The 72,089-nt window shown below is 31.3% G+C and overlaps 5 protein-coding genes across 8 annotated transcripts; 3 read left to right on the top strand and 2 right to left on the bottom strand.

Annotated features, from left to right (window-relative positions):
- Window positions 1–2,437: 2,437 nt before the first annotated feature.
- Window positions 2,438–6,791, top strand: LOC107904078 (dolichyl-diphosphooligosaccharide--protein glycosyltransferase subunit 1B). The gene is made up of 8 exons (XM_016830345.2): window positions 2,438–2,725; window positions 3,276–3,320; window positions 3,989–4,620; window positions 4,725–4,872; window positions 5,325–5,504; window positions 5,611–5,679; window positions 5,767–5,856; window positions 6,372–6,791. The coding sequence occupies exons 1-8, from the start codon at window positions 2,609–2,611 to the stop codon at window positions 6,492–6,494; spliced, it is 1,404 nt and encodes a 467-aa protein (XP_016685834.1). The 5' UTR covers window positions 2,438–2,608; the 3' UTR covers window positions 6,495–6,791.
- Window positions 6,792–38,663: 31,872 nt separating this feature from the next.
- LOC107902428 (protein ENHANCED DISEASE RESISTANCE 2) lies at window positions 38,664–45,751 on the top strand. 3 transcript variants are annotated; one of them, XM_041094725.1, is made up of 20 exons: window positions 38,664–39,131; window positions 39,731–39,805; window positions 39,874–39,993; window positions 40,077–40,141; window positions 40,434–40,564; window positions 40,645–40,691; window positions 40,779–40,879; window positions 40,988–41,083; window positions 41,155–41,219; window positions 41,302–41,373; window positions 41,736–41,882; window positions 41,972–42,282; window positions 42,619–42,682; window positions 42,846–43,021; window positions 43,633–43,734; window positions 44,081–44,131; window positions 44,219–44,362; window positions 44,494–44,589; window positions 45,006–45,107; window positions 45,325–45,751. In XM_041094725.1, the coding sequence occupies exons 1-20, from the start codon at window positions 38,979–38,981 to the stop codon at window positions 45,415–45,417; spliced, it is 2,211 nt and encodes a 736-aa protein (XP_040950659.1). In that variant the 5' UTR covers window positions 38,664–38,978; the 3' UTR covers window positions 45,418–45,751. The 3 variants fall into 3 exon arrangements, with proteins under 3 accessions (XP_040950659.1, XP_040950660.1, XP_040950661.1); XM_041094727.1 differs by lacking the exon at window positions 38,664–39,131 and adding an exon at window positions 39,367–39,527; XM_041094726.1 differs by lacking the exon at window positions 39,731–39,805 and having other exon boundaries at window positions 38,726–39,131.
- A 4,704-nt stretch (window positions 45,752–50,455) lies between these two features.
- On the top strand, window positions 50,456–53,457 carry LOC107904080 (GATA transcription factor 8). Of its 2 annotated transcripts, XM_016830347.2 has the most exons (5): window positions 50,456–50,734; window positions 51,146–51,226; window positions 51,373–51,630; window positions 52,152–52,256; window positions 52,364–53,457. In XM_016830347.2, the coding sequence occupies exons 3-5, from the start codon at window positions 51,406–51,408 to the stop codon at window positions 53,051–53,053; spliced, it is 1,020 nt and encodes a 339-aa protein (XP_016685836.1). In that variant the 5' UTR covers window positions 50,456–50,734; window positions 51,146–51,226; window positions 51,373–51,405; the 3' UTR covers window positions 53,054–53,457. The 2 variants fall into 2 exon arrangements, with proteins under 2 accessions (XP_016685836.1, XP_016685837.1); XM_016830348.2 differs by lacking the exon at window positions 51,146–51,226 and having other exon boundaries at window positions 50,550–50,734.
- A 14,853-nt stretch (window positions 53,458–68,310) lies between these two features.
- Window positions 68,311–69,918, bottom strand: LOC107902429 (uncharacterized). Its single transcript, XM_016828614.1, has one exon. The coding sequence runs from the start codon at window positions 69,916–69,918 to the stop codon at window positions 68,311–68,313; it is 1,608 nt and encodes a 535-aa protein (XP_016684103.1).
- Window positions 69,919–70,994: 1,076 nt separating this feature from the next.
- On the bottom strand, window positions 70,995–71,915 carry LOC121217149 (uncharacterized). Its single transcript, XM_041092698.1, has one exon. The coding sequence runs from the start codon at window positions 71,913–71,915 to the stop codon at window positions 70,995–70,997; it is 921 nt and encodes a 306-aa protein (XP_040948632.1).
- Window positions 71,916–72,089: the final 174 nt, after the last annotated feature.

A 72,089-nucleotide genomic window follows, 5' to 3' on the forward strand; every position in this document is an offset into this window, starting at 1 on the left:
ACTTAGTAAAATGCCTAATAAATAGTGAGTATATAGATATAGATACACAAATTTATAAAAATTTAGAACAACTTAATTAATGAAAATCCTATTATCATTCCTAATAAATAGTGAGTATATAGATATAGATACACAAATTATACATGACATATTGACATAACAACTTAATTAATGAAAATCCTATTATCATTTCTAATTAATTCATAAAACTAATCAAGCCATTTCAATTCGATACCAATGCTGTAAATAACTTCTACCATTTTACTAATATAATCATCAAAACATCAAATACCATTCTTTACAACAAAACTATAAAATACTATTTTTTATTGAATATAAGTTATCATTTTTCATATTCCTTTTCCTTTTTATATAGCGAATAATATTCAACATAATGTGAAAACGTAGCAATAGAAATAGATTAGAACTTTTTTTACACGTGTGTGTATATATACAGATGAGGAAATTACGTATTTAAAACACAGAAGTGTATTTAAAAATAATATAGAATAAATAATAAAAAGTATGGTTTGGAACTAATTAATATTAATACATGAATATGTACCATATTAAAAATAATAAAAAATTGTGAGTAAAACGAAAATTAAACACAAAACACATGATTAAGAATATTAAATGAATACAATTGTTTATCATTGTTTTGTCTTCAATCTTGAATTGGCGTCGAGTTAATTTCTGACACTAACTCAATCGACAACATTATTAATATAAACAAATATACTTATTAATGTTTCATATAAAAATTAAATTTTGTTTTGACTCAAATGGTAAATGAAAAAGTTTTATATACATGGTGTTCTTGGTTCAAGCTCCATTATGGATAATTTTTTATTGATTTATAAAAATATACAAAGACAAAAATACCCAAATAATCATATAACTTAATAAAAAAATGCAATGAATTTTATATATAAATATTAATTTAAAAAATAACAGGGTCTTCGTTCAGTACTAAAGGACCAAGTTTTGTATCATCTTTTTGGTTTTTCAATTATATATAATTAGTATATTCTTATATTTTGTGTGGGATTAATTATTTATTTGTTTTAAATTATAAAATAAAAATTTGAAGGTTAAAATATAATTATAGTCTGCATATACTTCATCTATTTGAAATTTAATTTTCTACGTTTATTTTCACGAATATAGCACTTTTACTTCTTGAATTTAAAAATTTAGGTTCGGTTGTTACTGTTGTTTAAATATTTATATTAAATTCATTGGTGTGACATTTTCAAATTAAAAAAAAAACATTTGATAATCATGTAACAATAAAAATAATGTTGAAAATGTTTATGTGAATATTTTCTATAAAAAATCCATTTGAACTTGTCATGATAAAATAAAATTGTTGGAATAGTGTTCCTAAGAAAAAAAATTGACGTCAACATTTTGATTGAGATGGTTAACAATATTAAGTATTTAGACTAACTAATGACATGATAAAAGTAGAATGACCAAATTATGTAAAAAAAAAGTATATAAGTTAAATCACAGGTTTCAATATAGTATAGGGGCTAAAACTGAAATTTGACCATTGACTTATAATGTCCTTAAAAAAAGTAAGGCAAACCTAAAAGAAATGAAAAACTAGATATCAACCTCTAAGACCCTTGAGCATTAAAATTATACAAGAGTATGTAACATTTTAATTTGAGAAGTTAACAACTATTTAGATTAATTAACAACATTATAAAAGGGACAAAATTACATTAAAAATTAAAAGTCTAGCCGTTAAATGTAAAATTCAAGCATAATAAAGAGACCAAAATTGAAATTTAATCATTTTATAAAATGTTAAAAAAAAACCTCCACCATAGTGGTGCTCATGTCACAATAATTAGTTAGTCTAAGTAGTTGACGCTCTTAATTATTCTTGTTAAAATGTTGAAACTAGAAATTTAAAAAAAAATCATTCCAAATTATCAAGTCGAAATATGTTTTTGATATTAAAAATGTGTTTTTAAGAAAAATTCTCTGTCATCATTTTAAACTAGAATCGCTAAGTATGTTAACCATTTGGATTGACCAATATCGTTGTAAAATTAGAGAATCAAAGTATGATAAATTAAAATATAAAGATTAAATGTTAAATTTAAATATAATAGATGGATCGAAACTGAAATTCTACCATGAGAGCTCATCAACAAATTTATGTTGAAGTGGTAAAGTTTTTTTTGTGTTAGATTCAAGTTTTTTAAGTTGGGGAGAATAACGCAATAGGATGATAATATGTTTTAGTGTATTTGATTTCACATTTTCTTACATTGATGATAATATTTATATCAATCGAGTTAAGGCTGAACTGACATGAAGAAGAGGGATTAAATCCGTGTCAAACGGTACAAAAACTTTAATCATCCCGGTATATTATTTTGTATATTATAATTAAATTTCAGATGATGGAGATTGGATCGAATTTACAAGAGCAGATGATAACCCAACCCATAAAAAAGATCTAGAGCTGACTACCAAGGCCCAAAAAGAGTTGACCCAGCCAACCTTTTGTATTTTCTTTCTTTCTTGGTCCTCCTCGACAGCCTTGCCCCAAAGTCGAAGCCAGTGTTTTACTCTCTCGTCAACTTCAATGGAGGCTCCGATCAGAGCCAGAGAAGCCCTAGGTTTCATTCTCTTCTCTCTTCTATTTTCCATCTGCAGATCCTCTTCTTTAAACCATCTCCTGATCTCCAACGCCGAGCGTAGAGTAAGCATCAAACTTCTCTCTTTCTCTCTCACTTTTTCTATATTTCCACCTTTTAATCTTAGTTTCATATGAAGTTGTCGAAATTATAATATAATGTTGAAAAAATTAAAGTGTTTTGGTTGAAGAACTGGTTTTAGGTGAGGAATTTATTTGAATTTATATTTTAAAAGCTCTAATTTTAAAGAAAATGTAAGATGCTTGATCTCAATATTTTTATTTTATTTTGTTTGATTTGGATTCTTTTGAGCTTGTTTATTTAATTTTTTTTTCTTTTGGGGTTAATTAGGCTTCTTTTGTTAAATTATGATATGCGGCTCAAAAATTTAAGTTTTTTTGGGTTAAAGAACTGATATTAGGTAAGAATATATATATATATACACATATATATGAGTTTAGATTATAAAAGCTCCTTTTGTTTAAAAAAGAAAAGCTGCAAGATGCTTGATCTTAATAATTTTATTTTATTTTGTTTAATTTGCCTTATTTTGAGCTTATTTATTTGGATTTATTTCTTTTATCCTTTCCTAAATGTTGTTTTTGGTTGATGCAGATTGACTTGAGCTCCCACATTGTCAAAGTTTTCTTGACATTGAAGGTAATTTCTCTCTAAATGCTACAAGTTTATTTAATTAATACACATTTATATGTATGCATGCATATATATTATATCTAAATCATTTAATCGAGAGGGGTTGAGGTTTTATACTTGAAATTTGAATTGGGGGCCTAAAATTTACTAGTTAATGGAAGTTTTTAGCCTTTTTTTTACTATATCAGGCACTGGTTTTTTAACACTTTTATGCCCTGACATTTATTATTGTTATTTGATTTAGTGCTTGCCAATTTATTATTGTGTTTGTTTTTTTTAATACCTGTAATTTTGAAGAATTAACATTTAAGAAAAGAAACTTAAACTATTTTTAATAGCGAAATTCATGATTTACTTTTATATGAAACAGTTATGTTTCAGTCAACTTTTTTTAGGTAATCGTGAGCTTTTAATCAAATATGATTTTGCTTTGTAGTAACTTCTGAGGCAGCAGACTGTAAATAGCAAAACAGTCAAGTAGCAAAAGTAACTTAAAACTGGAGTATATAATTTCTTATTGGTTTATGCAAGTGAATGAAATTGAGGCATCATTTCAAGTATTAGCATTGATAGTTTGAGGATTAGATTATTAATATCTAGATTTCTAATATTTTCATGTATTTTATTTTGCATAATTGTATATGAATAAATGTGTATGTATTTATCTCTTTTAGGTCGAGAATGCTGGTAGTACGCCTACTTCAGAGGTTCTTCTTTCTTTCCCACCCACTCAAGCTGATCATCTCGCAACGGTTGAAGCATTAGTAACTAAAGGAAAGAGGAAGAAGACTACGTTAGTCCGTCTTGATGTAAAACCGACCGAACTGCCTGATGCACCTAATGACGCTAAATATTTTACTATTTATTTAGCAAATCCCTTAAAGTCTGGTGAAAGCACAACCATAGAAGTATTGTACCTGTTGACACACTCCCAAGAACCTTTTCCGGCTGAGATAGCCCAATCAGAATCTCAATTAGTATATTATCGTGATAGTGCATTGATATTGTCACCATATCATATTAAGCAACAAGCGACTTTTATTAAGACACCAAGTACTAAAGTGGAATCATTCACAAGGGTGGAACCCAGTAATCGTGCAGGCACTGAAATAAAGTATGGGCCATATGAGGATCATCCTCCATACTCTTTTTCTCCAATTCTTATACATTTTGAGAACAATAGCCCATTTGCTGTTGTTGAGGAGCTTGTTCGTGAAGTTGAGATATCTCATTGGGGCAACCTTCAGGTCACAGAGCAGTACACATTGGTTCATGCCGGTGCCCGGCACAAAGGTGTATTTTCAAGGTAGAGTAGCTACTACCTACTAGGATTCAATTTGAAAGATCAAGAAACAAAGCACCTTTTTATGATTGATTTCAGTAGTCACTTTCTGCTGCATGCTATTTCAGGGTTGATTACCAATCCAGGCCAACTTTGAATGGTGCATCCTCATTGAGGTACCTTCTGGCAAGACTACCTCCTAGGGTTCATTCTGTCTACTACCGGGATGAAATAGGAAACATCTCGTCCTCACACCTGCGTACTGATTCCCGTAAGGTATTCAAATGTGTTTTCTCTTCCATTCTCTCTCTTCTCTTTCCCTTGCAGCAAAAAGTTGTTTTTTAACAATAAAATCAATTACCTAGTCAACTTTGGAATTTTTGTGATTATGAGTTATTCCTAAAAGTAAATGCTTTTTATCCTAGTTTCTTGGACATGTGACCATGTAGATGTTTAAAACCCTTGTATTTGCAACTCTCCTTGTTGGCATGTAAGTTTCTATTTGAAAGGTTTGCTCTGGCTTAGTTATATATTGTTGCCATCAAACAACAAGGTTTCCCCAGTCTTGTAATCATGCATTTATATATTAGTGCACCCTTTTTCATGTTTCCAATTAAGGAAGAAGTCAGCATAATATGAAAGGTTTTTAAAATCTTTTTCATATGCTTCTATCGCTGCTGCTTTCTCTTCGTGTGTGTTGATTGTCAACTAAGTTTATTCTCTTACAGTCTGAACTGGAAATTGAACCACGGTATCCTTTATTTGGAGGTTGGAAAGCTACTTTTGTCATTGGTTATGGGCTACCATTACAAGACTTCCTTTTCGAGACATCTGATGACAGGCGTTATCTCAACTTTACTTTTGGATGCCCCCTTCTTGAGACAGTGGTTGACAAGTTAACCGTCAAAGTAGGTTTGGTTTAAAGATCTACATCTGTTTCTTTATATAGTTGTTTCTTTAATCCTTTTGTTAAAATTTTGGAATATAGACTGGAACTAACATGTTATGCTTCAGGTTGTGTTACCTGAGGGTTCAAAAGACCCTTCTGCTGTGGTTCCCTTTCCTGTGGAGCAGCATTTGGAGGTAATTATTCTCTATGTAATAATCTCTTTGCAGTTTTTATAGTGGATGCATGAATTTATTTATGCATGTTACATCTGAATCTTTCAGACCAAATATTCTTACCTTGATGTTGTGGGAAGGACTGTGGTGGTCATGGAAAAGAAAAATCTTGTTCCTGCGCACAACTCTCATTTCCAGGTAATTTGTTGCCTCTTCTATCCGTATTATGTGTTTTTGCATGGGTATCGGTTTTATTGTTGTCTATATTGAGTCCATCTCCTCATGATATTATAAGTTAGTGAATAGAACACCATGCTAACTGAAACCCTCAAAATGATGAATGATTAAAATACGTAAGTGCTTTCATGGAGGCCGTTCGAATCTGCCCTAATTAATATAAAAACGGTTAAAGCATCTAGGTAGTGGTCCCTGTATTATAGTTAAAAGTGCAATTTAGTCCTTGTATAAGACGGAGTAATTTAATCTTTGTATGTCTGATATTGGTACAAATAAGTAAATTCCATTACCGTGTTACTGAAAACTATCAAAATGCTGACAAAGACTTGTTTGCTGACTCTGCACCAATATCGAACTACAAAAATTGAATTACTCAATTTCTGTAGATATTTTAGCCTAGGAAAAGACATCCATTATAGTTAGCGGAACACGATTTTGTTCAATCTCATGCGTTTTCTATTGATCCCTCTTTGCAGGTTTACTACACCTTCAAGCCAATCTTCATGCTTGCCGAGCCTTTGATGTTGGCGTCCGCGTTCTTCTTGTTTTTCGTGGCTTGTGTAGCTTACCTGCACATCGATCTTTCCATACGCAAGTGAAACATCGCAGTATTCGCAATAAAAAAATAGCAAATAGTTTGAAATTGTCACTCTTTAGATTGCAGTGATGCCACTTCACCTGAGGTGAGAGACTACAACTCTAGAACTAGGGCATTGTTGTAACTTTTTCGTGTACTAAAATACACCAAAATTCTGAAATGTTCTAAAAATAGTTCCCCATTGAAAATATTGTCGTTAAATTTTAAAGCTACTGTTTTTTTACAAAGTAATTGTTTCTAGTTTCAACAACGAACTACTTGGTAGGCAATGTTATATGGGCTTGAGGTGATTATCTGATATCGGTGTGCTATATTTTTCCAAAACATTATTATGTCCAAATGCGTTGGGGACACCATTTTCTTTTTAAAAATAGTCTATATATATAATTTAATAAAATAAATCTTCAAGTTTAGTGTTATAAATGAACTGAGCTTGAATAAATGGATTTTTGTTCATGTTTATTTGTTTATTTTTAAGTTTATTTGTGTTCAATTTATGTTTTCAAAATATTTGTTCGTGTTCGTTTATTTTAGTTAAACCAACATGTTTAAATGAATATGTTCACGAAAACATGTTCACAAATCCTTAAGAGTAAATAGGGTTAATTTAGTCTTTTAATTAATCAAATAGGGTTAGGTTAGTTTTAGACAAAATAGAAATAGCTATACATTTTCTCTTTTGCTTTTACTTTTTCCAATTCCTTTTATAAATTACAAAAATAAAAAATATCAATTTGTTATAAATATTCTATTATTAAATGGATGTTCATCCAAATTAAGATAAGTTTAATGTATTTTAGGATTCTAATCGTAATTAAAAATAGAATTTTATTTCATTTATACTTATTATGTCTGTAAATATAGACATTGGACAAGGGTAAACAAGCTCGAAAAAAAAAGTTTGATTTTAGGTGATTCATTTGCTTCAGATTTGTCTAAGTTAGCTCTCGTGAAAATGGTAATGATTTAACTTTAAAAGAAAGTTCTAATGATCTCGATTTATATAAGCATTTGTGGGTTCAATGCGAAAATTGTTATAAATTAAATTTTAAGAAATTGCTTAAGATAGAAATGAATATTTGTGAACAATGTGGATATCATTTGAAAATGAGTAGTTCAAATAGAATCGAACTTTTGATTGATCGAGGCACTTGGGGTCCTATGGATGTAAACATGATCTCTCTGGATCCCATTGAATTTCAGTTTGAAGAAGAGTTTTATAAAGATCGTATTGATTTTTATCAAAGAAAGATAGGATTAATTGAGGCTATTCAAATAGGCAAGGGTCAACTAAACGGTATTCCTATAGCAACCGTGGCTATGGATTTTCAATTTATGGGGGAGTATGGGATCCTTAGTAGGCGAAAAAATCACCCATTTGGTCGAATATGCTACCAATAAATTTTTACCTCTTATTCTAGTGTGTGCTTTTGGAGGAGCACGCATGCAAGGACTCTCGAGAAGGCAAAAATTCTCAAAGAAAATCTCTAAGGCATTGTAATAAAGCGGAAGCAACTCTCAAGCGAAGAAGAAAAAAGTGATAAGAAAAGTGTGTTATATTACTTTGAATAAATACAACTGAGTGATTATAAATGAATGGGAAAACCTCTATTTATAATTGAGTTATCCAAATCTAATGATACAAATTAAATTATATCAATGGTTAATTTTAGGAATACAAAATATTTACCATAATAACTCTAGTTTTATTGGGTTATTAAGGTTTCAAATAGATGGATTTTTCTATATGTTCCATGAATTAGGCCAATTCAAGTGAGTCAAATGAGTCTCATTTAATCAGTTGACTTCGATGGAATACTTTATGTGCATTCGTCATGGGCTTCGTGATACTTTCACATGCATTGTAATAAAATCAACTACGATAATGCATTCTCTTAGTATATGCTTGGAATTCTATTTTAAATATTTTTAATTCTTAGTAATTAATTTTTCGTTTGTATCGTATATATTGCCTTTTATTAATTTTTTGACTTACATTTTATATCAATTTATTTTTTATATTTCAGTTAATCAAATTTAATTTTTCTATCATTTCTCTTTTTTCTTTAAAAATTAATTTAGATATTGTATGTTTTATCAAATCTTTGATAAAATAATATGAACTCCTTCATTCACATTTGTTTTACGTAATTTAATGTTCATGATGATGCGTACTAAATATATGATAAAAAAGTAATAATTGTTTTAAATATAGATATTTTGAGTCATTTAAATAAAATATGATAAAAATATAATCATAAATTGCAGAATGCAAAAGTTAAATTATAAATTTTTATTATTACGTTTTAATTAATTGTTTTTAACAAACATTTTAATTAATTATTTTTATTGTCAAATAAGTTCATTATGCCCAATTATCTTTAATGTTCTTTTAAAAAATGCTACAGTTTTCCATTATACATGTATATCGTTTTTCTTTAAATTTTTTTATTGTAATTTCGTTTTTTTGTTAAATTAAATAAATTGTCTAAATTTAGTTATTCTCAAAATATTAATTTTATTAGTTAAATTATTCTAATTAGTTATGTTTTAAATGTTGTTTTAATTTTAATTAGTATATAAAATATTTTTAACTCCCATCCTTCTAGAATAAATAGGGGAGTCCAGTTTTTTAACTCTTATATTCTGTTCAAATTTACAATTAAATTTACTTTCATTAAAAAATTGGGACATGCATATTTTGTTTTAATAAAAAGATTAAATCATATTACTTAGTTTTAAAAGTTAATTTTTAATTGTCAACGTGTCATAATGTTTTATTGGTGTTGAGGTTAAAATCTTTGTTGTGTCGGTGGAACTTGTCCTTCACTATCTACGATAAGTGTTTACTACTTTTCTCTCTTTAAATTATATGTTTAGTTAAAAATAAAATTAATTAAAACTTTAAAAGCTAAAAAAGGAATTTAATTATTAAAAAAATAAAAAAAATAAATCATGCAACACAAGTCATATTCCTAATAATATTAATGAGTAACTAACAAACAAACAATAAATAAACATATGCATGTATAAATATAATAGTCCAATATAAATATTAATAATTATATTATATAAAAAAATAAGAACATGAAATTATAATTAATTTTATTAATATATATTAATAGAACAATAAATAAATGATTTATTAAATAAGTTTTAAACGAATTTATTAATGAACATAAATGAACTGAACAAACTTTATTTGTGTTGGATTATTTAAAATTTTATTTATGTTTATACATTTAATTTAATAAACAAATATAAACGAACAAAAATCGAATTTTTTACGAAAATTTTTATTATTATTTGGAATGAAAAAGGAGGAGAGAGGTTGCGATGCGCATTTAAAGGGTGTACTGAGACATTCTATTATCTATTAACAACACAGCACAGCCCCAACTAAACACTTTTAATTCGGTTAGCTTAGCTGGTTTTGCATTTATGGCCAAAGATTTAAAGCACTTCTCCCATCCCATCCAAACCCTATCTAAATTATTATTTTAATATTAAAATTAACATTTCAATCTTATGAAAAATATTTAATGTTTTTTTAATCCTGTCTGTTGGTATGATAGTTAGGGTGTTTACTACTTCAGGTGTAGCTTGAATTCGAGTCGTGTTGCTGTTAGGACTTTATACTTCTCCTACAATTCACCAAAAAAAATATATTTACATGTTTTTATAGATAAGTGGTAATCAGGTAAGTTCGATTGCATTTAAATCAGTTATTTTATATTCAAAAATTTGAATTTTACAAGTTTAGATCTTTTCAAATTTAATTTAGGTTAGTTTACCTTCAATGTGAATATATATTTGCATATTTTAAAAGTTTACACATTAATATAAATTATTAATTTATTATATTTTAAGGAAGTTTTATATAATATTTTTAATTATGTTTTATTAAAATTAAAATTTGTTATTATTATTGGATAGCATAAAAATGATATAATTTTAATTTTTTAGAGTAGGAGAGGGGTGAACGACTCACCCTTGTATTTCTAGTAGAGTTGCTGCCCCCTTCATGTTATATAAGGGGTTTTGGGCCTCTCTCACATCGGGTCCAATTACGAGTACTTTTTGGACTTTTTTGACCCAATACTCTGTAATATGATCCAACCCGATTCAGTTATTCTATTTCCCAACTTAAACTTTAATATCTATGTATTAAATAATTTTCCCACCCCAATTTTACCTATTAAATTTTTTATAATTTTACCCCCGATAAAATTTTGATGATTTACGCTCGGTAAAATTTCGAGAAATTTTGTTCAATATGTCACAACTCAACATGTTTACTATGACCGAATGATTTATTTGGGCTTCAAAATAGTCAAAAATATAAACTTATTCTTCCATCATCTTTTAAGTAATCCTATGTAAAATTGCAAATTTCTATTTTCATTTTCATTTCCATTTTTTTGGAAACCTACATTCATTTCCAAATGATTCTATTTCTCTATTTCGGAGAAAACCATAATTATTACTGAACGTTTCCCATTTCTTTTTTTTTTCTATTCATTCCGTTAATTTTTATTCAAACACGCAATTCATTTATGGTTTTAACAAGTTAGTGGAAGGATCGATTGGACATATGAAGTTGAGGCTCAAATAATTTATAATTAAGTTATGACTTTTCGCCTATTAATTATAAACTCATTTTGTCATGAAGTCATTCCACTATAGTATTGTGACTGAGCTCTCCCCAACGACATACCATTACAAAAGCAATTACTTAGTGTTTGTTCAATGACCTTGTCATTAGTGTGTTACCCTCATAGGATATCATTGATCTCTTTGAGATAATATCCGTTCTCCCAATATGATCTTATTTTTATCTCATGGTAACCATTAAATATTTTTTCATGAAAAGTCAATTCTATCAAATATTGATCAAGTAATCCATCATAAAGACAGATGACCAGTGGCCACGTTTACTTTTAATCAACCATGTAATGCCAATAAGAGGATATCATTTACCCATATTTTGGGCTATGAATTCCACTATTTTGAGTGACGTTACATACTACAAAAGTCGTACACCCAACACACTGCCTTTCGGTTCCTTATCTATTTGAACCCAGGCTTTTACTTACATCAAAATGTATGAGTCACACATACATAGTCTACCATCCATTCAGGATTTAAGTATGTCACACTATGAACGTCACAATTAAATAAATCCATAAACAAATTCAGGATCTATTCTGCTTGGATCTATTCGATGTTTTGTCAGTACAGTCAGTCACATCTATGTCTCTATCTTCTTAAAGCCATCCGCTCCGATGCCCAAGACAACGCATCTCCCCAATTGGACTTGATAGATGACATATTAGTCTTTCAATTCGTTTGCTCATTTCCAATTAGACTAAGGACATGCTTAGGTTCATCTACTAATACAAGCTGTCTTTTTGTACTACGATCCGACCACGTAATACCTCTTAATATTAGTTAAACATTTAGACAACCAATGAGCAATATTTGCTTCTATTTTAATTTGCGTGCAAAAATCATATGAGAAAAATAATACAAAGTATATTAATTTAATTCATGAACAATTTTATTAATTAATCTGTTCGAAAAAAATTACAAGTGTACTTAGATGAAAATACTACACTTAGGGCACTGGATCCAACAGTCTCCCACTTACCTTCGTGAGGTAGATAAGTCATGTTTTGCATTCCTATACCCCTCCATATGTTTCCTAAAGAGCTCTCTAGCTAGAAAAGTCTTGGTGAAACAAATCCCCAGGGTTTGTTCTTAAATGCGATTTTTGACTACATCCACTATTTCGTCAAACACTATCGTCTCCCTTAATGTGTTTTTATCCTTATGTGGTTTCTTTTAAGATTAGTTATATCCACACTATTATAGTGCCATAGCTTTTTCGTACCTTATATTCGACCTTCCATAGTGAAATTATCAGTGTAACCCTACTTGACACTTATTCACACTATGGACCCGCTGTTTAGGATAAAAGCACAGTCTAATGTTAATTTCCTCGAATCCCAACACGTTTGGAAATCTGAATTAGAATATTCAATAGGAGTGAGATCTCCTCTAGAATATACAAGCATATAATCTCTTGTTTCCTATAAATATTTAAGTATATGCTTAACTGCTTGTCAATGTCTTGGACCTGGATTCGCCTGATATTGACTTACCAACCCTACTACAAAACAGATATATGGACGTGTGCATAGCATAACATACATGAGACTTCCTACTACCAAAGCATAAGGAACATTTCTCATGTTTTCTCTTTCTTTCGCTGTCTTAGGATAGTCCTTTAAAGAGATATGAAATCCCGATACGGAAGGTTGATTTCCCTTCTTCGAATCGGTCATTGCATAACGCTTCAATATCTTATCTATGTATGAAGCTTGAGATAGTGCTATCACTTTTTTTATTTTGATCCCTTAGGATTTGAATACCTAAAACAAAATTAGCTTCTCCCAAGTCCTTTATGCTAAACTATTGGGTTAACCACAGTTTAACCGATGACAATGTCTCTACATCATTTTTTCAATGAGTAGAATGTCATCGACATATAGAACGAGAAAGACCACCTTTCCATCCCTAAACGTTTGTAAACACAAGGTTCATCTATGTTTTGCTCAAATCCAAAAGTTTTGATTGCTTGATCAAATATTTGATTCCATGAGCAGGATGCTTGCTTAAGTCCATATATGGATCTAAGCAGTTTTCAAACTTTATACTCGTTTTCTTTAGCTATATATATTTAGTAGGTTGCATCATGTAGATGCTCTCTTCAAGATATTCGATCAAAAATGCTATCTTGACATCTATTTTCCAGATCTCACAATCGAGAGCTACCGCAATGGATAGTAATATACGGATTGACTTAAGCATGACAACTAGAGAGAAGGTTTCTTCGTAATCGATACCTTATTTCTAAGTATAACTTTTTGCTACAAGTCTAACCTTATAAGTTTCCACTTTTCTATCCATATTTCTTTTCCTTTTGTAGATCTACTTACACCCTATAGGTTTAATTTGGGCTTTTCATAAGTGGTTTTCTTTGGATTGAAATTTTTTTAGTATCGGGATTTTTCAACTGAGAGTTTGTACGTAACTTAAATATCGTTTATTTTCTAACTAGTTAAACTAAAATTTTTCCTATGATTACTTCAGTGATCAATGTAATCTCTGAGATTCGGTCTAAACTTCTAGGCCGGGGTTTGGGTTGTTACATATACCATCCATCATTCTATATCCGAACATCAACCAAAAACACATCATGTAGCATATTATTTTCTCAACCATTAAGTCATTAAGCATATAACCCAAACTACCTAACAAGACAACATCAACAACATGATTGTTACCATCTCAAATATACATATACTTATATACATAGTCTCCAAATGCCAACAAAATGCCAAAATGATCATTATAACCATAAGACTTCCTAGGTATATGCTATACACTTATCAATGTTGACCATATAAGTCTCAAGCTAACAACTAACATATATCATATATTTAATAATCAACCATTCATCAAGTTTTACCAATTCATAATCTACCATGATTCAAGGATAAGCACACTTATATACATAACATATAACTATTCAAAACACAAACAATAATCAAGAACCAAATTACCAACATTCAAGATTAACCAAAAATGAATCTCCTATTACATGCCATAAAACCAAGTTTTAAACAATAGAAATGCTATTGAATCAATACTAGGATAGTGTGAGCTTTTTAACGATCCGCCCGACACATTCTGCAAGTTGAAAATCTATAGGAAAAAGGGGAACAAGGGAGTAAGCATTACAAATGAGTAGTAAGTTCACAGGTATTAAAATCAAGTAGCTTACCTCAAGTTATAATTATACACTACATGCTACTTAGCTTTGTAAAGTTTGTCTATCATGGAAAATCAAATATGAAAAAGGTAAGTTCAACATTTATCATACTATATATTAACTCAATTATATAAAATTTCAATTCACTTAATTCAACATTTTATTATCATTCATAAAATAAACAATCATTTAACCAGTTCACTGTCTTAATCATATCATACCATCTATTTACCTGTAATACATCCCATTTCAAATTTATGCCAAACATTATTTTTCATTTCATAGTTTGAATTCTCAATCAAATTCATATTGAATCATATAAACTTCATTTGCATATCATATCTGTTCATCTTTATACCAAATATAAATATATATATATCAATTTCCAATTTAATGTCAATTACTACTTCATTTCATAATATGAGTTATGAATCATATTCCATCTCAATTTCCAAATTCATGGATTCGTTGAACAAAATCAATCAATGTTCCCAACTCATTCCACAATTTCATTTTCCATTTCACATTTCACTTCCATTTCACATCATTTACCATTTCAAATATCAAATAATCCGTTTTTACTTATTTCCCTATTAACACAAATCGGACTTGAAAGGATACACGAATCCAACCAACACACCAATTTGACACTCAATGCCTCATCGGATAAATTCAAAGCAAATAGTTGTGTCCAACGCTATCAATAAGTTTGACACCCAGTGTCTCATCAGTATAACCGAAGGAAATTGACACCCAGTGCCTCATCGACTCATAGTCAAAGTAACCCTGGATTCTTCTTATCATATGGCATGCCAACTATATTCGACTTTGCTCGAACAGTTAATAGGGTATCCATTTCATATTTCATTATCAACCAATACCTCTATTCATATTTAATTTCATCATGAGTACATTTATCCAACATATGACAACAACAAATCATCTCAATATATGCTCAATTTCACATTATAACATTATATTATACTTTCACATATATAATTATTTTAATTTTCAATTTATCGTATTCAATTTAATCCTCTCACTAGCCTTTTTGTACTGAATAATAAATAATTAAAATTTCAATTAAATATAATTAAAATTATAATTCTAAATGTATAAAAATTTAGCACAAACATACCATATAAACTTACCTGGTCAAGACAACAAAAAAACAACTTTTTAAGGATTAATTAGCAAATTTTGTCATTTCCCCGATTTTCTTCAATTTGGTCCAATTTTCTATCTATTCAATAATTAAATTCAACTTATCAATTCCAAACATCTTATATCATCCTATTATAAGTATATATCGGTTTAATTTTATTATTCTAATGCCCCTAAATATTTACATTTTATTCAATTTAGTCCTTAAAATTGAACTTATCATATCTTCCAAATTTGAACTCAAAATTTTAAACAAGCTTCAATTATTTCTATATAAAATCTCCTATTATCATAATTTACAAAAAAAAATCATATCAATGTCAAGATATTCACAGTTTAGTCCCTAAACTCAAACTAACAAAATTTACTTAACAAATTAATCCTATTTCATTTTTAAGCTTCAAAATCTACCAAAAACATTCTAAAACATCAATGAAATCTTTTTAAATATTTGAAAATTTTAAAAACAAAAGTACATTTTAACTGGACTTAGTTGCAATGATCTCAAAAAAAAAAATGGATAGCTGGAGATAGGAAGAAGTTGGTCAGAACTTCCTAGCTCTAACAATGATGGTTCGGTTGGGGAAGAAGAAAAGAATGAAAATGATGCCTTTTTTTATGATTATTATACCTTAATTTAATTTTAACTCAACTTTTAACACTAAAAATTAACATATAATTCACTAATTTTTAAGCACAAACCGTCCCACTAAATACAAAGTGGTTAAATTTCTAATTAAATTCTTAAACATTCACCTTTTAAAGCGATTTACTTTTATGATTTAGTCATTATACCTTAATTAACTATCAAATCATTAAAATTTTTGGGCTAAACTTTAACCCATTTATACACAACTTCGTAAATATTTACAAGCTCAGTTTATAAAAACGAGGCCCCAATACCTCATTTTTCAAAACCATAGACTTTCGGTACGCACCACTTGTACATTGACTAACTAATCAATTAATAAAATCTATAAAATTAAAATCCACAATAACATCATATTTAACTCGTAAATATTAAATAATAATATTTACAAGCTCACTCGTCAGAATTATAATCTCGAAATTATTTTTTGAACACCATTAAAAAACAAATTATTTCAAAGGAGACATTTAACAATACAAATTATTAAATGAAATGAAATATGACTTAAAAAGTATTGATGATAATTAAAACATGTCATGTCACAAAAAAAATAAGATGGACATGATTAAATAGATGGACATGTCAATATCTTTGTAAAATGAGTGAAAATAACCAAAAAAAAAAAAAAAGAGAAAGATCCCAAACCTACAAAAACTTGAATCCCATATGACTCCATTTCCAAATAATTTAAATTTGAGATGATTGATGAGATGATTGATGATTGTCCCATCATAAATCTCAAATTATATTATAAAAAATATGTAATCAAATCATCTTTAAAAACAAAACTTTTATTTTATTTTTAATAAATTTTAAAAAAGTAACCTATATGGATGTGTAAAATTGTAATCATGATAAACTGTAATATGTGCAATTTCAATCACAACTCATATCAATAATCAAGAATTGATGGTTATTCCATTCTTGATGATTTTTGTGAAAATATTTCCTTCATATTTTTAAATTAGATATTTAAATTATATAAAAGTTATTATTTAAATTTAAGATGTTGCCGAATGAGTTTTAATCTAAAATTATTTAATTTCAAATCAAACTAAAAAATAATACCTAAAATTATTTAAATAAAAAAGTCCAAATATAAAAAAAAAGTATGAAACTTATAAATATCAAAACTTTTAAACTTGATATTATTTGAGATGCTAAATATCTCATTAATTAATTAACTCAAAATTTCTTATTTAGAAAATAAATTAAATTATTTTTAACTTAAGTGAAAATTATGGGTGAGCGTTCGATCGAATCGAGTGAAAAAATTATTTTAAATTTTTTTGTAACTTTTGTTGAGAGAGATCAATTTGCTTATTTTCAAAGGGTATTTACATCAATCTATTATTCGAATTATGAAATTCAACTCAACTTAAACTCGAAACTCGATTCGATTAACTTGAAAACTAAATTTTTTTATTTTTTAAAATTGAATCGAGTTTTGCTCATCTCTAATACAAACTATAATTGCTTTTATTTTAAGCTTTAATTTCTAACATGTGGCATGAAGAAAGAGGTATAAAATTTCTAATTGAGCAACTTGCATAATGAATTTTTTGGCTTTTTAACTTTATTAAAACATTTAATTTTTCACTTTTTTTTAGTTTTTGAATTAATGTTTGTTAATTTTATTAATGTGACATACATGTGGATTGTCACATAGATGACACATCAACATTTAATTAACTTTTTAAAGTTTTAAAAAATTAAAATATTTTCTTATCATTTTTAATGATTTATAATTTTTAAAAATAGATTAAATATTGGCGTGTCATCCACGTGGCAATCTATGTGTACGCAACATTAGAAAAGTTAAAAAATGTTAAATTTTTCATTCATTTTGGGGTGTTTTGATAAAAAAATGTAAGTTTTAAGGCTAAAAATGACAAAATAATAAATGAAGGGCTAAAGTGATTTTTTTTTATAAAGTTGGAGGACCAAATAAATTGTAATGAATTATGACTTATAACTCATAATAATTTTTTAACTTATTAATTAATTTATTGATTATGTCTTTTAATATAATTTATTAATAGTGTATCAAATACAAACTTTATTTTGATAAAATCAATTAACCTCAATAATGTTAAACGCAAAATTCATTCATCACATAACCATAATATGGAACAAATTAATAGAAAAATAAAACTACATAAATATTATTAGAATGTCAAATTTTATATAATATATAATTTTTAACTGACACAAATTTAACACTGTTAATTATATTTGATAATTTTTTGAAATGACACAAAATGAGAAAATGAAAGACTATGATATAAAAAAAATGAAATGACCCAAGAATGATCATAATAACTCAAATTATATTATAAAAATGATAAATGTATAATCAAATAAAATTTAAAAATTAAACATTAATTCTTGTAAAAAGTTGTTGCTATTGATTTTAATAAATTTTAAAATATATAAAAGAAAAATTTTAATCATCAATATGCATGCATATATCAATTTTAATCATGATAGCATTGACGAATATCCCATTTTAAAATGTTGTTGACGATTTTGTTAAAATGGTTTCTTTATATTTTTTAACTAAATATTTAAATTATGTACAAATTGTTGTATAACTTACATAATTATTATCTAAGTAAATAATACTATAATTATATTTATCCTTAATAATTTTTAAAATTATTAATTAATTTACCAATGATATGTTTTAATATGATTTATTATTTTTCATATAATCAATTAGTCGTGATAATATTGGACATTAATATTGGGCGCAGTTGATTGGTGACACTAACTCAATCAAACCTTTAAATATTGTATAGATTAGTTTTTATACCTGTGCAATGCACAGATTGACCCATGTGTATTAATTAAAATATGTTATATTTTTTATTTAAAATATGAAGTAATTATTTATTTAATTTAATATTAAAATAAAAAAATCATCATCATCAATATTATTTTATTTTAATTTAAATAATAATATTAATAAAATTTATAAGTTATTCATTATATATACTGTTAAAATAATTTATTTTAATGTTAAAATTGTTAAAATTTATTCTTTTATAAGTTTATATTTATCTTTGCTCTACTTTAATCCATGGATATTGTAAATTAATAAATCTAATTATATTTTAAAAATATAAATTTAATTTGATAAATATTATTAACATGTGTCTTTTTAAAAAAAAATGATATTTTAAACTTAACAAATTATATTCAATTTTAATATTACAATATTAGAAATTAATTCAATTAAGTAAAATTTTAAAATAAAAAGATAATTTATTTAAAATCAATTTTATATTTAACATATAAAGAAAATAAATTTAAACAAATACCATATTTGAAATGTGAAATGACTATTCATTTTCCTTTTTATATAAAACTTTGTAATATATTAACAAATCAACTTTCACATTTCATTCCCCATTTATATAGATTATTTAAAATATTGTTTATGATTTCACACATTTAATATTTAATTATTTTTTAATTATTACATTTCAATTGCAATAATTAAAGTAAAATAAAATTTCTTACTAAGTTAAATATTATTTAATAAAATTTTAATTCAAATATTATAATGAAAATGTTAAATAATAATTAAAGTATTTTAATAATTACTAAGTTGGTTCATATATATATAAACATATTCCACACTTGATATCTAACCAATGTAGGACTAAACTTTTTATTTTTCTCAACATATGTCACAACTCAGCTATTTCGAGCATATGATATACCATTGTAAAAGTTTAATGGGGTAGAAAATAAAACCATAATTTTATGATTCAAATCTCTACCTTTACTAATCGAGAATATGCCTCAAAGCTTCCAAAAATCTATTTTTTTAAATAAATTTTACATGCATGAAGAATATAAATATCTTAATAAATTTAAAAATTAAATTATTAAACTATTAATCATAAAAAAAATATAAAACCACTAAATTTTATATAATGTGAAAGAATCCCTCTCGTGTATATATATACACACGATAACACAAAATACTTGATCCTAATTTATTTCTTGGCTTACTAGGCATCCATTGGGATGGAGAGATCATTGATGGTTATAGATGTAGATGGAAGGGGTAGGCTTACCAATCTTTTTCTGCCCCACTAACTTCTTTAATATGTTGATGAGTCAGGTCTCCAAATTGATTATCAACCCATAAAAGAAAAAAGTAACACATTTCTTGAGATAATTTTCCTTACATTAATCATAATTAAAAAAAAATCACACATCTTTTTAATTATTTTTTAAAAATATATATTCTAAAAATTATATATTTGCTTATGAAATTTAAAAATTTTGCGAATAATTATTAAATAAAATTTAATGATTATCTAAATTTATTTTAATTATGAATGGGAAGTAAGCACATGACATGTACTAGAAAAGAAAACAGTGACAATATTTCTACCTCTTCATGCTAATTTTGAGGGTTTTTAGAATATTTTACGTATTTAATTTTTTAATTAAATAATGTAGGTTTGTTTACTGTAATTAATTTTTAATTTTTAAATATAATTAAAATATATTAACTTATTTAACAATCTAAATATAATATAAGTTTTTTTTCAAATATAATATTAAAAGATTGATATTTTGTAGATCAATTAATATTTTTAATAATCTTAAAAATTTTCAAATCATAATTTAATCCTTTGTACTATTTTCAACGTAAAATATAATTTTTACTTCATTTACTCATTATTTAAAATAATAACTAATAAAAATTAATAAAATATATTAATATTTGATAATTCAAATATAGTACTAATAAAAAATTCATATTATTAAAACATTTGTACAAACAATAAATAATTAATATATTGTAAAATAAACTCTTGGATGTTCAATTTTTTTAATCTTTTTCTTAATAATTAATAAATTAACTATCATAATTTGTAAATAATATATATAACTAATACATAGCAAAAAATAATATCAAGTAAATTTTTAAAATGATTGTAATTTTAATTTTTTTAGTGATAATTAAGATACTCAAAGTTTTATTTAAATAATAATTATATTTTACATTAATAAACTCAATTTTAAAAAATAAAATAAAATCAACACAAGTTTTTTATGTCAAATTTGGCACTAATAATTATAAATTGAATTATAATTATGATTATAATTATCATTTTTTTTTCTATATTTTATGCTTAGAGTTCTATCCCTATGATAATTCTATCTTAAAATTAGCACAACTTCTTTAACTAATAATTCTAAGTCAACTTATAGTTATTTTTAAAATTAATTTAGTAATATGATGGAAAATAAAACATATTCTCATTAGTTAAAAAAAATTAAACTCCTACTTAAATATATTATAGATTAAAGATTATAAATTATAGGGATAATGTAACACCCCAAACCTGGCCAAAAAGTTATGATCGAATTTGGAGAAAACTATATCGACTTGTTTTGGAAAGCCTTTCTTAATAAGTATTTAGCAAATATGAATATGGCAACAACCATTGAAAACTATTTGTTTGTTTACAGAAAACAGTTAGGAAATTACTTAATTTGCAACAAAAAATCTTTTTGGAGTTTTATTTTTGAATACCAAAATTCATTTTGTCGACTTAAGTAATTTTACAATTTCATGTTTAAAAATATTAGTTACCGACGAATTAACAAAAATCCAAAACGAGTTCAAAAACAGGTTACAGATTTCAGACCCAAAAGTTCAAAACAAATAATAACAAAAATCACCAAATTTACATTAATGGCGAAAACAATTCGAGCTCCCACACGCCGTCTGATCTTAAGTCGGAGGATTTCCTGAAAGTTGCAAACAAAACAAAAAAAGGTGAGCTATAAAGCTTAGTGTATAACTAAACTCAACCAGAGATTATACCAAACACAATATACCAATCAGAGTATCACAAAGAACTTCATAATGATCACTTAAGCAGAACGAAGAATGGATGGTAAGAGAATTTCATAATAATCACATATACAGAACGGAGAATGCATGACTATGCTAATGTAGTATTTTTCAGAAAATCAAAATGCAGATTTTTCAAAAAAAATCCTACCCAACTCCGCTACACACTAGAATAGAGTTCCCCAGAACTCATCCAGCCAAATCACACCAATAGATATTTATGGACAGTGCCACTAGAATTGCAGTTAGAACTGCTAGGTTAGGTATATGTGGTCAAGCCACTATGTTGCAGACAAACTGCCAAAAAGAATCGTGGATAAACCACCAGATAGTGCATGTAATTAAATTGTCGGAAACTTTTTCCTTTCATATCAACCCAAACCCCATAAATGTGTCATGACATGCATATACAGAATCAGAATGATAAGCATGTAGAATATGTCGTCTTACAATAACAGAAATAGAAGCATGGGAATCCACGCTTTGCAGAATAGATTTGTCAAATATCAAAGAATCATATCAGATTTTCCATGAAGTCACATGCATGATTATATATCAGAATCAGCATCAAACAAATCAACATATTTGGGTATCACACATTATCATTCAACGAAGTGTCACAACAACACACCATCAAAATTAATAGAACACGGATCAGACCTGAATAAATCACATACCTTAAACATATCCCAAACAACAACGCATTATACGCTAACAGGTCATACTTACTTAGCCTATATCATATTAGACATACGAACAGATAACAAATCATCAGATATAGAGATTTATAGCTTAATTCGGAACATACAGATCTTATGGAAGGCCTACGTTCGGTTCAAATAATGTTTACGGCCCTAGAGAAAAATCTGATTTTTGGCTCACACGCCCGTGTGGATTCACACGGCTTACATGGCTGGCCCGTGTGGTCCACATGGCTTGGACACACGCTCATGTCTCTGACCCGTGTGACTCAAATTCCAAACCAGTGAGTTACACAGCCTGGACACACGTCCGTGCCTCTAGCTCGTTTGACTCAAATTTTAAAACAGTGAGTTACACGGCTTGGACACACACCCATATCTCTAGCCCGTGTGAATCTAATTCCAAAATAGTTTGTTACACGGCCTGCCACACGACCTAGCAAACAGCCTTATGGCATCGACAACTATGGTTTTTGACTTTTGCCGTTCGCAGAATTTTGAGTTTTCGTTACATACTTGATATGATTTTGATGTAGAAGCAACAGAGAGGATTCTGGAACTAAAAAACTAGCATTCAAACTCGAAACTACATCGAAAAACTTTGACGCAAAACCCCAAATTAGACTACACACTTATTGATAACCGAACCGCAATTACGTGGATCTTAAGTCATTGGGGGAAATTGTTACTCTCGAGAACTTCGCCTAACAAAGACTTATGCAAGTCAGAATCTATTCCAAACGAAAAGAATATAACTCCGTTCATCAACAACTCAAACACCGAAAACTTGACAAAGAACACTTACACAACCTCGTTGAAGAATTCAAGTAACAAATACGAAAGGATCCAGATAGTAAATTACTAAGGTTAAAGGGAATAAGCCATTTGAATTGGAGGAAAGCAAAAAGAAAATGTAGAACAAAAAAAAAAGAAAGAAAGGGGAAACAAAGTTAGGGAACGTGGGAGGTTTTCGAGAAATAAATAAAAATATAATTTAATTAAAAATAAAACTAATTTATAAAAACATCTCAAAAGTATTTCCTTATTGCTTTCACAAAGATTCAAACATAAGACTGAAAGGGTATACAAAAGCTTAACCACTGAACCACTAGGCTCATTGTTGACATTAACTGACCGAAGATATTATTTATGCTAGGCGATCAGGGATAAAGGTTAAGACAAAATAACAAAAATTCAAAGGAATGATTCGAATCCGAAGCCTCACACACACAAGCACGTCACTTAACCACAAAATTAGATCACTCACATTCCTCAACCACTGAACCAGACTAATTCATTTTGCAAAATTTTTAAAATCTTAACTCAAAATCAAGAGCTAACCACCCTTGGTTTCACGAACTCAATTTCTTGTAACCCGGTTTTTGAGATGTTACAGATAAGTCTCAAAACTATACATGAATTACGGTTTAATGTGAAATTGTATACATAAACTTTGATTTTGTGCAATTTTATATATGAAAATTTGATTTGATCCAATTCTTGTAAATTATTAACACAATTATTGATATAACATCATTTTGCATACATCAATAATTATATTTATCCAATATAGAAATAAATTGATGTATTTATTTCTTTAAATGTGCGTAATTAAATCAAAATTAAAATTTTAAGTATACATTTGAACTACAATTAAAATTTCAGGTATCAAAATTAATGTTTAATTTGAAGATTATAAAATTGTATAAATATGTTTTAGTATTTTAATATATTTAAAGTCATAAAATTGACATTCAATGTCCAACTTGAAGGATTTAAATCTAATCACAGGCATCATCACAGACGTCTCTAATTATATTTGACTTTTAAAACTTCTTAAAATAATCTAAACCTTAATACTTATATTGAATCGTATAAGCAAAGTGGAATTCAAAAAAAAAAGATGAATTAATAATGGAAATGGGGTCAGCTATGACGCCTAAAAGCCTAACATATTATGGGAGTTTGGTTTGGAAAATAAGACATTTATGAACCCACAAAACTTGAAGCTTAAGAAAGATTTATGGAAAAAATCTTAAAATTATGTATACATTTAAAGAAATAAACATATCAATCTATTTTTGTATTGGATAAATATATAAATACAAAATAATGCTATATTAATAATTGTGCTAATAATTTACAAGAATTGGATCAAATCAAAATTCCATGTATACAATTGCACATTAAACCATGGTTCACGCATAGTTTTAGTATTTTTGAAATATAATTGATAACATTTTCTTATATTATGTTTTAATTAAGAGGAAGAGAATTTGAAGGAATAAATTGTTATAATATGTAGATATATAATTTTAATATATAAGATTTTTACTCATTAATAAATAAATATTATTAAATTAGTTTGCTAGTTCATTATAATTTTTATGAATGATGTAAAATATAATTTAAATCATATTATTTTATAAAAATATTAAAAATAATAATGTATATTATTATGAAAGATGCAAAATAGATACTTAAATATAATATAAAAGGATATAAATATTTTTTTATAAATAAATACTTGAATAAGTGACGTAATACTATTTAATAATTCTACACTGTTCTAATATAGTTTTTTTTCAATGAATTGTTAGGCAGGGCATCACGGGAAAATTACATTTAAACTTCATATAAAATTTCAAATATATATTTATTGATGTTTTAGAGAAAAATAGATTTTCATTGATTGTTTTAGGGTTTAAGATTTTTAAAATTTTATATATATTTTTTTATTTTTAATAATGTTTTTAAAATTTAATAGTATTTATAAGAAATTAAACTACATAGAAATATTTTTTAAATTAAATGAATAATTAAGTAATATTTAATTTAATTTTAAAATTTTTTAGCAGTATTTGTTTAATTTTTAATTTTTTTATAAATTTTTAAAAAAATTAAATAAAGTTTTTAAACATTTTCATATTTTATTTTTTAGAATTATGAAATCTTATAAAATCTAATATTTCATTATGATATGTTTAAACACTATAAATTTTTAATTAACTAATTAAATAATATTTATTTTTTAAAATTTTCTTTCCTTGTTAACTTTTTAGTAGTATTTGAAAATTTTTAAAATTTGTATAATTTAATGATATATCCATAACAATAGTTTTGAATTGGCATAATAATTTATTTGGCCCTTCGACTTTACAATAAAGGTCATATTAGTCCTCCATTTAATTTTTTGTCTTTTTTAGTCCTTAAACTTTTTTTTGTCAAATCATCCCAAAATTGATGGAAAAGTTAATGTTTTTTAACTTTACTCATGTGGCATACACATGAATTGCCACGTGGATGACACATCGGCATTTAATTCGTTTTTCTAAAATTTTAAAAAATTCAAAGAAATTAAAATTTTAAAAATATTTTAAAAATAATTTTTAAATAATTTTTTAATATTAAAAAATTATTTGAATGCTAACATGACATCTATGTGGCAATCCACGTGTATGCCACGTCAGTAAAGTTAACAAATGTTAATTTTTTTCATCCACTTTAGGGCGATTTGACAAAAAAATACAAATTTAATGACTAAAAGAGGCGAAAAATTAAATGAAGAGCTAAAATGAGTTTTTTTATAAAGTTGGAGGGGCAAAAAAGTCATTATACCTTTTAAATTTTAGGGAGTTTTTTTAAAGGATAAATTATTTTTATTTAAAATTGTAATGATATATCTATGATTTGATTTTATTAAAAACAATTAAATGGATAATTAAAAACTAAAAAAATAAATTTGGAAAATGAGAGCATCATATGTTGATAAATTCAGTTTACTATATAAATATAAATTATATATAAGATTCCCTTGGTTTTATTAATTTTAAAAATAAATTATTAATCCATTACTTAAAATGTGTTGACTTTGATTAATCTCCCTTCCTAAATTTAATGAAAAAATATAAATATTTTTTTCTAAAAACATATTACTTTTTGCTATGGAAATTTGAATATATTTTTTGCTACACACCACAATGGGAGTTCTCCTAAACTCCAACCACCAACACATTGGAATATGGATTAACTACCAATGGGTTGCAGTTTAACTACCAATGGCTGTGAACACACAACAAAACTCCATAGATGGAATCTGCCTTTAGTTGTGGATACATAACAAAATAATACAGGTAAAATCTGTCATTGGCTGTGGATGCACAACATGTTTGCAGATAATAGTTGCTGAAGGGTTGTGTATGCACAACAAAACGCCTCAGATGGAATCTGCCTATGGCTGTGGGTATACAACAAGACCGTCGCAAATGGAATCTGCCTATGGCTATGGATGCATAACAAAATAATTGCTGATAAACTGCCAATACTTCTTTCGTTCATAACTTCCCACCCCATGCAATGCAATATGGTATATTCAAAACAGATCAGTACAATAGCATTTATTATGCTTTTAACAGAACAATGCAGTAGGAATATGCTCATAACAATTTGATTCAGTAGTAATTAATATGTTTGTGGCAAATCAACTTAGTAGCAAAAGTCATGTTTTTTTATGTGTTCAATTTAACGGTAACATAAAACATACTAAACGTACAATCACAAATATAGATACAATAGACATATGTATTGTCCACAATTCATGCAAATATATATAAGTATCATATTAATTCAGTCAATCAAATCATGGATTCTAGCATAATTTATATTATCAGGGGCTTAATTGAATGGAATAAAACACAAAGAATAGTTTGGACCATTCAGGGACTAAACTGATGAAATCATAAAATTTCTAGGCAAAAACTATAAAATATGGGAAATAGGAGACACATTGTAACACCCCTTACCCGTATTCAACACCGGAATAGGGTATAAGGCATTACCAGAATACATACACTTATAAACGTATTGAACCGAGTTATAAAATTTCATCCAAATTAAAAATTTCAAATTATTAACATACTTTTATAATTCTTCACAATATTTATAATGCAACATTTCCTGCCAACCACAATTTCAAATAATGAATTTACTCAATCGAGCTCAATATCAGATGTCAACTTATATTCCAACATTTAGCTTCAATTTCACTACAAATACTTGACAAATTAAGGATCGTCTTACGGATTTGAGTACATCATTTGCCCAGTGCCAAGATTTGCTTGAGTCTTTTATAATGCTATAACTTAGTATGGTTTTCTTTACTGAAACACCATATCTACTTTTCACAACTCAGTATGGTTTTCTTCATTGAAATACCATACCTACTTTTCACAACTCAGTATGGTTTTCCTCATTGAAACACCATACCTACTTTTCACATCTCAGTATGGTTTTCTTTACTGAAACACCATACCTACTTTTCACAACTCAGTATGGTTTTGTTCATTGAAATATCATACCTACTTTTCACAACTCAGTATGATTTTCTTCATTGAAATACTATACCTACTTTTCACAACTCAGTATGGTTTTCTTCATTGAAATACCATACCTACTTTTCACAACTCAGTATGGTTTTCTTCATTGAAACACCATACCTACTTTTCACACTTTGCCATGGATCCACCATGGACTTATTCGTCAATTCATCACTGGCTATTGAATGCACGTACTCAATCCTGCGTATTCCGTAATTTGAACTAACAATCTCATTTTCTTCTCATTTTTACCATAATCATTATTCAACAACAATATACGAATTGTTACATTATATCATCCCCACATTAATAATTAATCATAAAAATTCAGCCGTATGAACTTACTATTTCATTACCTTTCCACACCCGTTTTCTATGCACATCACACAAGATATAAACATATCATTCAACCATAGTCGCAAGCTAGTGTATTTAAACATAACTCTTTTTGGAACTAACCACATGATAAATCATTTCAATACATAACTTATAAATTTAACGTGGCATAATTCAACCACTACTTGGCCAAAGCCTAAGCATGTATACCAAATATGATAACCAAATACACATATAGCATAAGCATTATAAGAATGGATGTACACAACATTTATTAATGTACCACACTTACCAACATATGTTAATTCATAAACCATTCATGACATTACTTCCTGCCCAATCATATACCAAATATACTGTTCACACATACTATGAAACTCTAATTTCACACATGAGCTTAAACCATGTCCAATAATGCACAAATATAATCATCATTTCTATTTCATCATTTATCAATTATAATCGAGCATATGACCAATTATACACAAATCATTCATATATTTTCCAATTTTCCTCCTCCTCCTCTCTATTCCACACCCTTAATGTATATAACACACTTAAACAACATTAACTATAATTTTACTATTCACTCACATGTATATTCAAAGCTGTTTATCCGAGTCAGAGTCACAAAATTATTTTTATCTAGAGCTACAGAGTTCCAAATTAAGATCAGTTAATTTTTCCTGAAACTAGACTCACATATCTTCTTACCATAAAATTTTAAGAATTTTTGGTTCAGCCAAATAGTACAGTTTATTCTTTAAAGTTCCCCTATTTTGTTGTCTGACAGTTCCGACCACTCTTCAGTAAAAATAAATTATCTAATTGTACAGAATTTGGATGATGTTTTTGTTTATTTTTTATGAAAATAGACTCATCAAGGATTCTAAGAATATAAATTATAACTCATAATTATTTTTATTAAATTTTTTATGATTTTTCAAAGTCAGAACAGGGAAACCCAAAATCATTCTGACATTGTCTCACAAAACTTATTATATCTTATGATTTACAATTCTATTGCTTGCACTGTTTCTTCTATGAGAAACTAGACTCAATAAGCTTTAATTTCATATTTTATTCACCGTCTAATTCAATTCCCATAATTTTTGGTGATTTTTCAAAATTATACTACTACTGCTGTCCAAAACTGCTTTAGTGCAAAATGTTGATTTTTCATTTTGCCCCAAATTTCACAGTTTATGCAATTCGGTCCTTTCTCAATTAACCCCTCAATTAATCTAATTCTCTCAATTAATACTTTACCTAGACATTATAAGTTATTTCACAACTATTGAAGTTCAGAATTTCTACATATAACTCTAACTTCAAACTCTTTTACTATTAGGTCCCAAACATTCACTTTTTATTCAATTCTTTCAATAAAACCAGCATATAACAATTTAGAGCTCTAATTCCATGCTAAATCATCATATACTTCCAGCATGTATTCATAGCAACTTTCAAATTCTTTCATAGAATCAAAAACTAATGAATACAACAAGTGGGTCTAGTTGTAAAAGTCACAAAAATACAAAAAATTCAAGAAATAATCAAGAATTGAACTTACCTGCAGTAAAAATATGAAAAACCAGCTTAAGGAAACCCTTATATGGTGTTTTAGCTGATGAGAATGCAGAAAAATGAAGAGAAATCTAGATAATTCAACTTTGGTCCTAACTTTATTAAGTAAATTTTGCAATATTCCAAATTTGCCCTTAATTCTCCCAACTTTGTTGCTGATTTCATGCCTTTTCCGTCCAGCCCAAATATAATTTGGGTCTATTTGCCTTTTAAGCCCTCTTCCTTTTATCATTTAAGCTATTTAATCATTTTCCAAAATTTTGCATTTGTTACAATTTAGTCCTTTTGTTCAATTAATTATTGGAACTTTAAAATTTCTTAACGAAAATTTAATACTAACTTTTTAACACTCCATAAATATTTATAAAAATATTTATGGCTCGATTTAAAATCTCTGAGGTCTCGATACCTCATTTTCGATTCTAATTATTTTAATATTTATTTCTAGTGCACTATTCACTATTTCAAAAATTTTCTTAACTTCACATTTAACTTATACTCACTAATTTAATAATATTTTCTACCCATTTGTCAAATTTAATGCTCTCAAATCACCGTTCCGACACATCTGAAAATTCAGGCCATTACATTTTTTTTTCCTCGTCGAATTTGTGATCCCAAAACTACTGTTCCGACTAGACCCAAAATCAGGCTGTTACATACATGGCTGTGTGACCGAATCATGTGGGATGCTATGGGTCGTGTAAAGGGGTTACACGGCCGTGTGGCTAGGCCGTGTAACAATTTGTGGTCGTGTGGAATTTTCAAAATCAACCTATAAGGGAGACACAATCGTATGGTAGGCCGTGTGGAAAGTCTTAGGTCGTGTGAGATGCGAACTATCCTAGCTTTTAGGGGAACATGGCCGTGTGAGGGGTAATGTGGTTCACACACCTGTGCGGTAGATTGTGTGGCCCTATCTTAGGCACGATTTTTCCCTATTCACTTGTAAGAGAACACACTCCTTTCACCGGGAGTCTGATTGATGTTCCTTGCAATCAAATCAGATTCGACGCACCTAAGTTAGGTCCTGCAAATGACATATTTGCATGAATTAACATTGGGTACAAAGATTTAACAAGATTAACGAAGGTTTTGGCAAGATTCGAAAAAGATCATTTAATCGATGGCAAGATTAGCGTGGATAGAAATTCTACAAAAATTCAAGATTAAACACCGTAATTGAGATGTACTTATCGATTCTTTGGCAAAGATTAAAAATGTTATTTGACGATGCCGTTAAGAAATCAAGAACGAGGTTGATCTGATATGAGAAAGAAAATATTCAATTGTAAAAGATGAAAAGTATGATATAAAGGAAGTGAAAGAAAACAAAAATAGAATAAATAGAAAGATGAAGAGCAAATTCTATTAGGATTTGAAAATGAGCAAATTGAAATTCTAATTAGGAAAAAGAAGATAAAAAGAAGGTGAAATTCTAATTCTATTGGAATTTTGAGGATGGGTAAGATATGAATTCTAATTAAGAAAGAATTGGGTCAATTCCTAGGGTTTGGAAATCTTAGGGATGTCACATGCAATTTTCCTAATATTCTGTCGAAATTTGAAATTTAAAATGGGAAGGGAAAATAGTATATATTTTGTGTTCCCCGAAGGGAATGAGTGGGGTTGAACTTGGGTAAGCAAGGGGGAAGTATGTGTTAACCATTAGGCCTAATGCCTATTTCTTGTTTAGTTTTGACGCTTAATTGTACATATTGTTTATTTTCAGGAGACTTGCCGAATTTTCAAAATAAAAGGGAAATAAAGTGGTTTGGACCTAGGTTGTTAAGGAGGATGACGCCGTAACCATTGAGCCTTTCCTCATTTCTTTTTTTTTTTATTTTTTACGCTTAATCATATACATTTATTTCGGGGTGTGACTTTTTTCCTAATTCGTCGAAAATAATAAAATAGGAGGAGGAGACTCAACTTACAGATTATTTATTAGCTTAAATATTTACTTATTTTTTATTAACTCATTTAACTTTATAGTTCTTAGCACATTCCATCTTAGTTTATATATAACAATTAATACTCATAGTCAAGTCTCAATATTAATATTTTAATTCATTTCACCCTTAGTGAACACTAATAAAATGACTTAGATACACAGAAACCATCAAACCTAATATTCATTTCTTATTTAACACACAACATAAGTAATATTCGTAATTTAACAATTAAATCATATGTATAGGATAAAACAAATTAATAAGTGAAATAATTGAAATAAAATACTAGAACTGATAAGTAAAACTCATTTCAATTTTTAAGGCAAAGTTTAAGGACTAAATCATAATTTTAGTAAAATATTTTAGTAAAACATTTTTGTAAAATCAAGAGTAAAATTATGGAATTATCCAAATAAAACTTAGTAATGCAAAATTTCAAGTCATTTCATAGCATTTTGGGACTCCAATTGCATAGCATAAGAATCAAAACTCAATTGGAAAGATAACAAATCACGCCTAACCTATATATGACATATTGGCAACTATACAAACTATTTCGTGTTTTTATGCCAAATTTTCTATTCTAACATATCGTATATCATACATAGATCATACAAATTATGCTTAGTTGCACTAAAACATACGTTAACACACTTTAACACTCTAATCAGTTAGCTATACTAGCATGTAAACCTAAAGTCACAATTTCATATTACTCAACATGTCCAGTTTGCATATTATACATTTCTAAGTGCATTATAGGTTCATACTTGACCATTTGGTCATTTTAAGTTTGTCTCACTGTTCAGCAAGTCATTCAAGCATCTATAACAATAATTTACTAAGCACGTGCATATCATCCATCATGTAGCCAAAACTTTAACAATCATGCGTATTCAAGCTTAAATCCAACCAATCAATCAACTACAAACCCCAATTCTTCTAACTATATTTTTGGGATGTGACAAAATTTATCAAACAAGTAATAGTTTCTTGTAGCATTACTATTTTTAAATGAAAAATAGGAATTACATTTTTATTTAGTATTTAATTTCTCTATTACTAATAAGCATTGTGCAACACCCTCACCCGACCCGATCACCGAATCTGGGTGTAAAGTGCCACAAATGGATCGGTTTGGATTAAATTCCATATTTGAATCTTAATAATTTAAAGACAGACTTTATTGAAAAACAAACATGTCTTACAAAAGAAACCTTAAATTTGAAACAAAGGTTTACTATCTCTAATCTCAACTCCAAGGAAACCATGTAACTACAATATATTCAACCCCGAGGCGAAGCCTCTAAAGGTACCCTTCCTATGTGTATGATATTTTACTGACGATGATCCTTAATTTTGAAAGAACTTAGTGAGTTTTTTACCATACTACACAAAATAGCCCCAAACTTGTAGGGGTAATAAAAAGAGGAACTAAACACATTTAACTCCCTGATTGTCTTGGGACAATTCCCTTCAATACGGGTTGGTGATCTTTGATTCATTTCCCAAACTCATCCATAAGCGGATAAGTCACTGGGCGATCTTCCCCTAGCTGACCCTATAGCCATTCAACAAGTTTTGATAGTTCTTCAAGTGTCTTGCCATAACCGCAGACTCTGTCCGTTCCTTATGTACATTTTTTTCTTTATATGATTTCCTTCCTAGACATACTTCTACTCATATTTTTTAAATCCTTAATCACATTATTGGGTATTCAGTTACCAACATAGATTTCCTTTTCCACCTTTCATAACTTTCCCCCCGTGCATATGCAAATCAATCAGATCTTATAATTTGATCATTCAGTGATCGTTCAACTATTCATCTTGTAGCAGAAACATATCAATGAGCAAAACATTTACATAGCATGTATATCATTTAATATGTACATATAATCATTCACAGCTCAAACAATCATTCCTAAGCCATCATATTCTATTGGCAAACATGATATCACTCACGAATTTATGTTAGCAATCATAATTATGTAAATCATAACAAATATTCATCCATGTGTTTAGTCTTTCTATTTCTAATCTTGGACCTAATTGCATGATCTAGTTCTCTAGATGCATAAAATAAGTAAATATAAGGCAAAACTAAAAATTTTAAGTTTCAAGGGCCACACGGTTGTGTGTCCAGCTTGTGTGCAATGCGAAGGGGTGCAGGTGCAAGTGCCACACGACCTTGTGTCTAGGTCGTGTGTGAGGCCCTAGGCCTTATGCGATAGTTCCACATAGTCACGCGTTTGGCCGTGTGTGGGGTTCTAACTTGTGTGCGCACGAAGGGGGAAGGGTGCAAGAGATACACGACCGTGTGCGAAGCACGAATATAAGGGGAAAACATGGGACATAGTCGTGTGGGGGATTATGTAACCCACATTGGTGGGCTACACGCCCATGTGGTAGACCATGTGTACCTGGACAGTTTCAAATTTTGACCCGATATTTTATAAAAAGTCACCCACCTTATTTTTCTGGGATCTCAAGTAACCACCCCTCGTTCAAGCTTGATCCAATCACCTACAAGGGTCTTTCATTTGACCAAATGCGACGATTATTGATGGGTTTTCAAGATTTGAGGGGTTTTCAACAAAAAAAAACATTAAAGATTTTGTAACGAGTTAATTAATATATTAAATCTCATTGTCACCTAAAACTAAAATGTCGTAATTGGCAGGGAACAGAATACTTATTGATTTTGATAGGAATTTGACGAGTAACCAACGTAAGATCCAATGATTTTGATGAAGATGAAGGATTAGGGCTTGATTGCAAAGATTCAAGAATTCAAAAATATTTCCAGGTTTGAGAATAAGATTGTAACAAAGGGTTTTCTTGAGATTATGTAAAGGTGAGAGTAGAGGTAGGGTTTTTATTTGCTAAAATAACAAATAGGAATTTTAATTGAATTAAGAAAGGACTTTTAGAGAATTGGGATGAGTTTAAAATGCAATCTATGAGGCTCAATCCTTGGTGCTCTACACTTTCTACCAAGCTTCTAACCTCTAAGCTAGGATTTTGTTCTTTTTAATTTTTAAAAATCTAACCTTATATTGTTTGGGATGTTACAGGTAATAACAAGTTGACATGACATTATATATAGGATAATATGTTTGGCACATTTGATTTTGGAAACAACAGAGCTTAACTTAATTAATTTAACAATTATCATTTGGCAATGACTGAAAATTTAAAATCTAAAAAGTATAATGACTAAAAATAACCAAATTAAAGTATAAATATTAAATCCACAACTTTTACTAAATACAAAGACTAATTTAACCTAAATAATTAATTATAAACAACACCCACTCATAATTTTCATACTCACCCTTTCTAAATATTATTTCAAACTAAAAGAAAAACTATTCACCTAGTTTGAAACTTAATAATTTTTTTAAAATATCCTAATTTTATTTAAGGATATATTTTTCACTAAGAGTGATAAATTTTAGCAATATTTATCTCCACTAATTAAAAATTCAACCTTAAATTTTCAAACATAAAACATCTATAATATATATAAAAGCACGAGTTTAGGAAAATTTTTGAACTGACAAGAATATCTTTTATTTTCCATCATAATAGTAAATTCACATTTAAAAATAAATATAATATTTAATTTAAATTTTTTAGTTAAAAAAGTTGAAATAAAATAGAAATTTTGATAATTACACATTTAAAAACAATTACATTTTAAATTACAATTATTAGTTAAAAAATTGTGCTAATTTTTAAAATAAAGTTATAAGTTGTGACAATTGTAATTATAATTTACAATTATTGTTAGGGATCGACCCAATTAAGCAACAAGTAACAAAAATAGCGGAATAAATTGAGAAATTGAACACACAAATTTAACGTGGAAAAATCCCTCCAAAGAGGATAAAAAACCACGGGCAAAGATAATTTTACTATAATGGCAAAGAACGAAGAGTACAAAAGATGGAGATAAAATTAAACCCCAAAAACCCGAAAACAAAGAACCCTCAAAACGTAAACACAAAATTCTCTAAATGTGTTATGAGTTCTAATCTCTAATAGGTGTGTTTTTTTAAGATTGTAAAAGAGCCTATTTATAGGCTAAATTCATATGTCAAATAATAATAAAATAATCTAAACTAATCAGTGTTTGATTGAAACAAATAAACAGAGTTTAACTAGAATATTATTTTTCAAATTTGACTGAAAATAGGAGTCATACTTAACAATTATTAATTTAAAAAATTGTGCTAATTTTATTGATATAAAATAGAGTTATTATTTAAATAGAAATCTAAATATCTTAATTATTACTTAATTAATATTTGAATTAATTATGTTGATCGATTATTATTTTAAATTATGTTACTTTGCATTAATTATATAAAGTAAAATTATATTGTATATTGAATATGTTTTGAAAATTATAAATCTGAAAAACTAACACATGAAGAGGGGTTGAGTCTTTCTTCTTTTAATGGTAAATTGCTCCATCAAAATTTTTTATTTTTATTTTTTCTTTTTCCAGTTTTTAATTTATAAATTTCTTTATTTATGAATGGCCAAATTCCATTCCAACTTAAAGTCAACAAAAAGTTGATGTTTGAATTATACTGTCTTTTTTTCATTACGATATTTGATTTTTTTTCCAGATATTTGTTTTTTCTCCGTATTAATTTCGTATTTTTGATATTATTTTTTATTTGCAGCGCTATCAAAGAATTAAATTGTGAGAGTGGTTAAGATTATTCGTTTGACAATAATTAATTGTCGAATTGAGGTTGCTCCTATTTCTCTAACTACGAATTTAAATTTCGGGGTGTAGAATTTTTTGGTGGATTCGACACCTATTAACATTTTTTTGAATAGAATTTTTATTGGTTTGAACTACACAAATGAATATATTAATTATTAATGATAGATATTATTTAATTAGTACTATAATTATGCACAAATTATTATATTTTTTGTCACACATTTATTTAATTTATTATACATATTATACTAAAATTATTTTAATTTATAATTTTACTTTTTTCTAATTTTCTAATTACTATTATAATTTTATAAATCTCCAATTTACAACAATAAATTATTGTTTATTATTATAGTTTTATAAATTATTGTCGGTATAGTGTACAAAGAGTTGTTCTTATAAGATAGGTACATATGAAACATTTATTTTATAACTGAAAATAATACTATTATTTAATATATTACTAACATCATTATTTATTCAAAAAAAATAAGGTTGAAGAATTAAAAGTATAAATCTACAAATTTCAAAAAAAAAAAACATTGAATATATATTTTTTAATATAGTACAATTACTTAATTATAATTAAAAGGTCTTAATTTTTTTAATATTATGTATTAATTATTTTTATAATAAATATAAAATATAAATACATAATTTTTTTTAAGAAAATAAACATAATAGGCTAATTATATAATGACTCTTTAGGTAAAGCTGCCACTGGTTTGATTAGTAGAAGAAAGTGCAAGCACTTCTGCAAATAACTTCAGCCCAAAGCTTGTATCAAATGTCATTTTAGTTAGGCAGTCAATAACTTTATTAAAGTCTATTGGAGAGTGTTGTATGGTCTAAGGTCCAATGTTCTTCAGAAGAAGATGAATATCTTTAACAAGGGCAGAGTTCAAACCAGTCAATGAAGGATCCTGAATGGCATTGACCGCTTCCAAGCTATCTGCTTGAATCTTCATACCCGCATAATGCATATCTTGAATGATGGTCAATCCGTCAAGAATATCCCACAATTCAGCATCAAAGACCGAGCACTTGCCCAAAAATCTATTATATCCTATAATCCACTCCTCATTTCCATTTCTTATGACTCCCCCGCTACACACATATATATATTTACGTGTAATGTATGTGATATCAGAAATTAATCACTATAAAAGAGATTAATCGGAATGTCATTAAATCAAATATTCATTATTATGTTATTTTATATTCAATAAAGCATGTTAGGAATTTTAATATATTATTAAAAATAAAATATTCAAACAAAATATCTATTAACAGAATTATTTATATTATTATAATAAAATGATAAATTTTTGCAAATTAGAAATCATTTCCACCCAATTTTCCATTCTAATTATAATTAATTCTTGTACCACCCTAACGTCCCCTTTGCCGGTTTGTCCAATCATTTTGGAAATGGGAAGAAAATTTCGGAAATTTCCTTCTTGAATTTACTATATTATCCTTCTACAATATTGCATTTCTTGCTTTATTTTTTTGTTATCTAATTTATATATTCATGTTTAATTTGAATATTATTTTTTAGAATAATTTAAGTGAAATTTGAATAAAGAATTCCAACTTACTTCCTCTGCTTGCTAGTTGCCATTAAGTCAGAGTTTGCTTAGCTTAATAATACTTGTTAAATTATTATTTATAATTTATTAAAAATATTACATTTAAATACAAAATTAATTATAATAACTTTTCACTACTCTCAAATTTTTTTGCTAGATCATTATTTTCAATTTATTAAATTAAAATATTTTTATTAATTAATAATTATGTTTTAAAAAAGCCCGGTTAACCAAATTTTTTCTTCAAAATTCAATCAATTGTTTTTAAAAGATAAAGGGTAAATTAGTAAATTAACACGTAGAGACCATGAATACATGTTCTGTCCACAAACTGCATTTAACATATCTTGAACACAAAAACTCAAAAGAAAACAAATGCTAGAAAAGAAAATCATTGTAAATTTAAAAGCACGTTGATTTTCCCTTACACTGTAAATTTAGTAAAACACCCCTTTTTTCCCCTCAAAATCTTAATTGAAAATCCAAAAATTTTAAAAAACAATAAAGAAAAATCACAGTCATGAAATAAATGTTATTCATTAAAGTTGGGGATGAAGAAACTACTTAGTTTGAAAAAGAAGAAGATTGGTAGACTTGGTAAGAAGAAAGCTATACTAAAGGACAAAGAGGAAAACTTTTTTGGTTAGTGATTTAAAGAAATGGGTCTCTCTCAAAACGAAGCAAAAATGGAAGGTTGGTTATATACAATACGTTCCCATCCTCTTGGTTTACAATTCTCACGCAAACGTTACTTCGTTCTTCATAACCATGTTCTCAGGAGCTTTAAAACAATCCCCATTTCTGAAAAACAGGTAACTTTTTTATTATTACTCCCCCCCCTTGTTTTTTTATCTCTCATCTTTCCTGGGTTGAACTCTGAATTTTCATGTATTCAGAAAAGAATCCATTTTGCAGACTGTAATGAAAATTATGTAGTTTTTTTTTTCTTTTAAATGTATTGAAGCTAAAGTAATTTGATTGTTTTATACAATATTTTTGGATTTCAACTTTGTTTGAGTGATTGGTCTTTGATTTTGATGACTTTAGGAAACAGTCCATAAAAGCAATCATCTGCATAGAAACAATAAAGCATAGGGAACTAAGAGTAGATTAAAGATAACAGGATTCAGCCAATTGAGAGGCTTTTTTGTTTTTAATCTTTGGAAATTCAACGGAAGGCTTTGAGGAATTTTGCACGCACACTAAGTGTATGTATAATCTCCTGATTCCCTTAATTTGTCTTCCATAATCAACATATAAATAGCTTTCCTGTATAGATGAACTGGACCACTGTAACGGCAACACATGGAATCAACCTATTTCAGTCCCATTGAATTGAGTATCAAAATATGATCCGAAACGAAGTGTAATTTTTGTAATTTTGAATGTATGTTAAACACTTGTTTTGCAGGAACCTGTTAGAAGTGCAGTAATAGATTCATGTATTCGGGTTATAGACAACGGAAGGGAGAGCATTAACAAAAAGGTGTGATCATTAAGTCGCTAGTACTTCGATGTCAATTTTAAAGCTTACGAAGTGTTTACCGTGTGCAGGTGTTCTTCATTTTCACCGTTTACAGCATTTTGGATGGTAACAATCAGATTAAGCTTGGAGCATGTAGTTCAGAGGAAGCAGCAGCATGGATTCGTTGCTTAAAGGATGTGGCATTAGAGGTTTAATGCTATTAACTTACGATCTGGGATTTTAACAGTTACTCATAGTATAAAAGCCTTATGTTTTATAATTTCATTTGCAGGAGCCTCCTCCATGTCAAGCAAAGAATTTTGTAGGTTCTCCCACAATGACATGGCCATCTCTGAGGTAATAATAGTTTATGATCTCCTGATTCGGTTTATAATACCTTTAGAGTTTTAGGACAAAGAAAATGTTGAGAATGCTTTCGATGTGCACGGAATTAGCATTTATGTCTATTGATATTCTTGAATTGGTTTCTGGAATGGTAGGGTGCTAACCTTGTTTCAGATAATGGATTCTTCTGGTTTTTATATATCGAAATATGTTATGACCCTTAATGAACTAGTGAGTTGTGAAGTATGCAGTTTCCCTGTATATGCCTTATGTATATATATCGTTTAAATTCCTACACCAACAGATCGGAAAGTACATGGATGAAACTACGAAAGAACTCTGTTAAGTGGCCATTTCGTTCATCTGTTCATGCAGAGGCAACAACATCTGATGTAATTGCACCCTCACATTGGAAAATATTTGGTTGTCAAAATGGTAAGAATTTAAGCCCCTAAAAAGGCTATAAAAAGCAAAGAAATGTATGCATGATTGACACAATAGCATTGCTAATACAGGGTTGCGGCTTTTCAAAGAAGCAAAAGATTGGGATTCACTTGGAGGGGTAGGTTTCTATTCCGACACCATTCATGATTGTTGTGCTCGAATCTTTTTTAGTGTTTATTCGGCTGAAGAAACTTCTTGTTCTAAGCTTTGGGATGATGATCCGGCAATAATGGCGGTTGGTGTGGTGGATGGGACCTCGGAGGCCATTTTCCTTGCACTCATGTCTCTTGGCCCCTCAAGATCAGAGTAAGATTGCTGCATAGTATCTCATCGAGTTCAATTACCTCAAATGTAACACCTGTCTAAACGGGCATTTCTGATTTCCTGATGTTAAAATAACTGTTTGTGTTGCAGATGGGACTATTGTGTCTACCATGGCAGTCTGGTCGAGTGCCTTGATGGTCATACTGATATCATTCACAAGAAGTTATATAGTGATTGGCTACCTTGGTTCGATTCTATGCCTTTGCCGAATGTAATTCATGCTTTATGTTTCAAATTGATCATAGAAGGTCTTGCAGGGGAATGAAGCGGAGAGATTTATTACTTCAACGCTATTGGAGACGAGAGGATGATGGCACATACGGTACTAAATTAAAGCAAGCTCATGAAATTTTCTGGAAATATTATTTTCAAACTTAACATTCTGTTATCTGTTCTTGTCACAGTGATTCTGTACCATTCTGTGGTTCACAAGAAGTGTCCGCCTCAAAGTGGCTATGTTCGTGCTCACCTTAAAAGTAATGCATGCTCTAGAATACAAGTATATAAAAGTTCATTCTCCTGCGATATGCATTTAAATCTGGTTTTCTGATTGAACCTTGGCAATCTTTGCTCACTGCCCTTACTTATTCAACTTCTTTAATCTTCATCTGTCGTCCATGCTTCGGATTTACGGATAAATCCTATTCTTTTTCTTTTCTATGAAAACTGGATGATATACTTAGAAGCCAAATCTATTGATTTGTACCATTTATAATGTCATATAGATACTTCTTTTTCTCAATCCTCTTGATTCCATGGTCCGAAACATAACTGTTTTTATCTGGTTTTGGATACCATTCTGCATTTTTATTTTCTTTTTCTTTATGAAAAAGCATAGGTGGGGGATATGTTGTCACTCCTGTGAACCAGGGGCAGCAATCTACTGTGAAGCACATGCTTGCTATCGATTGGAAGTTGTGGAAATTATATCCCCGGCTGTCAGCTGCTAGATCCTTGACAATTCTGATGCTCATGAGAGTTGCAGGTCTCAAACTACTCACTATTAGCAGTCAAAATTCCAGTAGTTTCATTTCATCAAAGGTGTTTTAAATGTTTTATTGCACTTACAATCAGCCTTAAGGGAGCTGTTCAAAGCCAAGCAAAGAAATTCTTCCATATGCTTGTCCAGGGAGTGGCTAAGGCATATACACTTGCCTCAAACCGAAAAACCGGATGATAAGACTGACACCGAGAGCAATAAAAGTATTGACAATAAGTTGATCAATAATGAGGTAGAACAACCGGCATCGTTGCATGTAAGTCTATCAGGTCTAAACGAAGAACCGGATGAGTTCTTTGATGTACCTGAGGAATCTGAATTTTCAGATTGTGATCACTTGGAGAGTGAGAGGCCTGGCGAACCAAGTTCTGAACTGCCTCCCCTGGTACTCACTTTTTCATTGTTATATATCCTTGTAATATACCAATACTCCGAACCAGAAGTTGATACAGTATAGGGAGCCTGTTTTTCCTGCATTTTCCTTGTAACTATCAGTGGAATTCAATCACCTTGAGTGTCTACAATGACACCCTTGGTCGACCAATCTAGTAATACAATTCTGACATAAAACTTTCTTTCAGAATCTACTCTTTCCGTGCCAAACTGCTTCAAGCAGATCAGATTAAACGGATTTTGACTCCTTTGTTCTTGGTCTGATTTTCAAAGTCATTCAGTGAAATTCATTTCTCTGATTTTTCCCATTTTCATTGAACTTTTGCAGAACTTGCATCAGCAAAAATTAACATCAGCTGCCAGTTTCGTGCGAAAGTTACATGACCTTGCAAGTGAGTGCAATCATGCTAGCCTCTTGAGATATATGTTACTTGGACTCGGTTTTGAGTGTTGCAGCAACGTAGCTTGAGATAAATTGATGGATCAAATGCAATTTTTTTTACGGTTTCGAAATTATTTTCTGATTATCAAGTGTTGATCTTATTCATGCTGCAGCTCAAAAGAAGGGTTACATGAACTTACAAGAGGTGGCTACAGAAGACACCAAGCTCTACTGCTATGGAAATTCACTCCAAAAGGATCCGACCGCTACTTTACCTAGCAGTTGGTCGCCTGGCAATCCATCTTTGTTCTTGATTCGTGGTCAAAATTACCTACAAGACAAGCAAAAGGTATTAATTCACTCACTTCAGTTCTGTTTTGTTTTCAAAATGTAGACTTGGACTCAAATGTGAGTGTGAGATACGAGTATATTCAATTATTCTCTATGTTTTTTCATGTATTTTGAGGGTTCTTGGAAGGTCATATCCCCATTCCTGTATCCAAAAATGTGTCAGCACAGACATCAAACACAAATACTTCAAGAAAAATGAATAGTCAAAGAAGCATAGGAGAAGTTATTTGTTAGGAGCTTGAATCGACATCAAACAGCTTCTTAATCCATAAAACTTCATCTTTCCAATCCCCAAAGTTTTACTTGAAAAAGAAGAGCTTATCCTTAATGCTGAAACTGAATATGTGTTTTAGGACTTGGGTTCTTCATTTTCCCTAAAGAAACCATATCGACATTTCTCTCTCCTACACGTATGGACATGAATATGGGGAAGCTGAGTACTGACTGTACTCATATTTGACACTTACCTGAATCTGTGTTAACATAGTAGGGATTTTTTAAATATATACAATGAACTCTAAAGATATAATTACTCCCTTTCCAAATCTGCATTTGTAATTTTCCTTTTAAATCTTTTAACTTCAATGTGTTGAATTTCTAATCTTGTAGATTAAGGCAAACAGAGCCTTGATGCAAATGGTAGGGGCAGACTGGTTAATATCCGAAAAACGAGAAGACAATCTCGGCAGCCGACTAGGTGGTATTGTGCAGGTTTGAGCTGTAACAATATGTGTTGAGTGTAGGGGTGCAATCTAGTCGAGCCAAGCTCAATTTGTAAGAAGCTTGAGCTTGACATGAGTTCAATTGACTTTTACTTTTAAAGTTAGAGCTCTATTTGAGATAAAGGTTGACTTTAAGTTCAATTATTTACGCTCAAGCTCAAGTCCTAATTGAAAATATAAAAGCTGCTAGCTGCTCAAGTCAAGCATTAGAATACTCAAATTCGGTTCATTCGATAGCTTGATTTTGACTCTCTTTTTTCTCGAACCAAATTCAAGTAGCTTGCTAGCATAGATATCTGACTAGAAAATTAACTTTGGTGGTATATTCATTGCAGAACCATGCAGCACAAGGTGGACCAGAATTCTTCTTTATTGTTAATTTCCAGGTATGTGTGATTGTTATATAAACTGAACTGCCTTCACCGTTCCATTAACAATCAATCACATAATATTCTCCCACAAATATGAATCAGATTCCTGGAACGCCTAGGTATACACTGGCAATGTACTACATGATGAAATCTCCTTTGGAAGATCACCCTTCGCTTTATAAATTTGTAAATGGAGATGATGCCTATAGGAATTCAAGATTTAAGCTCATACCACACGTTTCTGAGGTGAGACATGCTTTAATATATTACTCCAATTCTTCAATTCTTTTTAAATATTTCTTTGAAGTATCCCTTGGGATTTTGGATTTAGCATGTTTTATAATCTATGTTTTGACGCACACAATCTGTCTCTTCAGGGATCATGGATAGCGAAACAAAGTGTTGGAAAGAGGGGTTCCTTATTGGGTCAAACTCTTGAAGTTCATTATTTCAGAGGGAAAAATTATATGGAGGTACATTGTTTTCTTGTTTTTGCTTGTTAATACGCTATTGCAAATGCTTTTACTCAATGCCATTGGACTTCAACACGTATTCAGACTACATGTGTATAGACGTATTATCATTTAATATATTAAAAACTGAAAAAGAAAATTCGAGCATGCTTATATCATCTACATACTCGTATTCGACACTTCCCAATCCGAGTACGAAATCAACTCTCTACAAGAAACCGATGCTGATATGTCCTACGTTACAGTCTAGGGTGAGAGTATTGGACACAGGTATATTTGGAAGGTCATTGGAGGATCATATCTCCATTCCAATGTTTGGTCAGATATAATTTTTTATTAAAAAAAAATGAATAATCGAAATAACATAGAATATGTCAATCGTGTAGTTAACAATCAAATACATTGAAAATGTGCAGGTTGAGGTTGATGTTGCATCTTCAACAGTGGCACGGAGTGTATGTAATCTTGTTATTGGATATTTTAGCAGTATGGTCCTTGAATTGGCATTTGTTATACAGGTAAGACATATCTTCCTACATGCATGGACAGGGATAGAAAAAAAATTAAGTAAAACATGATATTGAAAATAAGTTGAGGGACTAGCTATGGAATTTGACCTAAACATTACTAACAAGGGTTTGCATTTTTATTATTATAGAAGATCCTTTCTATCCAGTATCACACTATGGCTTATTTTTCATTTTATTGATTCGTTTTTGCTATCTACTTCTTCAGGGTAATACACGGGAAGAGCTCCCTGAAACCCTTCTTGGAACAAGCAGACTTAATCGTGTTGATCTATCCAAAGCATTGGTAGCATTGCCATAGACTAAAAGGGTTTATGATCCGGTTCGAATTTCATAAATTTTGAAATGCTTTTAGTGAAATTGGTTGGAATTAAGGCCGAACCGGTTTTAATAATCCATTTTACTACCCATTACTAATACATATAAAAGGGAAAGGCTCAAAATAATCAAATCATGTAAAAGGAATTTCAATATTTCTTTACCATTGATTCAATCAAGTTGAAAATTGAAAAAAGGAAAATGAGTAGACTTGGTTTTGATTCTTTGGTGGGATTAATGTTAGACGCAACGTGTTCATTTCCATAATGATGAGCTTCTATTGTATGATTGAATATAACTTTCTGTTTGAATTTTCACCTTTTTCGTTGTTTCAATTTTATCAATATTGATTGAATATAACATAATTAGTTTTTTTATTTGGAAAAGCCTTTTTTTTTTTAAGAAATAGGGAATTTTTTTAAAAAAGAAAAAGATATTATTCAGATGTAAAAAATATTAAAAAAATAATATCAATAAATCAATACTATAATTGAAAGGTTTTTTAATAATTTAACTTATAATTGATGAGATAATAAAAAAATAAAATTTGAGATAAAATAAATATTAACAAAAATCATAAATGTCAACGGTAAAAAACCCAAGAACAAACGGAAAAACCGTTACGGATACGGCGTTTTCACGAGAGGGAGGGAGAGAGAGAGAAAGAATGATAATCCCCGCACCGACACCTTAAAAATCCCCGCCTCAATCTCGTGCATGAATTTCCGGGTCAATTTATGATTTTATTTTTAGACTTTCCTTACCCGGTTAAGCAACCGAGTACCCAATCCCTATCACCTGCTACACCCAGTCTCTCTGTCGGTGCTCCAATTGTCGGCACCGACACGCCAGATTTATTGCCGGTAATGTGGTGTACGATAATCTGGTGGGGTTTGAAAGAGTTAATTGGCAGAATGGAAATGGGGTCCACGTGGGATGCTTTCATTTCCGTAGGGTGATGTACTTTGACTACACTATCCATCATGCCTGCACCTCATCTGCAAAACCCAATGTATTGGGACGTCTTTGCAATTTGCACTCAACAAAGATCTTCACTTATATAAATTATATACTTTTAATATTTTTAATATTGATGTAAAAATAAAATGAAGAGATTAGTAATATTTTTAATATTTTTAATTGAGTTGATATTTTATTAATTTGTGATATTAATTCTATTAAATGTTTAAATATAAATAGTTTTAGTAATTTTTGTCATTTTACAAAATTTATAATTGGAGTGAATTGTTTCAAAGATGACAAAGTAATCTCTAGGACAAAATTATGACAAAGATAGGTGACCGTGGATCCTATACTACTCATAGTAATGCGCTGATAGCACAAAATCATCATCTAGGACCAATGCACTTTCAGCAATATGCTCAATATAAGTAGCCCAATGGTCGATCTACTATCGATGAACATTAGGCCAATTGCGTTCATTCCTCCCCCACAAATCAATGCTATGTAGGTCTCTTGAGAAATGTCTTTTACCACATCGAATTGCATATAAAGCATATAAGCATATGTTAAAAATATTAGCGTGTGTATGTGCTTCTAGCGATAGTACATTGGCAATTCGTGACTGCCCGATACAACACACAGACATGCAAAAATTCAAAATTGATGTAAAATAATAATAATACTTATTTATGTTTCTATTTAATAAACAAGTTAAAATAATAAATTTACAGTTTTTTAATGCAAGTGTATCATATATAAAAGATATATAACCTCTCTTATGCATGGTAGACAAAGATTGGGATTAGAAAAATTAACCCAATTGCATTTTTGTTGACATTTTTAGTTGTTACTAACCCACTCACTATACCGCCATGTGTTAGGTTTAAGTCAAAACATTTTAAAAAAAATTGAGATTAAATCTCTTAATTTCTGTATGTGTATCTATAATTATATTCTATTTGTTTGATTCATTTAATAAGTATATATAAATGTATTGAAAATTTAAATATGAATACGATAGATATGTTAAGTGCATCATACTAAATGTAACTCTGTGACATGTTCATTTTTCTATTTGTTCGATGGAAATAACAAGAACAAGGTAAAAGTAAAATATATTAAAATATTTACTGTGCAAAAATCGGGTTTATAGGCCCATGGTCTAAACTTGGCCCCACCGAAGTCTCTGAGATCACATTTTTGTCTGTGTACGGCTGATGCTCCAAAGTGGCCCCACCCAACACATGATCTAAGGAACATCAAAATGATCCCAGAAAAGTAATAAAAGCAAATCTTTGAGGGTACTCTCGTCTAAATAAATTCAGCAATGGCATCGTGGCAGAAAATAATTACTCCAGGTGGATAAAAGTAATCTAGGGTTCGGATCCCAAGGCAAAATCACGTGCCATCCTACCCCACATCACGTGCTTGCTACACTTTTAGTTCTCACCCGAATCTTCTTACTTCTTTACTTCACTGAACTTAGCTGGAGATGAGCGAGCTTTGGTTCGCTGTTGTGGGCTCCACTGGCGACACGCTGAATCTCTGTCTTTGCGACGCTGGCAAAGCAATGTGTACGCGTGAAATGGGTCCCCCATATTCAACACGGCTCTTGTTTGCACGCACGATGCACATGATCATATGATACACTTGAAAATAACTTAATTGTTTTTCTTTTTAGGGTTGAAAATAACTTATTGTTAAACATAAAAATAATTAAATTATGACATAAGACAAATACCCATAAGAGAAACCTGTTTATGTTGATTTATAGTTTTTCTTTTATTTATTTATTTCTTTTTATATGAGTGTAGCGTTACGATTTTTAATTTTTATTATTCAATATAATGCTCAGAACTGTTTATAGTCCTTCTCCAACCTTTAAATAAAAGGATAATGCGCTTCAACACACTCAAACCCACGTTCTTTTACATTAACAATAGTATCGATACCAACTGAGTTAAGACTCAGACATAGTTTTCCTTTTCAAATTATGTTCATTTATAATTGAATATATTAGAATTTATATAGAATATATGATATGTTGAATATGATTATAACGTAACATTAAAAAGCAAACATGGACATATAATATAATTTTTGGCCTTTGAACTTGGTAATTATGTCCACTTTGGTATTTGCATTTTTTTTGTTCATTTTGATACCTAAACTTGGCAACTAGATCCATTTTGGTTATTGAATTTGGATTCCGTCAAGATTTGATGATGTAACTAATGTTCTTAGAATATGACTGGATTGGTTGATTGAACCGCTTGTACCAAAAACTGACCAGTTTACTTGTCCAAACAAAGGGGTTAATCGATTGAATCAGAAATGGTTTGAAACCAATAAAAAAATGGGACAAAAATCAATAATTAAACAAGTTGAACTAGTTTAAAAAAAAAATTATTCTTAACTTTTTTTATGAATTTTTAATTAATTAATTAATTATTGTTGGTTTAGCAATTGGATTGATCAAACTAATTGAACTGTGAATTAGTGGTCTAATCAATTCAACAACTGATCTGGTTATTAGAACATTATACGTGACACTCTAAGTTTGTACCATGTCATCAATTCAAAATTTATATAAATTTTTTAATTTTCAAGTGATAATGTGCTACATTATTAAATTTTTAAAATTTTCAAGTTTAGGGGTAAAATGAATTTAATTATCAAATTCAAGTACCAAAATAAATAAAGAAAAAGTATAAGCATCAAAGTGAACCTAATTACCAAATTTAGCCAAAATTTATATTATTCCAATTATTAAATACATAAGTGCAGTACCGTAATCTGCTCCGTTATTAGGCCTCTATGTGGAAGTTGACTCAATTGACCATTTTGCTCATGCCATGTTCATTGGTAAACAAAATTGCGAAGTACATGTTAGTCATGGAAATATAGGAAGGTTACCCTCTCTTTCCCTTCATCAACTCCATGTGTGTGACAACTAATTGCTAATTGAAAAAGACATATTCGTATATTACATAATAAATTGACTATTTTTTAAAGAAAAAAAATATTAATATTTATAAAGAAATCGAAAATTTGTTGCCATACGACTGTCTAACAATAGCACATCATGTGAGCATCAACTAGTACCAAATTATTTGTTTTTACACATAATTAGTCAAACTCAAAAGAGTGTAAGCAATGAATTAATTCAATGATTTTTTTAAACAGTATGTTTAAAATATTAAAATATCTAATTGGTGATTAAGATTGAAATGTGAACAACTAGTGAGTTAACAGCTTAAACCCAAAACTTAATTTCAATGGATGCTTTTTTTTTTCTTAAAAATATAATTTTATATTGTGTAATTATAGTGCAAATCATTTTATTTACTATTGGGACTGACCCGATTAAGAAACAAGTAAAAAAATAGTGGAATAAATTGAGAAATTGAACACACAAATTTAACGTGGAAAAACCACTCCAAAGAGGATAAAAAAAACCACGGGCAAAAATAATTTTATTATAATGGCAAAATAATGAAGAGTACAAAAGATGGAGATAAAAATTAAATCCCGAAAACCTGAAAACAAAAAACTCTCAAAATGTAAACACAAAATTCTCTAAATGTTTTATGAGTTCTAATATATAATGAGTGTCTTTTCTAATATTGTAAATCATAGGTCAAATAATAATAAACGAAGTTTAACTAAAAGATTATTTTTCAAATTTAACTGAAATAGGAGTCATAATTAACATTTACAAATGTCGAAGAATTAAAGAGATATATAAATACATGTCCCCAACACATTTTAATAATTATAATATATTTGCTAAAAAATATAGACAAAACAAAACACCTTTCTCTTGTTGTCTTTAAAGGGAAGAAATGGTATGCTTATAAGGTATCATAGGTTTCATGAGAATGCTATGTTAATAATAATAATAAAAATAAAATAAATAAATGACTGAATTTATTTTTAAAAAATAATGAGTATGGAATGAGCATTGGGTGAAAACTTTCCAACCGAACATGAGTGCACGACTCCAACACCACTCCTTTCATTTCAAATGGCTAAAGAAAACCTTGAAAAATTAAATTAAAATAAAATAATTAAAAAGAAAAAAAATATTAAGTAAAAAAATGGTGAAAAGGGGGACATGGGGGGCAGTAAGGGGGAGCCGGAAGACTTCAACATCAAGACAAGGGGGGGGGGGAAAGTAAAGGACAGCTAGCAATGAATTGAAGTGATAACAATTATTATTATCATTATTAATACCCCCCTTCTTCAAATCTCTCCTTTTATTTAAGCCTTTCTTTCTTTCCTCTCCCTCTTTCAAAACTTTCCTCCTATTCCCCTTCCCTTCCTTCTTAATCAAGGTATTGTTTCAATGTTCATGCATTTGATATTCAGTTTGAATTTTAATTTCGAATGATTGGGTTTTCGGACTTGTTTGATTGTTTGGTGGCTCAGATTTTCAGAATTTTTGGATGTTTTTGAAAATTGGATTTTTTTCCTATGGTGGGAAGATAGTTTTGCTGGAATTCTCAGTGAACTTTTCCCGTTTGGTAGCTGAGAAACCGGAGGAAATCACAAGGAATTGAATTGAATTTGAACCGAATTAGTAAAAGTAGTAGGATTTTGTTATTGGTTTCGGTTTTTATTAAACACTGTAAAAATTTCGAAGCCTTCTGCTGCTATTTGAGTCAATGAATGAATTTCACTGTATTTCAACAGTCAAAGCAATTTATATACTGACAAATTCAATTTTGCCAACTTATTTCTTTCAGCTTTCTCGAGAAAATTCACTTCATTTTCCTGGAAATTATCTCTTAATTCCGGAAAGTTTTGCTCACTGATTAGTAACAAAGGTTTGCTTCAAAATCACTCTGAATTTCTTTTATTCCTCAAATTTCGAAAAAGTAATAATTTAGTAATGGCTACTTTTAACTAAGACATTAAAATGAAAAAAAAGAAAGAAAGAATTAATTTCAGGTTTTTTTTTTTTTGTTTGCAGATTTGTTTCAATTGTTAGTGCTATATAGTAAACATGATTGGATCAACGGATTTCATTGATGAGATAGATTGCGGCAGCTTCTTCGATGATCTCATCGACTTCCCTAACGAAGATGTCGAAGCGTACGAGTCCACCGCCGTCATCAACGCCGCCGCGTTTCCTAGTATTTGGACAACTCAGCCCGAGTCATTACCTCTTTCGGACTCGGTTTTTCTCAACAACAGTGCTTCCGAGCTTTCCACTGAACTCTTTGTTCCGGTTAGTGTACTGTAACTACTTTGTTTATTCTTCAAATAATAAAAAGCTTTTTATTTTATTTCCATGTTATATTCATATTCGATTAATTTGTAATTTTTTTATCAATTAAATTAATATTTGGTTAATTTATAATAACAAGTGAATGATATTTTCTCTTATTTTTTGCTTATTGAAGTTGATTTTTTTGGGAATTTTTATAAATTTAAAAATGGTTATTTATTTATTAATATTGATTGTCGGGTGGAAATGTGGAGTCCACCCACGACTCGAGAGTTTCGCATTATTTAGACGCGTAATTATTGCTTCAATTACGGAAGTCACGTGATCCGTTATGTGCGTCCTTTTACTATGCTTGGGGGAATATAGACATATACTCTTCATTACAATGTGTCAAACATATATATTTGGTGAATTTTTTTAAAAAAAATTATTATTTAAATATTACCACATAACATAGTCAGAACTCAAAAATTTAATTTAATAGGTTGGTATAATTATTTTTGGTAATTTTGTTATTGCAGTATGAAGATATTGTTCAATTGGAATGGATGTCAAAATTTGTTGAAGATACTCAGTGTGGAGCAAGCTTGACAACTAAGAAAGAAGATTCCTCTTCAATCAGTGAGGTAGAACAACGGTTCATGTTTCGTGTTGTGTTCATGTTATGTTCATAGGAAGCATATCAATTTTCAAATGTTCATATATTTATGTTGTGTTGGATCAAAATTTTCAGGGATCCAATCATCAATTCCAGACTTGCAGTCCGGTTTCGGTTCTTGAAAGTAGCAGCTCGTGTTCAGGAATGAAACCATTGCCTCGCAGTCCTGAAACGTCTGCCCCTGGGAAACGCGGACGTCCACGAAGCAAATGTCCTCGTCTGGCCACTTTCAATCATCTTCCAGGAGTTCAGATGACCTCCCCAGCTTCATCTGTCAATGAGAACGACATTCCCCAGCCATTTGCTGTCCCGAAGGTGCTGTCAGATTCTGAGAACTATGCTGAGTCACGGCTTCTGATCAAATTACCGAAACAAGGCAATCCAGAACATAAGAAGAAGAAGATCAAGTTATCGGTTTCAGCTGCAGCAGCCATTGCTGATTATAGTCAAAATCCAACTGGACAAGCTGTTAGGAAATGTATGCACTGTGAGATAACTAAGACACCTCAATGGAGGGCAGGGCCAATGGGTCCGAAAACCCTTTGCAATGCCTGTGGTGTCCGATACAAGTCTGGCAGGCTCTTCCCCGAGTACCGGCCTGCTGCAAGTCCGACATTTGTTCCGTCTGTACACTCAAATTCTCACAAGAAAGTGCTGGAGATGAGAACCAAAAGTTGTGCACTAGCGCCCACCACAACAATGGTTGCCAACAATTTACCAGAGTTGATTCCAAATAAAAGCAACCCAGCATTGGATTATATATGAGTGTCTTACTCCGTACACATCCAATCATGAGTATGGAAAGTGTTGGAAAAATCGAAGGTAGTATATCGGATACATACTTTTATCCGATTTACACCCGAGTCCAAGTAGTATAGGTTTGTTATTTTATTTATCTCTTCGTTCTTTGTTCTTTTTCTTGTACAGGGTTGAAATGGGGGGAATAGAGCAATAGATGACCAATATGTTTAAATAATAGGGAGAGATTGTTATGAGAAAAATTGAGGGAAAAAGGTAGAGAAAACGGAAGCTTAAGAGTTAGCAAAGTTGTAGGTTTTGGCAATGGTTAGGACCTTCGGATGCCAATAGTTATTGGAGTTTATGTTTTTTGTTTCATGGGAATTATTAATTTTTGCAGTTAAATTTTAGTGGAAATCAAAATTATGAGACGAGTAAGGAAATTTGAGAAGTTATTTTCAATTGAAAATTTCCAATTTTTACTTCAATTCTACATGTTCCACCATTCAAAATTCCCACTTCAATGCTGATATATGAAAAGAAGACTAGAGCCAGTACAAGACAGAGCAAGACTACTGAGTTAGAACCATATTAACGTGAAAAATTAGCACTATCTTCCTCCTCTGAAAATTTTATTAGGCCCCGAAACTTTGTCCCAATATCTGCCACCGCGAGTTGCTCTCTTGTAGGTATGTGTCACTCGAACATCCCAATTCCGATTACATAACTCAGCAACTACCCTGAACAGACTGGCTTCGACTTCCTCACCAATTTGGCCATGGAGACGGTTCACTACCTCTAAATTATCACATTCAACGACCACCCTTCGATAGCCCCTCGCCCAAAGAATTCGGAGGCCATCCGCATTGTCCCCAAGCTTTGCTTCAAGAACACTACAGGTAACAATGAACCTGCTAAAACCAACTAACCAAGCTCTACAATCATTTCTTAGCAAACCTCCTGCCGCAGCTCGAGGTCCTGCCAAAGTCACAGCCTCGACCACATTCAATTTGCACCAGGAGTCCAGGCAGTACCCCTTCCACCGCTACTGGTTTCTGCGATATCCTTGGCACTTACGGCCATCAAAACCCGTTGTAGACACCGAATTTCGTCCGGACTCGAATATAAGTTTAGTGATAAATCCAATTTTAAAAGTACACAGAATCGTTGGTTTTCTAATTTAATTACATTTTGGAGAACTTGTTTGTTAAGTTTGCAAATAGTAGATTCACTAGATTTAATTACAAGTTGTAGGTCATCAACACAATTTTTTAATTTTTGATGTGGCTTGATCAAATGGCTATAGTCTTTTTATTTTTCTCTTTTAACCACAACTATTAATTTAAAACAGATCTTACGAGATCCATTATAATAAAATTTCACTTTGATGATTAAAAGATGCATATATCAAAAGCTGAATTAAATTTCAAGTCTTTTATCTCCTAAGACCTGAAAGCACATAAAGTACTTAGAGAAAGACATCTAAAATTCGGGCATTGCTTAATGGAGAGGGGTAATGGGTCGAATTGATGCATTATTAACACTTAAATAATTTTTAAAAGAAAGCTAAACCATTACCAAGTGGTGAACATAACAATTAAGAAAATTCTAATGAACTAAATAAGCTGTAAATGAGCTTCATCTTCACAATTTAGGCTTTTTCAAGTTTATTAGCACTTTTTATTTGGACTCCATTAAAATATTCGTTATAAGTTGAAATATAAACATGAAATACAACACCTTCAATAAATTCTATCTCACTCATCTATATATATGGAAATGTTAATATTTCTATATTATTATCATCAGCTAAAAGATTTTATATTTATATATTTTTATAATCTAAATTTTTTAACTAATTCAATACATTATAATTAAATAGCAATTTCAATTAAATCAGATAAATTATTTTTATCTTTAGATAAGTTTAGATACATATATCTATACTATTGTTAAATCTCTAATGGATTAACAAGACACTAATTTAATTAAAAAACTTAAAAAATATTAATTTTAAAAAATAAAAAATATTACTGTGAGTATTTTTTATTTTTATTTTTGTATAAAATCTATAAAAGACAATTTAAACCTAAACTATCTACAATTTATAATATATATGAATTTGGAGAAACTTTTAAACTGATGAGAATACCATTTATTATTCATTATAGGCCTGATGCTCACTTTGGTACCTAAATATTTTTTTGTCCCATATTGATACATAAATTATTATTCCGTTACTCGGTTTAGTCTTTTTTTTTGTAATGATGTTAAAAAAATCGATTGTCATTTGTCATGTGTCACCTGGCAATTAGGTTTTTTTAAAATAAAAAATAAATTTAAATTAAAAAACACCTTTGACTTCAACCCACCATTGATCAAACATTGACTGGTGTGGACTAGCATTTATTTTCAATTTACTAGTATAAGATGATTTCTTATGCAACTCTATATTAATTGAAATATGCTACTTGACAAGTTTATTCGGAGTGTGACATAATTATCACTAATTACATACTAAGAACATGACATAATTATCACCAAGAATATATTTACAATTATATTGAAACATGATTAATATTTATACATTTCCACAAGGTTAATATTTGCAAATAAAAAACTTAAGAAATTTATTTATTTTAATTTTAAAAAATATTCATTAATTAATTTCCATAATGAATGTTTTAATTCTTTGATAATAGTGTTTTATTTCAATAATTTCACCCAATAAAAAGTAGAACAATATGAACAAATAAATAGTTATCAATAAAATATGTCATGCCCTTATTTGTCATTTTACATATATCAACTTTCAGCTACGTTTTGCAAACACTTTTAAATAAACAGTTATTAGGATCAGTCAATCAAACCAGCCACTGCAATCAGTAATTAACTATCAACAAATTACCAAACAGAGTCATAGCATGAACAAATAAATAAGTTACACCCATACTTCTTGACCAAAACTTTTTTATAAATAGATATATTATAACGTTTTTATAACATGTAAATTATTTTTTATAATAAACTTTTTGGTCCTAAATTTAGAAAATTTTTAGGATTTAAATAATATATTCTTTTGTTAAACTTCATAAAATACACAAATTATTTTTATAATATAATTTTTTAAGGTTTATAATATTTGTTATAAACATCCCAAACACTTATATATGTTTATTTATCGTAATTACTCAATTCTCAAGTTCCCCTAAGAATTGAAAAATATAATTGGGGGGCTCCAACTTAGAGGTGCTCATGGGCCGGGCCGGGCTCAAAATCTGGGCCTGAATTTTTGTCCAGGCCAGGCCTGGAAAAAAATTCACAAGTCCAAGCGCGGCCCGGCCATGCCCATTTTTTAAATAAACACCAAATTTTTTTTAAAAAATAAAAAAGTATTTTAAAAATAAAAAATAAAAAAAGTATTTTAAAAATTTTAAAAATAAAAATAAATATATTTATTATGTCGAAACCATCTTTTTTGAAAACAAAAATTTAGTTGTCGACTTTAAAAATAAAACTAGAGTCGCCATCGATCCTTTATTAAGGTGTGATCGGCTCACCTTAAAATTTATTTTGGTCTACGAATTTTGAGAAAACGGGTCTGGGAGTCAGTTACGCACGAGGAAGGGTTAACACCCTCGTAACGCCCAAAATCGGTACCAAATTGATCATTTAATGTCTTAGTGTTGAAGGTTAAAAAGATTTCAAAATCAATTCAAATGATGAAATTTGAAAAAGGATAACCAATTGTTCAAGTCATGTAAAGAAATCGAGTCCCAATACGTTAGGGTACAATTCCTCATAATCCCCGAACTTTGAATATGACTTTTATTTTATGTGAAAATCTTCATTTTGAGAAAGTAACATGCCACATCCAATGCGTTAGGACACAACAAGTTAAATTCCCAAAAATGATTTTTATACTCGTGCATTTTGAATAAAGACTATCCTCGGTTATTTAAGATTAACAAAGAAAATCAGAACCCAATACGTTAGGGCTCAATTTCCCTCGAAAATCCCAAACTTCGAATATTGCTTTTATTCAAAAAAAACCATTGAATCAAGAAAAAAACTTTGATGTATGGTTAAAACCAAACTATATTTTCCAAAAGGGTTTGTTAAAAAATTAACGTACAATATGATACAAATACTTTAATTTAAAGCATATATGACTAAATATTTACAAATATATACAAGTAAATTTGCAAATATGTGTACACATATATTTAACACACATATACAAGGATAAATATAAAAAGATGGAATGGAATATATCAATCAAAAACTAATAAAAAATGCATGTATGTATTTGAAAATCGTGAAAAAAAAATAAAAGTATGTACATGTGTATATATTTACAAAATAAAAAATGTATACATAGGTAAATCATGAAAATATATATACATTTAAATACTTATGTATATATGTACAACATGTATAAATAACGGAGTATATATGACAATAAAAATTTTTATAATAATTAAAAGATATAAATATATATATATACTATAGAAAATGAATATATATTTTAAATTATACAATATGGGAAGTACATATGAATTAAAATCTGTATGTATATTTATATATCTATATTTATGAAAAAAATAAATTATGAAGAATAATATAAAAAAAACATATATAGAAGTATACGTATGTACATATTTACAAAAGTAAAAAAAAAAGTTTTTGAAATTAAAAATATAAAAGTGTATATATATTATAAAGAAATGTTTGTATGTATATGAAAATAATGATTACCAGATTAATAATAATAACAAATAATAATAATAACAGTAAGCTAATATTAAATTTAATTAGAAAAACAAATGCAAAGGATCAAGTTGAGAACAAAACAAAACTGAAAAAAGCGAAAGCAAACTAAAATAAAGGACATATTTGCAAAAGGCGCATAATCTGAAGGGTCAAAAAGGGAATTAATCCCGCCCTTCCTAAACGCTGCGCAGCATTGAACTAAATCGTAACAAGGGGAAAATATTTGGGCCAAATTAAAAACAATGGATTTGATTAAAACGCGTCGCAAAAAGGAGGGACTAGTAGCGCAAATCTCCCATTTAAGGTTGATATGCGCGGACCCCACCCCAAAAACCAAACGGCGCCTGCTTTGTCCATCTTTTAGGTTTTAAAGGAAAAGAAAGAAAATTAAACAAAAGAACATTTATTTGTTCTTTTGGGTATCCCTTTCCAGAGGAGAAACCAGACCCTTTTAGGGTTTCCTCAACCCTCAAATGCCGCCGCTTAGCCTCGCGCCAAGGCTCCGATTGCGACGGAGATGGCGCCGACTCGACGAATCCGGCGAGAGAGGTATGTCCTTCCTCCCTTCTTTATATTTTAAATTAAAAATAAACAAAAAATAAAATAAAAAAGAATGGAAAAAATGAAAAAATAAACACGATTCACCTTCGAAAAAACCCTTTGTAATCTCATTATTTTCTCTCTATTTTCGTATTTTTTTACACTGAAAAATTCCCTCCCTTTACAGATTTCTTCTATGGCCTTAAATAGCCGAAAATAATAACAAAAAATATAAAAAAAGAAATACCCTCTTTTTCGTTATTTTACTGTTGTCGTTGGTTGTTTGTTGCTGCAGGTACGGCCAGTCAACGTGGAGGCAAACGTGCGTGACGTACGCGGGGCTGCTGTTGGGATGTGCGGCGGCTGCGGGCAAATGCTGTTAGGGTTTATGAAATTTTAATGTTTGAGCTAGGTTAATTTAGGTTTTAGGCTGTTAATTGGGCCTGTTTATTGGTTTGGGCCCGGGCATATTTGGGCTTGTACAGCTGCCCCTCTTTGCTCATTGTCGTGTAACGCGAATAGAGCAAAGACTAAGAGCCCAATTGTGCCCTGTCTTACTGAGCCTCGACTTCTTTAGTGCTTCTCTTCTTCAAATAGCCTTGTAGTGACCTAAAAAATTTGGCGATGGGCGCTAGTCAAATGAATTATTGAAAATTTGAAAACAATGTCTCGATTTTATTTGAAAAAAAGGAGTTGCCACTGATCTTTTTTCCTAGGTGTGATCGGACACCTACAAAATTCTCTTTTTAGAAGAAAAATTTATTTTTAAACTTTTCTAAAAAAGAGGTAATTTTAGGTCCACGTAAAAATCTAGAGAAAATTAGGGTTCGGGAGTCGGTTACGCGCGAGGAAGGTATTAGCACCCTCGCGACGCCCAAAATTGGTATCTCATTAAACGCATGTTGTCTTAATTTTCGAAAATACAAGTTCAACTTAATGTTTAATCGTGATCCGATTGAAACATGAGAATCTTTTTTTTTAAAAACACGAGAATTTTGAAGCACCAAAAAAAAATTGAAACACGAGAATTTTTTAAAACACGAAGATTTTTGGAACACGCAAAATTTTGAAAACATTAAAATTTTTGAAATACGAAAATTTTAGAAACACGAAAATTTTTAAAACACGACAATTTTGAAACACGGTCAATTTTTGAAAATACGACAATTTTTGAAATATGAGAATTTTTTTTTAAAACACGGAAATTTTTTTGAAAACAAGAAAATTTTCAAAATACGGGAATTTTTGAAAACACGGGAAAATTTTTTAAAAACACGAAAATTTTTGAAACACTAGAATTTTTAAAACACGAAAATTTTTGAAACACGAAAATTTTAGAAACGTGAAAATTTTTAAAACACGACAATTTTGAAACACGATTTTTTTAAAGAAGTATCATATTTAACACGAATCAATTATATTCATCCCTACATGACGATGAAATAATCGAATTAGTGCCAAATCGATTCAACTTAATATTTAATCTTGATTCTATCTAAACACGAGAATAATAAAAAAATACGAGAATTTTAGAATTTTTTCGATTTTTTTCTTTTTTTTAAAAAAGGGCGTATCGTGTTTAACACAAACCGATGATATTCACCCAACATAGCAATGAAATCAACGATTTTATGTTAAATCGATTTGTTGCCTCATTTATTAAAATTATTTAAAATAAAATAAAATAAAATAAAAATTGAAGTAAATTAAATTAAAAATATAAATGCCAAAATATAAAAATGCATAAAATACTAATAATATTTAAAAAAATACGAGCATTAAATTAAAATTAAAAAATAAAATTATCGAAAAAAAACCTCAGAACACGAGCTTCGCCGAACGGATAATACAAATTGAACCCCTTCTTCTTCTTTTTTTTCTTTTTTCTTTTTTCTTTTCTTTTTCTTTCCCTTTTTTTTCTGTTGGGCTGCTTGCGTGTGGGTCTGGCCTGCTGGGTGCGCTGGGTCTGCTGGGCTGCGCTGGGCCTGGCCTGCTGGGCTGCGCTGGGCCTGCCCTACTGGGCTGCGCTGGGCCTGCTGAAAATGGCCTGTTTTCTTTTTTTTTTTGCTTTGTTATTCTTTTTTTTCTTTTTGGGCTACTCTTTGGGCCGCTGGGCTGCTACCGTGGCCTGCTAGGTTGCTGGTGCTGTCGGGTCGGGTCACGGGTCGTGCAGGTCGGGTCTGGCCGGGCCGACTATTACAAAATATTTTCTTTTTTTCTTTTTTTCTGTCTTTCTTCTTCTTCTTCCTTCTTTTTTTCTCTTCTTTCTTCTTTTTTCTTCTTCTTCTTCTTCTCCGTTCGGTCTTCTACGCTGCCGTCAATGCCGCTGCTGCCGTCGCCTCCTCCGGTGGCTCACCGATGGTCGGCCTCTCCTTCTCCCCTCTCTTCTTTTCCTTTTCTTTTTCTTTCTCAAAGCTTTTTTCTTTTTCTTTCAAGTTTTTTTTGATTTTTTCGTGGGTGGGGGGCCATTTTTTGGAGTTTAAACTCCTTTTTATAGTTGATTTTGCTTCTTTTTTTCAGGTAGCAGGTGGGGAAGGCCATGCCCTAGGCCGGCGGCCGGAAATCGTGGGGTAGGCGCACGAAATCCGCCGGATTATTGGGGATTTTCTGACAGAAGGACCAATTTGTAAATGTAGCAAAATTTTTGGGGCCAAAACGTAATTTTGAGAAAGCTTAAGGGTCCAAATGTAATTTTAAGAAAGTTTAGGGGTCAAAATGTAATTTAGAAAAGTTTAGGGGTTAAACTATAATTTTGAGAAAGTTTATGGGTTAAAATGCAATTTTAGAAAAGTTTAGTGGTCAAAATGCAAAAAAATTATTATTATTTTATTAATTTTAGTTTTTTTTAACGAAAGTTATTCCCGGACAAAATTCAGTGATTACAGCTGCCCCTCTTTGCTTATCGCTATGAAACATGGATAGAGCAAAGACTTAAAAGCACTGAATTTTGTTCGATCATCCAAAATTTTTCTTTTTATTTGAAAAGCAGAAATCGAGAATAGCTCAGCGTGAAACACGAGGCTCAACTCACCTCTTGGATTATGATTTGACCTTCGAAAAACAAAAATTGAAAATACCCCGACATGTGCCCCGAGGCTCAACTCACCTCTCGCAATATGAGTTGATTTTTCAAAAAACATAAATTTAAAAGAAATACCTCGGCATGGTCTGAGGCTCAACTCACATCTGTATTATGAGTTGATTTTTGAAAAACGGAAATTTAAAAGAAATACCTCGGCATGACCCGAGGCTCAACTCACCTCTGTATTATGAGTTGATTTTTAAAAAACGGAAATTTAAAAGAAATACCTTGGAATGACCCGAGGCTCAACTCACCTCTGTATTATGAGTTGATTTTTGAAAAACGAAAATTTAAAAGAAATACCTCGGCATGACCTCAGGCTCAACTCACCTCTGTATTATGAGTTGATTTTTTGAAAAAAGCAGAAATAAAAAAAATACCTCAGCGTGACCCGAGGCTCAACTCACCTCTGTATTATGAGTTGATTTTTTGAAAAAAGCAAAAATTTAAAAAAATACCTCAGCGTGACCCGAGGCTCAACTCACCTCTGTATTATGAGTTGATTTTTTGAAAAACGGAAATTTAAAAGAAATACCTCGGCATGACCCGAGGCTCAACTCACCCCTGTATTATGAGTTGATTTTTGAAAAACAAAAATTTAAAAGAAATACCTCGGCATGACCCGAGGCTCAACTCACCTCTGTATTATGAGTTGATTTTTTGAAAAACGAAAATTTAAAAGAAATACCTCGGCATGACCCGAGGCTCAACTCACCTCTGTATTATGAGTTGATTTTTTGAAAAACGAAAATTTAAAAGAAATACCTCGGCATGACCCGAGGCTCAACTCACCTCTGTATTATGAGTTGATTTTTTGAAAAACGGAAATTTAAAAGAAATACCTCGGCATGGTCTGAGGCTCAACTCACATCTGTATTATGAGTTGATTTTTGAAAAACGGAAATTTAAAAGAAATACCTTGGCATGACCCGAGGCTCAACTCACCTCTGTATTATGAGTTGATTTTTTGAAAAAAGCAGAAATTAAAAAAATACCTCAGCGTGACCCGAGGCTCAACTCACCTCTGTATTATGAGTTGATTTTTTGAAAAAAAACAGAATTTTAAAAATATTTCTTGAAAGAAACAGGGTTTCAAAAAAACATCAGGTGAAACTAAAAGCCTTCTTCCTCATTGATTCTGTGCAGCTTTCTCCTAGTATTCCTTGCTCTACTGGTATACCTGTATATGTCATGTATGATGTTATTATGATATGCACATGTTTGTCCTAAATGCTTTTGTGTCTACATGATCATGCAATGCACCGTGGGCTGTTTGTCACGTGCCCCACTTTTGATTTTTGTGAGAGTCCGCATTCATTTCCTCAATTCTTGACTTTTCTCTCCAGTTTTGTATTCATCCTCAAGTTCTGTGAGTAATCCACATCTTTGTATATCACTCTCTTGCCCCCTGTTGAACTTTTTCTTGCTTTAGGGTCCTTGTATTTATCAAGTTCTCATTCAGGTAATGCTCAACATTCCCTTTGTTTAGAGTATGTCATCTTACTATTTATCATTTAAATGAGTCAAACACGAGATGCATACAAAAGACAAAGTAGGCATGAAAGAAATACCTCACATTCATTTTTTAAAAGCAACAATCGAAGGAAATTGACAAGGAAAGTTTAACAAATAAATTGTCATAAAGAAAAGAAAGCGAGTTCAATGGCCAGAAATGCTCTAGATATCCAATGCATGAACTTTCCACGTTTCTTCATCCTGGATCTTTTCGAGCACGGCTTCTTGTGTAGAAGATTTTGAGCTTCTGAGAATGCTTCAAATATTGTAACCCCGCCATTCGACTCCCCGTTCAAGCCAATTGGCTTCTTCAAGCCCGAGCCCACTTCATTAAGACGCCCTTTTGGGTTTTCATCCTAATCCTTTTGTTTATCAAGACGCCCTTTTCGGGTTTTCATCTTGATTTTTCTTTTTCTTTTCTTTGTTTTTTCTTTTTTCTTTTTTTTGTTTTGTTCCTTTTTTGTTGTTTTTTTTAAGCATAATATTTCTTCACAGCATCTGAGTTCACTGGATTAGGTAATTCTTTCCCGTCCATCTCAGTGAGAATCAGAGCCCCTCCTGAGAATGCCTTTTTTACAACGTATGGCCCTTCCCAATTTGGTGACCATTTTCCTCGAAAATCCTTTTGTATCGGGAGGATCTTTCTTAAAACAAGCTCCCCTTCACGAAATTCTCTTGGCCGCATCTTTTTATCATGAGTCGTGATCATTCTTTTCTGATACATCTGTCCATGACAAATTGCCTTCAAGCGTTTCCCTTCAATAAGGTTTAGCTGATCATATCGAGCTCGAACCCACTCTGATTCTTCTAATCTTGTCTCCACTAAGACGCGCAGGGATGGGATCTCTACTTCGATAGGCAGAACGGCTTCCATCCCATAGACCAGAGAAAAAGGAGTTGCCCCCGTAGACGTCCGTACCGAGGTGCGATATGCGTACAAGGCGAATGGTAGCTTTTCGTGCCAGTCTTTATATGTCTCAGTCATCTTCCCAATAATCCTCTTAATGTTCTTATTAGCGGCTTCTACTGCTCCGTTCATCTTTGGGCGATAGGGCGAAGAATTATGATGTTTTATCTGAAATTGCTCACACACTTCTTTCATCATCTTGTTGTTCAAATTTAAAGCATTATCTGAAATGATTCTTTCAGGCAGACCATATCGACATATGATCTCCTTTTTTAAGAACTTGCAGACCGCAGCCTTCGTCACATTAGCAAACGAAGTCGCTTCTACCCATTTTTTGAAGTAGTCTATAATCACAAAGATAAATCGATGTCCATTGGAAGCTTTCGGGGAAATCGGCCCTATAACATCCATGCCCCACATAGAAAAGGGCTACGGAGAAGTCATGACATGAAGGGGCGACGGAGCTGCATGAATTTTATCGCCATAAATTTGACATTTGTGGCACTTTCGTGCGTAACCAATGCAATCCCTTTCCATCGTCAACCAATAATAACCAAGTCTCATAATCTGCCTGGCCATGGTGTAACCACTGGCATGCGTTCCACAAATCCCTTCATGAACCTCCTCAAGTATCTTTCTAGCTTCAACAGCGTCCACGCACCTCAGGAGCACTTGATCTTTTCCCCTTTTGTATAGAGTATCCCCGTTAAGAACAAACCCAATCGCTATTCTTCTGATTGTTCTTTTGTCATTCTCATTTGCTTGCTCAGGGTACGCTTGATTCTTGATGTACTCTAGGATATCATGGAACCATGGTCGTCCATCTGACTCTTCCTCAATGCTAAAACAGTGTGCTGGGGTCTCATATATGCTCATTTGGATATGCATTATTTCATTTTCTCTGTTTGCTTTGAACATCGAAGCCAAGGTGGCTAGGGCATCAGCCAATTGATTCTCTTCCCGTGGAAAGTAGTTAAAAGTCACTTCATGGAATTCCTTGATTAGCTCTGCGATGAGATCGCGATATTTGACTAATTTTGAATCTCTTACTTCCCAATCTCCACGAACTTGGTAAATGACTAGTGCTGAGTCCCCGTGTACCTCTAAGATTTTGATTTTCCTCTTGATAGCTACACGAAGTCCCATGATGCAAGCTTCATATTCCGCTATATTATTTGTACAGAAGAAATTCAATCTGGCAGTAAGTGGGTAATGGTCCCCTTCAGGTGATACTAAGATTGCTCCTATCCCATGCCCCAATGCATTTGATGCACCATCAAAGCTCATCTTCCATGACTTTCCTTTTGATGACTCGCCCTCTTTTTCTGAAATGCACATCAAATCTTCGTCTGGGAACTCAAATCTCAAAGGCTCGTATTCCTCCATTGCACGACTTGCCAAGAAGTCAGCTATTGCGCTTCCTTTTATCGACTTTTGGCTCACATATACAATGTCATACTCAGTCAATAGGATCTGCCATCGGGCCATTCTCCCTGAGAGTGCAGGTGACTCCATCATGTACTTTATTGGGTCCAGTTTTGAAATTAACCATGTCGTGTGATACAACATGTATTGTCTGAGCCTTCGAACCGTCCAAATTAATGCACAACAAAACTTCTCAATTGAAGGGTATTTTGCCTCATATTCTGTGAACTTCTTGCTGAGGTAGTAAATTGCCTTTTCTCTTCTCCCTGACTCATCATGTTGCCCCAGTACGCAACCCATTGAGTTCTCAAACACTGTCAGGTACAATATTAAGGGTTTTCCAGGGGTCGGCGGTACTAGCACAGGAGGATTAGATAGATACTGTTTTATCTTGTCGAAGGCCACTTGGCACTCCTCGTTCCATTCTCCCGGATTACGTTTTCGAAGGAGTCGAAAAATTGGGTCACACTGATTGGTAAGTTGAGCAATGAATCGAGCAATGTAATTCAACCTTCCTAAAAAACCTCTGACTTCCTTTTGTGTACGCGGGGGAGGCAATTCTTGTATATCTTTTATCTTATCTGGGTCAACCTTGATACCTCTTTCACTAACAATGAAACCTAGCAGTTTTCCTGAGGTAGCCCCAAATGTACATTTGGCCGGGTTAAGCTTCAACTGGAACTTTCTTAGCCTTTTGAACAACTTCTTGAGATTTCCAACCTGTTCTTTTTCTTCCCGAGATTTGGCAATCATATCATCGACATAAACTTCTATTTCTTTGTGCATCATATCATGGAATAACGTTACCATGGCTCTCTGATATGTTGCCCCAGCATTCTTTAATCCGAACGGCATTACCTTGTAGCAGAAGGTTCCCCACATTGTTATGAATGTAGTTTTCTCCATATCTTCGGGAGCCATCTTTATCTGATTATATCCCGAGAAACCATCCATGAAAGAAAACAGAGAATGCTTTGCCGTATTATCCACCAAAGTGTCGATGTGCGGTAAAGGAAAGTTATCCTTAGGGCTTGCTTGATTTAGATCATGATAATCCACGCACATTCGCACCTTGCCATCCTTCTTTGGCACTGGGACTATATTAGCTACCCATTCTGGATACTTTGAGACTTGTAGGAAGCCAGCGTCAAATTGTTTCTTGACTTATTCTTTTATCTTTAACAGCATTTCGGGTCTCATCCTTCTTAATTTCTGCTGAATGGGCTTGCATTCTGGTTTCAGTGGGAGCTTGTGGACCACAATATCCGTGTTCAATCTTGGCATATCCTGATAAGACCAGGCAAACACATCCTTGTATTCATGGAGCAAGGCGATCAAATCTTGCCTTGTGTTTTCTGAAATGGAAGTCCCAATCTTCACTTCTTGTTTCTCTTCTTCGTTCCCCAAGTTAACTACCTCAACAGATTCTTGATGGGGTAGGATTTGTTTCTCTTCTTGTTCCACAATTCTCAGTAAGTCAGGAGACGAGACACAATCTTCAACATTTTCGTCAGCTTCGAATTCTCCTAAACAAACAACCTTCTCAAAATTGATTTCAGGATTCATGACGGGATTATTCATGCCATTGATATCTGAGCACCTGAAAGGTGAATGGAAAAAGGCTATAGCAGAGTATTGAGGTATTGTAATCAACACACAATGATATGAGATGATATGAGTTATATGCCTAGAAAAGGATATGAACAGAATGAGTAGTCGCAAAGTTAATGAAAAGAATATGACAATATAAAACAAAATGCATCTTCATTAATGTTCATTGAAATGATAAAGAGCAAACAGAAGTTCTTACGAAAGGAACCCTACTGTTTAAGGACACACAAAATGAAGGGTTAACATTGAGCATTACTCTGAAGGGGACTTAAAAAATATAAGGAGGTCCTCAGCAGTCCAGTTGTTCAAAACATATCCTGGAGGACAAGAGCGTATCATTGAAGCATTCTTAATTTCATCATTCTCATTGTCAATAGCATTTAGGCTGATATTCTGAAGACCCTTTTCAATCAATAATGTGACTTGCGAGTTGTTCTGCCCTAGGTACATCACTCCTGCTGATGTAAATGTTCTTAACAAAGGAGGATACACTAACGGCTCCCACCCCAATTCCTGGCCTGAAGCCCTTGCGATTCTTCTCTCTCGATCTTTCTACAATTGTTTTCTTCTTTGATGTATATCTGGTTTGAACCCCAAACCGTATCGGCCCTTGTGGTGCGTTGGTTTCAAAGCTCTAACCATCCCTTGTTGATATTTTCCCAAACCTTTCCTCGCTCGAGCTCCTTTTCCCACAGTCAGCTTAATTCCCATCCCGGTATTCCTTGACAGTTTGGGAATAGGGATTTTATTCCCTTCAGCAACAAATGTAGCATTGATAAATTCCAAGGAGCGAAAAGAACATTCTACCGCATCCTCGCTTATTTCGATGTAGGGTGCATCAGTAGAGATAGATGCGATGATGTCTTCCTCACCACCAACAGTAATCAAACGGCTATCCATGATGAACTTTACTTTTTGATGGAGAGATGAAGAAACTGCCCCAGCAGAATGGATCCAAGGTCTTCCTAAGAGGCAATTGTATGAAGGCGTGATGTCCATGACTTGAAACTCGATATCATATACACATGGCCCCACTTTTAAAGGAATTTCGATCTTTCCCATGACTTCTCGCCGTGTCTCATCAAATGCCCTTACTGTAGAATAACAAGGCCTCAGATAAGACATATCAACCGGCATCCTAGAAAGCGTGGCCAAAGGCATAACATTGAGTGCAGATCCATTGTCGATGAGCACATTTGGTAATATGTAACCTTTACAATTGGTTGTGATGTGCAATGCTTTTACGGAGCCCCTACCATTTGGCGGTATTTCGTCATCACTAAAAGAGATAAAATTATCTGCATGTAGATTATTTGCCCACCTATCAAGCTTTTCCATGGATACATTGTTCGCCACATAAGCTTGATTTAACTCTTTTAACAAGGCATTTCGATGTGGCTCCGAGTTCAACAATAGAGACAATACCGAGATTCAGGCCGGCTGCTTGTTTAATTGTTCTACGACGCTATATTCACTGTGCTTAATAAACTTTAAGAACTCATGTGCTTCCTTCTCATTCACAGCCTTTTTAACTTCCTGCTCAAGTTGTGTTTCAACATCATCCTCAACCTCATACATTGGTGCTTTTCCTTTTTGGCTCGGACCAGCAACCTTCTTCTTTGGCTCAACCGTCTCGGGAGAATAACATCTTCCGCTACGAGTAAAATGCCCTACTCCGCTAACACCTTCACTCACAACCTTGGACTTTTCACCCTCAGGTACAATAATATTGACATCATAATTCCAAGGCACTGCCTTGTTGTCCTTATAAGGGAAAGGAGCAGGTACTTCAATTATCAAACTTGGTTTAACTTCTTGACTAACTTCTTCCTTCTTTACCTCGTAATAAATCACCAAGGGTCTATCGACACTATAAGGGAAAGCCATCAATTGATCATCAGAGGCACATATTTCTCCCTCATCGGCCCCTTCCACACTATCAAAGACTTTGACCTCCTTGTTATCTATCATGTCCTGAAGTAATTTTCTAAATTCCCTGCAAGATTGGATGTCATGCTCTTCAATGCCATGAAAATCACAGAAACCCTGGTCTTTTGTACTTTCTTCTTTAAGGATCTTACTAGACGGACATAGCATGCCATTTTCAATCATCATCTCCCATACCTTCTTCAAAGGTGTTCTTACTTCATTAACATCACATTTGGCTTGCCAACTGTCTTCATCTGTCACCGCATTTACATTCCCGCCAGTATGGTTAGGAAGAGGATTTCCCGTCACATTGCTAACACCATCAAATCGTAAAATGCCAGCATCGATGAGACCTTGAACCCTCTTTTTAAAGGCCACACAATTTTCTGTAGAGTGCCCCTGATTCCCAGCGTGATACACACAACTAGCATTAGGATCATACCACCTCGGGTAAGGGGGCTTCAGGGGTGCCATGTAATGTGGGGATATCAATTGCTTCTCCAACACTTTCGGGTATAATTCTCCGTATGGCACAGGAATTGGGGTGAATTGAGGTTTTTCAGGAATGGGTCTTACTGGTCTTTGATCATTTTTAGGTTGACTTTGTGTAGGCATGGTGTTTGGTGGGAACAACGTGAATGGTCTTTGGTTATTCATAGCATAAACAGGGTAAGACGGAGGTGCTTGATGGTAAGGACCTTGAGGAGGAAAGTAGAAGTTTGAAGGTGGGCGATAATGAGGTCGTGATTGGGTGGGGTACGAATTGGGGGTACAGTGACTCTCGGTTCCAACCATATGAGCCTCTGCCTCCTTTTTCTTTGCGGGTACTACCCTTTTCGAACTCTCGGGGCCTTCCATTCTCCCACTCTTGACGGCGTTTTCAATAAGCTCCCCGGATATTACAATATCCGCGAAGTCCTTTGTGGCACTTCCTACCAATTTATCGTAAAACGGCGCTTTGAGAGTATTAATGAAGAGGACCGTTATCTCTGTCTTAGTTAACGGAGGCTCTACCTGAGCCGAGATATCCCTCCATCTTTGTGCATATTGCCGAAAAGTCTCTGTCGGCTTCTTTTCCATCATTTGTAAGGTTAGTCGATCAAGCACCATATCCGATACATGCCTATATTGCTCACAGAATGCTGAAGCCAAATCCTTCCATGATCAGATTCTCTCTCTACTGAGTTAATTATACCATCGAAGGGCTGAGCAAACCAAACTATCTTGAAAGTAATGCACCAACAATTTATCATCGTTTACATAACCAGTCATCTTTCGGCAAAACATGATCAGATGCGCCTTTGGACATCTTGTTCCGTCATACTTCTCGAAATTAGGTGCCTTAAATTTTGGGGGTAAGACCAAATCAGGTACCAAACTGAGCTCTTTGGCACTCAAAGCAGAGAAAACTTCAGCGCCTTCTACTGCCTTGATCCTCTCTTCCAGGATCCTGTACTTATCCTGAGCGTTATTGTCATCAATTCTCAGCCTTGCTACTTTTACAGGATCATCTAGGTCTGGAACAATTGGATCTGAAGGAATAGCCCCAGGGTTCGATACAAACATTCCCTGTCCTAAATGAGCAGATGGAGTAGGATGTTGTTCCAGACTTGTAGGTTCTCTTTGGGGGTATCCTCTTTGCATTGTATGGACATGAGGTGGAGTAAATCCCGGGGGATAAAGTGGATCTTGATTAGCTCTTGACTGAGGCGGTTCTACAATATCGGGGCTCTGCATAGGTCCCTTTCCTTTGACCAAGGCCGTCATTATTTCCATCATTTTGGTCATTTGATCTCTTTGCTTGAGCGATTCCTCTCGAGATCTCACCATCAAATCTCTTGCCTCTTGCTGCGACTTGGCCAGTTGCTCCTGCAATTCTCTTTGGGTTCTTTCCATCCTTTCCATCCTTTCATTGAGTTCGGCATCCATAGTTCTAGCTCTTAAGCGCGTCCTATAGGAGTGACGTGATTCCAGACTTGTAGTGTGGTAACTGTGGATTAGATGGTTTTAACCTTAGCCAATGATTAGGGAGATATGAGCATGTAATGAATGAATGAATAATTAATGAATGTTAATCATGCGTAAATATGCAAAAATAGGTGTTGATTCCAAAATGGCCCCATACTTGGGCGTTTCATTTATCAAAAGAGTCCATTACAAAAAGTTTTGCCATATTAGTTTTACAGTTACACAAACTCCTTAGCCACGTCGCCTTGCTTCTTTACACGTTCCAGGAACTCCAATATGCTTGATCTTTGGCTTGGAGGGTATTGGCAACTGAGAACTTCCGCTTCATCTGACAATTGTACTACATGCGCAGCCGCCCTACGAATTTCATTGATTAAACTGCCGAGATGCATATCCTTTTCTTGGAGGGATCTCTCATAGGCGCAAATGTCTCTATCATGCTGACCATTCTTGTCTTCTAAAGCCCTCAAGAGGTCATCCAAATATTGTTGATGAGCTTGCAGTGTACTCTCTAAACTTTGAATTTTTCCTTTTAGCTCTTGATGCTCAGACTGACTAGCTGTTAGTTCTGCAGTCACAGCTTCGTGTTCAACACTCTTCTTCCTCAACTCTATCATAGCACGTGCAGCTCTTTCCTCTTCTTTCTTCTCTTTGGCTTTCCAGAATTCCATCCCACCTTTGATATTGCTTAGTTCCTCCTTCCATTCTGCTGATGCTTTGCCCAATCCACTATTTCTTATAGTGCCTCTTAATTTCTTGTTTTCCAAATGAAGGTCCCTTAAATCCTTTCTCGTAACTTCAACATCTTTTTGGACTTTTTCGGTTCTGGATTTTTCAATTTTGACATCAATCTTCAACTGGTAGTTCTCCTCCTGGAGAGAACTAATATCTCGCAACAGTTTGGCTTTTTCACGTTCAAATTCATGTCTTGCAATTTCTAGCTCGGATGGAATTTTCTCTAAGAACGGATTCTGGCAAGCTTCATCAATCGATGGGGTTACTTGACTCTTCACTCGTCGTTGCCTCCATAGGTCATAGTCTACAGTGATAGTATCAGCATAGAGAGCTAATTCCATTAGGTAGATTTGCCTCCAAGAATTCACAGTATCTCGAACCTTTTTCATGTAACCCTCACCCATAAAGGCAAACTCCGATTGTGCCAATCCATTGGAAACTGGTACAAACTGTCGCGAAGCGAACTATCTTTGAACCAACAATGGAGCATATCCAACTCCTCCCCATAATCCTAGTAAAGGCATCCAGTCTTGGTTTCCACACTTGTATAATAAGACAGAGGGACGAATCCAAGGTGC

Source organism: Gossypium hirsutum, chromosome D05 (assembly GCF_007990345.1).
Source record: "Gossypium hirsutum isolate 1008001.06 chromosome D05, Gossypium_hirsutum_v2.1, whole genome shotgun sequence".
In the NCBI taxonomy this organism is placed as follows: domain Eukaryota; kingdom Viridiplantae; phylum Streptophyta; class Magnoliopsida; order Malvales; family Malvaceae; genus Gossypium; species Gossypium hirsutum.

What these genes read in the sequence shown, in the direction of transcription:
- LOC107904078 (XM_016830345.2), top strand. Translation starts at nt 2,609, where the DNA reads ATGGAGGCTCCGATCAGAGCCAGAGAAGCCCTAGGTTTCATTCTCTTC. An exon ending in TCTCCAACGCCGAGCGTAGA is followed by an intron (nt 2,726 to 3,275) that starts GTAAGCATCAAA and finishes TGGTTGATGCAG; the next exon opens with ATTGACTTGAGCTCCCACAT. An exon ending in CACAAAGGTGTATTTTCAAG is followed by an intron (nt 4,621 to 4,724) that starts GTAGAGTAGCTA and finishes ATGCTATTTCAG; the next exon opens with GGTTGATTACCAATCCAGGC.
- LOC107904080 (XM_016830347.2), top strand. Translation starts at nt 51,406, where the DNA reads ATGATTGGATCAACGGATTTCATTGATGAGATAGATTGCGGCAGCTTC. An exon ending in CCACTGAACTCTTTGTTCCG is followed by an intron (nt 51,631 to 52,151) that starts GTTAGTGTACTG and finishes TTGTTATTGCAG; the next exon opens with TATGAAGATATTGTTCAATT. An exon ending in ATTCCTCTTCAATCAGTGAG is followed by an intron (nt 52,257 to 52,363) that starts GTAGAACAACGG and finishes CAAAATTTTCAG; the next exon opens with GGATCCAATCATCAATTCCA.
- LOC107902428 (XM_041094725.1), top strand. Translation starts at nt 38,979, where the DNA reads ATGGGTCTCTCTCAAAACGAAGCAAAAATGGAAGGTTGGTTATATACA. An exon ending in TATAGTGATTGGCTACCTTG is followed by an intron (nt 41,084 to 41,154) that starts GTTCGATTCTAT and finishes AAGGTCTTGCAG; the next exon opens with GGGAATGAAGCGGAGAGATT. An exon ending in ACCTACAAGACAAGCAAAAG is followed by an intron (nt 43,022 to 43,632) that starts GTATTAATTCAC and finishes CTAATCTTGTAG; the next exon opens with ATTAAGGCAAACAGAGCCTT.
- LOC121217149 (XM_041092698.1), bottom strand. Translation starts at nt 71,915, where the DNA reads ATGGGTGAGGGTTACATGAAAAAGGTTCGAGATACTGTGAATTCTTGG.
- LOC107902429 (XM_016828614.1), bottom strand. Translation starts at nt 69,918, where the DNA reads ATGGTGCTTGATCGACTAACCTTACAAATGATGGAAAAGAAGCCGACA.